The sequence below is a fragment of the Sander lucioperca genome, chromosome 6, assembly GCF_008315115.2.
Source record: "Sander lucioperca isolate FBNREF2018 chromosome 6, SLUC_FBN_1.2, whole genome shotgun sequence".
NCBI lineage: Eukaryota > Metazoa > Chordata > Actinopteri > Perciformes > Percidae > Sander > Sander lucioperca.
The window spans coordinates 14,220,146-14,289,805 of record NC_050178.1 but is presented as its reverse complement, the minus strand read 5'-3'; the positions used below and the strand labels follow the sequence as shown (position 1 = coordinate 14,289,805).

The window sequence follows — 69,660 nt, the reverse complement described above, 5'->3', positions numbered from 1 at the left end:
TGTCTGTAATGTCTAACTGCAATGTCTGTAATGTCTAACTGTAATGGCTGTAATGTCTAACTGTAATGGCTGTAATGTCTAACTGTAATGTCTAACTGTAATGTCTGTAATGTCTAACTGCAATGTCTGTAATGTCTAACTGTAATGTCTGACTGTAATGTCTGTAATGTCTAACTGTAATGCTGTATGTCTAACTGTAATGCTGTAATGTCTAACTGTAATGTCTGTAATGTCTAACTGTAATGCTGTAATGTCTAACTGCAATGTCTGTAATGTCTAACTGTAATGACTGTAATGTCTAACTGTAATGGCTGTAATGTCTAACTGTAATGTCTGTAATGTCTAACTGTAATGTCTAACTGTAATGTCTGTAATGTCTAACTGCAATGTCTGTAATGTCTAACTGTAATGTCTGTAATGTCCAACTGTAATGCCTGTAATGTCTAACTGTAATGTCTGTAATGTCTAACTGCAATGTCTGTAATGTCTAACTGTAATGTCTGTAATGTCTAACTGTAATGGCTGTAATGTCTAACTGTAATGGCTGTAATGTCTAACTGTAATGTCTGTAATGTCTAACTGCAATGTCTGTAATGTCCAACTGTAATGGCTGTAATGTCTAACTGTAATGGCTGTAATGTCTAACTGTAATGTCTGTAATGTCTAACTGCAATGTCTGTAATGTCTAACTGTAATGTCTGTAATGTCTAACTGTAATGTCTGTAATGTCTAACTGTAATGTCTGACTGTAATGTCTGTAATGTCTAACTGTAATGTCTGTAATGTCTAACTGTAATGTCTGTAATGTCTAACTGTAATGCCTGTAATGTCTGACTGTAATGTCTGTAATGTCTAACTGCAATGTCTGTAATGTCTAACTGTAATGGCTGTAATGTCTAACTGTAATGTCTGTAATGTCTAACTGTAATGTCTGTAATGTCTAACTGTAATGTCTGTAATGTCTAACTGTAATGGCTGTAATGTCTAACTGTAATGTCTGTAATGTCTAACTGTAATGTCTAACTGTAATGTCTGTAATGTCTAACTGCAATGTCTGTAATGTCTAACTGTAATGGCTGTAATGTCTAACTGTAATGGCTGTAATGTCTAACTGTAATGCCTGTAATGTCTAACTGCAATGTCTGTAATGTCTAACTGTAATGTCTAACTGTAATGTCTGTAATGTCTAACTGTAATGTCTGTAATGTCTAACTGCAATGTCTGTAATGTCTAACTGTAATGTCTGTAATGTCTAACTGTAATGGCTGTAATGTCTAACTGTAATGGCTGTAATGTCTAACTGTAATGTCTAACTGTAATGTCTGTAATGTCTAACTGTAATGGCTGTAATGTCTAACTGTAATGGCTGTAATGTCTAACTGTAATGGCTGTAATGTCTAACTGTAATGTCTGTAATGTCTAACTGTAATGCCTGTAATGTCTAACTGTAATGTCTGTAATGTCTAACTGTAATGTCTGTAATGTCTAACTGTAATGCTGTAATGTCTAACTGTAATGTCTGTAATGTCTAACTGTAATGTCTAACTGCAATGTCTGTAATGTCTAACTGCAATGGCTGTAATGTCTAACTGTAATGGCTGTAATGTCTAACTGTAATGGCTGTAATGTCTAACTGTAATGTCTAACTGTAATGTCTGTAATGTCTAACTGCAATGTCTGTAATGTCTAACTGCAATGTCTGTAATGTCTAACTGCAATGTCTGTAATGTCTAACTGCAATGCTGTCTAACTGTAATGTCTGTAATGTCTAACTGCAATGTCTGTAATGTCTAACTGTAATGCCTGTAATGTCTAACTGCAATGTCTGTAATGTCTAACTGTAATGGCTGTAATGTCTAACTGTAATGGCTGTAATGTCTAACTGTAATGTCTGTAATGTCTAACTGTAATGTCTAACTGTAATGCCTGTAATGTCTAACTGCAATGTCTGTAATGTCTAACTGCAATGTCTGTAATGTCTAACTGTAATGCTGTAATGTCTAACTGTAATGTCTGTAATGTCTAACTGCAATGTCTGTAATGTCTAACTGTAATGTCTGTAATGTCTAACTGTAATGGCTGTAATGTCTAACTGTAATGGCTGTAATGTCTAACTGTAATGTCTGTAATGTCTAACTGCAATGTCTGTAATGTCTAACTGTAATGGCTGTAATGTCTAACTGCAATGGCTGTAATGTCTAACTGTAATGGCTGTAATGTCTAACTGTAATGTCTGTAATGTCTAACTGTAATGTCTGTAATGTCTAACTGTAATGTCTGTAATGTCTAACTGTAATGTCTAACTGTAATGTCTGTAATGTCTAACTGCAATGTCTGTAATGTCTAACTGTAATGGCTGTAATGTCTAACTGTAATGTCTGTAATGTCTAACTGTAATGTCTGTAATGTCTAACTGCAATGTCTGTAATGTCTAACTGTAATGCCTGTAATGTCTAACTGTAATGGCTGTAATGTCTAACTGTAATGTCTGTAATGTCTAACTGCAATGTCTGTAATGTCTAACTGTAATGTCTGTAATGTCTAACTGTAATGGCTGTAATGTCTAACTGTAATGTCTAACTGTAATGTCTGTAATGTCTAACTGCAATGTCTGTAATGTCTAACTGTAATGCCTGTAATGTCTAACTGTAATGGCTGTAATGTCTAACTGTAATGTCTGTAATGTCTAACTGCAATGTCTGTAATGTCTAACTGTAATGTCTAACTGTAATGTCTGTAATGTCTAACTGCAATGTCTGTAATGTCTAACTGCAATGTCTGTAATGTCTAACTGTAATGTCTGTAATGTCTAACTGTAATGGCTGTAATGTCTAACTGTAATGTCTGTAATGTCTAACTGTAATGTCTGACTGTAATGTCTGTAATGTCTAACTGTAATGTCTGTAATGTCTAACTGTAATGTCTGTAATGTCTAACTGTAATGTCTGTAATGTCTAACTGTAATGGCTGTAATGTCTAACTGTAATGTCTGTAATGTCTAACTGTAATGTCTAACTGTAATGTCTGTAATGTCTAACTGCAATGTCTGTAATGTCTAACTGCAATGCTGTAATGTCTAACTGTAATGCTGTAATGTCTAACTGTAATGTCTGTAATGTCTAACTGTAATGTCTGTAATGTCTAACTGTAATGTCTGTAATGTCTAACTGTAATGTCTGTAATGTCTAACTGTAATGTCTGTAATGTCTAACTGTAATGTCTGTAATGTCTAACTGCAATGTCTGTAATGTCTAACTGTAATGGCTGTAATGTCTAACTGTAATGTCTAACTGCAATGTCTGTAATGTCCAACTGTAATGGCTGTAATGTCTAACTGTAATGGCTGTAATGTCTAACTGTAATGTCTGTAATGTCTAACTGTAATGCCTGTAATGTCTAACTGTAATGGCTGTAATGTCTAACTGTAATGTCTGTAATGTCTAACTGTAATGCTGTAATGTCTAACTGTAATGTCTGTAATGTCTAACTGTAATGCTGTAATGTCTAACTGTAATGTCTGTAATGTCTAACTGTAATGTCTAACTGTAATGTCTGTAATGTCTAACTGCAATGTCTGTAATGTCTAACTGTAATGCCTGTAATGTCTAACTGTAATGGCTGTAATGTCTAACTGTAATGGCTGTAATGTCTAACTGTAATGTCTGTAATGGCTGTAATGTCTAACTGTAATGTCTGTAATGTCTAACTGCAATGTCTGTAATGTCTAACTGCAATGTCTGTAATGTCTAACTGCAATGCTGTAATGTCTAACTGTAATGTCTGTAATGTCTAACTGTAATGTCTAACTGTAATGTCTGTAATGTCTAACTGCAATGTCTGTAATGTCTAACTGTAATGTCTGTAATGTCTAACTGTAATGGCTGTAATGTCTAACTGTAATGGCTGTAATGTCTAACTGTAATGTCTGTAATGTCTAACTGTAATGTCTGTAATGTCTAACTGTAATGCTGTAATGTCTAACTGCAATGTCTGTAATGTCTAACTGTAATGGCTGTAATGTCTAACTGTAATGTCTAACTGTAATGTCTGTAATGTCTAACTGTAATGTCTAACTGTAATGTCTGTAATGTCTAACTGCAATGTCTGTAATGTCTAACTGTAATGTCTGTAATGTCTAACTGTAATGGCTGTAATGTCTAACTGTAATGTCTAACTGTAATGTCTGTAATGTCTAACTGCAATGTCTGTAATGTCTAACTGTAATGTCTGTAATGTCTAACTGCAATGTCTGTAATGTCTAACTGTAATGTCTAACTGTAATGTCTGTAATGTCTAACTGCAATGTCTGTAATGTCTAACTGTAATGCCTGTAATGTCTAACTGCAATGTCTGTAATGTCTAACTGTAATGGCTGTAATGTCTAACTGTAATGGCTGTAATGTCTAACTGTAATGTCTGTAATGTCTAACTGTAATGTCTAACTGTAATGTCTGTAATGTCTAACTGCAATGTCTGTAATGTCTAACTGCAATGTCTGTAATGTCTAACTGTAATGGCTGTAATGTCTAACTGTAATGGCTGTAATGTCTAACTGTAATGTCTGTAATGTCTAACTGCAATGTCTGTAATGTCTAACTGTAATGCCTGTAATGTCTAACTGTAATGGCTGTAATGTCTAACTGTAATGTCTGTAATGTCTAACTGTAATGTCTGTAATGTCTAACTGTAATGGCTGTAATGTCTAACTGTAATGGCTGTAATGTCTAACTGTAATGGCTGTAATGTCTAACTGCAATGCTGTCTAACTGTAATGCTGTAATGTCTAACTGCAATGTCTGTAATGTCTAACTGTAATGTCTAACTGTAATGCTGTAATGTCTAACTGCAATGTCTGTAATGTCTAACTGTAATGTCTGTAATGTCTAACTGTAATGGCTGTAATGTCTAACTGTAATGTCTGTAATGTCTAACTGCAATGTCTGTAATGTCTAACTGTAATGGCTGTAATGTCTAACTGTAATGTCTGTAATGTCTAACTGTAATGTCTGTAATGTCTAACTGCAATGTCTGTAATGTCTAACTGTAATGCCTGTAATGTCTAACTGCAATGTCTGTAATGTCTAACTGTAATGTCTAACTGTAATGTCTGTAATGTCTAACTGCAATGTCTGTAATGTCTAACTGTAATGTCTGTAATGTCTAACTGTAATGCCTGTAATGTCTAACTGTAATGTCTGTAATGTCTAACTGCAATGTCTGTTATGTCTAACTGTAATGTCTAACTGTAATTCCTGTAATGTCTAACTGCAATGTCTGTAATGTCTAACTGCAATGTCTGTAATGTCTAACTGTAATGGCTGTAATGTCTAACTGTAATGGCTGTAATGTCTAACTGTAATGTCTGTAATGTCTAACTGTAATGTCTAACTGTAATGCCTGTAATGTCTAACTGCAATGTCTGTAATGTCTAACTGTAATGTCTAACTGTAATGCCTGTAATGTCTAACTGCAATGTCTGTAATGTCTAACTGCAATGTCTGTAATGTCTAACTGTAATGTCTGTAATGTCCAACTGTAATGGCTGTAATGTCTAACTGTAATGTCTGTAATGTCTAACTGTAATGTCTAACTGTAATGCCTGTAATGTCTAACTGCAATGTCTGTAATGTCTAACTGCAATGTCTGTAATGTCTAACTGTAATGCCTGTAATGTCTAACTGTAATGGCTGTAATGTCTAACTGTAATGTCTGTAATGTCTAACTGTAATGTCTGTAATGTCTAACTGCAATGTCTGTAATGTCTAACTGTAATGGCTGTAATGTCTAACTGTAATGTCTGTAATGTCTAACTGTAATGTCTGTAATGTCTAACTGTAATGGCTGTAATGTCTAACTGTAATGGCTGTAATGTCTAACTGTAATGTCTGTAATGTCTAACTGTAATGTCTGTAATGTCTGTAATGTCTAACTGCAATGTCTGTAATGTCTAACTGTAATGGCTGTAATGTCTAACTGTAATGGCTGTAATGTCTAACTGTAATGTCTGTAATGTCTAACTGTAATGTCTAACTGTAATGTCTGTAATGTCTAACTGCAATGTCTGTAATGTCTAACTGCAATGTCTGTAATGTCTAACTGCAATGCTGTAATGTCTAACTGTAATGTCTGTAATGTCTAACTGTAATGTCTGTAATGTCTAACTGTAATGTCTAACTGTAATGTCTGTAATGTCTAACTGCAATGTCTGTAATGTCTAACTGTAATGTCTGTAATGTCTAACTGTAATGGCTGTAATGTCTAACTGTAATGTCTGTAATGTCTAACTGTAATGTCTAACTGTAATGCCTGTAATGTCTAACTGCAATGTCTGTAATGTCTAACTGTAATGCCTATAATGTCTAACTGTAATGGCTGTAATGTCTAACTGTAATGGCTGTAATGTCTAACTGCAATGCTGTCTAACTGTAATGTCTGTAATGTCTAACTGCAATGTCTGTAATGTCTAACTGTAATGCCTGTAATGTCTAACTGTAATGGCTGTAATGTCTAACTGTAATGTCTGTAATGTCTAACTGTAATGTCTGTAATGTCTAACTGTAATGCTGTAATGTCTAACTGTAATGTCTGTAATGTCTAACTGTAATGCTGTAATGTCTAACTGTAATGCCTGTAATGTCAAACTGTAATGCCTGTAATGTCAAACTGTAATGGCTGTAATGTCTAACTGTAATGTCTAGCTGTAATGTCTGTAATGTCTAACTGCAATGCCTGTAATGTCGAACTGTAATGCTGTAATGTCTAACTGTAATGTCTGTAATGTCTAACTGTAATGCTGTAATGTCTAACTGTAATGTCTGTAATGTCTAACTGCAATGTCTGTAATGTCTAACTGTAATGTCTGTAATGTCTAACTGTAATGCTGTAATGTCTAACTGTAATGTCTGTAATGTCTAACTGTAATGTCTGTAATGTCTAACTGTAATGTCTAACTGTAATGCTGTAATGTCTAACTGCAATGTCTGTAATGTCTAACTGTAATGCCTGTAATGTCTAACTGTAATGGCTGTAATGTCTAACTGTAATGTCTGTAATGTCTAACTGTAATGTCTGTAATGTCTAACTGTAATGTCTGTAATGTCTAACTGTAATGCTGTAATGTCTAACTGAATGTCTGTAATGTCTAACTGCAATGTCTGTAATGTCTAACTGTAATGCTGTAATGTCTAACTGTAATGTCTGTAATGTCTAACTGTAATGTCTGTAATGTCTAACTGTAATGTCTGTAATGTCTAACTGTAATGTCTGTAATGTCTAACTGTAATGTCTGTAATGTCTAACTGTAATGTCTGTAATGTCTAACTGTAATGGCTGTAATGTCTAACTGTAATGGCTGTAATGTCTAACTGTAATGGCTGTAATGTCTAACTGCAATGTCTGTAATGTCTAACTGTAATGTCTGTAATGTCTAACTGTAATGGCTGTAATGTCTAACTGTAATGTCTGTAATGTCTAACTGTAATGTCTAACTGTAATGTCTGTAATGTCTAACTGCAATGCCTGTAATGTCTAACTGTAATGGCTGTAATGTCTAACTGTAATGCAATGTCTGTAATGTCTAACTGTAATGTCTGTAATGTCTAACTGTAATGGCTGTAATGTCTAACTGTAATGTCTGTAATGTCTAACTGCAATGTCTGTAATGTCTAACTGTAATGTCTAACTGTAATGTCTGTAATGTCTAACTGCAATGGCTGTAATGTCTAACTGTAATGGCTGTAATGTCTAACTGCAATGTCTGTAATGTCTAACTGTAATGGCTGTAATGTCTAACTGTAATGTCTGTAATGTCTAACTGTAATGTCTGTAATGTCTAACTGTAATGTCTAACTGTAATGTCTGTAATGTCTAACTGCAATGTCTGTAATGTCTAACTGTAATGTCTGTAATGTCTAACTGTAATGCTGTAATGTCTAACTGTAATGTCTGTAATGTCTAACTGTAATGTCTGTAATGTCTAACTGTAATGTCTGTAATGTCTAACTGTAATGTCTGTAATGTCTAACTGTAATGTCTGTAATGTCTAACTGTAATGTCTGTAATGTCTAACTGCAATGTCTGTAATGTCTAACTGTAATGCCTGTAATGTCTAACTGTAATGTCTGTAATGTCTAACTGCAATGTCTGTAATGTCTAACTGTAATGTCTGTAATGTCTAACTGTAATGTCTGTAATGTCTAACTGTAATGGCTGTAATGTCTAACTGTAATGTCTGTAATGTCTAACTGTAATGCTGTAATGTCTAACTGTAATGTCTGTAATGTCTAACTGTAATGCTGTAATGTCTAACTGTAATGTCTGTAATGTCTAACTGTAATGTCTAACTGTAATGCTGTAATGTCTAACTGCAATGTCTGTAATGTCTAACTGTAATGGCTGTAATGTCTAACTGTAATGCTGTAATGTCTAACTGTAATGTCTGTAATGTCTAACTGCAATGTCTGTAATGTCTAACTGAATGCTGTAATGTCTAACTGTAATGTCTGTAATGTCTAACTGTAATGTCTGTAATGTCTAACTGTAATGTCTGTAATGTCTAACTGTAATGCTGTAATGTCTAACTGTAATGTCTGTAATGTCTAACTGTAATGTCTGTAATGTCTAACTGCAATGTCTGTAATGTCTAACTGTAATGTCTAACTGTAATGGCTGTAATGTCTAACTGTAATGGCTGTAATGTCTAACTGTAATGTCTGTAATGTCTAACTGTAATGTCTAACTGTAATGACTGTAATGTCTAACTGCAATGTCTGTAATGTCTAACTGTAATGTCTGTAATGTCTAACTGTAATGTCTGTAATGTCTAACTGTAATGCTGTAATGTCTAACTGTAATGTCTGTAATGTCTAACTGTAATGTCTAACTGTAATGCCTGTAATGTCTAACTGCAATGTCTGTAATGTCTAACTGTAATGTCTGTAATGTCTAACTGTAATGTCTGTAATGTCTAACTGTAATGGCTGTAATGTCTAACTGTAATGTCTGTAATGTCTAACTGTAATGTCTGTAATGTCTAACTGTAATGTCTGTAATGTCTAACTGTAATGTCTGTAATGTCTAACTGCAATGTCTGTAATGTCTAACTGTAATGCCTGTAATGTCTAACTGTAATGGCTGTAATGTCTAACTGTAATGGCTGTAATGTCTAACTGTAATGTCTGTAATGTCTAACTGTAATGCATGTAATGTCTAACTGTAATGGCTGTAATGTCTAACTGTAATGGCTGTAATGTCTAACTGTAATGTCTGTAATGTCTAACTGTAATGTCTAACTGTAATGTCTGTAATGTCTAACTGCAATGTCTGTAATGTCTAACTGTAATGCCTGTAATGTCTAACTGTAATGGCTGTAATGTCTAACTGTAATGTCTGTAATGTCTAACTGTAATGGCTGTAATGTCTAACTGTAATGTCTGTAATGTCTAACTGCAATGTCTGTAATGTCTAACTGTAATGGCTGTAATGTCTAACTGTAATGGCTGTAATGTCTAACTGTAATGTCTGTAATGTCTAACTGTAATGTCTAACTGTAATGCCTGTAATGTCTAACTGCAATGTCTGTAATGTCTAACTGTAATGGCTGTAATGTCTAACTGTAATGGCTGTAATGTCTAACTGTAATGCCTGTAATGTCTAACTGCAATGTCTGTAATGTCTAACTGTAATGTCTGTAATGTCTAACTGTAATGGCTGTAATGTCTAACTGTAATGCCTGTAATGTCTAACTGTAATGTCTGTAATGTCTAACTGCAATGTCTGTAATGTCTAACTGTAATGCCTGTAATGTCTAACTGCAATGTCTGTAATGTCTAACTGCAATGCTGTAATGTCTAACTGTAATGTCTGTAATGTCTAACTGTAATGTCTGTAATGTCTAACTGCAATGTCTGTAATGTCTAACTGTAATGTCTAACTGTAATGTCTGTAATGTCTAACTGCAATGTCTGTAATGTCTAACTGTAATGGCTGTAATGTCTAACTGTAATGGCTGTAATGTCTAACTGTAATGTCTGTAATGTCTAACTGCAATGTCTGTAATGTCTAACTGTAATGCCTGAAATGTCTAACTGTAATGGCTGTAATGTCTAACTGTAATGTCTGTAATGTCTAACTGTAATGTCTGTAATGTCTAACTGTAATGGCTGTAATGTCTAACTGTAATGGCTGTAATGTCTAACTGTAATGTCTAACTGTAATGTCTGTAATGTCTAACTGCAATGTCTGTAATGTCTAACTGTAATGGCTGTAATGTCTAACTGTAATGGCTGTAATGTCTAACTGTAATGTCTGTAATGTCTAACTGCAATGTCTGTAATGTCTAACTGAATGCTGTAATGTCTAACTGTAATGCTGTAATGTCTAACTGTAATGTCTGTAATGTCTAACTGTAATGTCTGTAATGTCTAACTGTAATGTCTGTAATGTCTAACTGTAATGTCTGTAATGTCTAACTGTAATGGCTGTAATGTCTAACTGTAATGTCTGTAATGTCTGTAATGTCTAACTGTAATGTCTGTAATGTCTAACTGTAATGTCTGTAATGTCTAACTGTAATGTCTGTAATGTCTAACTGTAATGGCTGTAATGTCTAACTGTAATGTCTGTAATGTCTAACTGTAATGTCTGTAATGTCTAACTGCAATGTCTGTAATGTCTAACTGCAATGTCTGTAATGTCTAACTGAATGCTGTAATGTCTAACTGTAATGCTGTAATGTCTAACTGTAATGGCTGTAATGTCTAACTGTAATGTCTGTAATGTCTAACTGTAATGTCTGTAATGTCTAACTGTAATGTCTAACTGTAATGTCTGTAATGTCTAACTGTAATGTCTGTAATGTCTAACTGTAATGGCTGTAATGTCTAACTGTAATGTCTAACTGTAATGTCTGTAATGTCTAACTGCAATGTCTGTAATGTCTAACTGTAATGTCTGACTGTAATGTCTGTAATGTCTAACTGCAATGTCTGTAATGTCTAACTGCAATGTCTGTAATGTCTAACTGTAATGCCTGTAATGTCTAACTGCAATGCTGTAATGTCTAACTGTAATGTCTGTAATGTCTAACTGCAATGTCTGTAATGTCTAACTGTAATGTCTGTAATGTCTAACTGTAATGTCTAACTGTAATGTCTGTAATGTCTAACTGCAATGTCTGTAATGTCTAACTGTAATGTCTGTAATGTCTAACTGTAATGTCTAACTGTAATGCCTGTAATGTCTAACTGCAATGTCTGTAATGTCTAACTGCAATGTCTGTAATGTCTAACTGTAATGCCTGTAATGTCTAACTGCAATGTCTGTAATGTCTAACTGCAATGTCTGTAATGTCTAACTGCAATGGCTGTAATGTCTAACTGCAATGTCTGTAATGTCTAACTGCAATGTCTGTAATGTCTAACTGTAATGCTGTAATGTCTAACTGAATGCTGTAATGTCTAACTGCAATGTCTGTAATGTCTAACTGCAATGCTGTCTAACTGTAATGTCTGTAATGTCTAACTGCAATGTCTGTAATGTCTAACTGTAATGCCTGTAATGTCTAACTGTAATGGCTGTAATGTCTAACTGTAATGGCTGTAATGTCTAACTGTAATGTCTGTAATGTCTAACTGCAATGTCTGTAATGTCCAACTGTAATGGCTGTAATGTCTAACTGTAATGGCTGTAATGTCTAACTGTAATGGCTGTAATGTCTAACTGTAATGTCTAACTGTAATGCCTGTAATGTCTAACTGCAATGTCTGTAATGTCTAACTGCAATGTCTGTAATGTCTAACTGCAATGTCTGTAATGTCTAACTGCAATGCTGTCTAACTGTAATGTCTGTAATGTCTAACTGCAATGTCTGTAATGTCTAACTGTAATGCCTGTAATGTCTAACTGCAATGTCTGTAATGTCTAACTGTAATGCCTGTAATGTCTAACTGCAATGTCTGTAATGTCTAACTGTAATGTCTGTAATGTCTAACTGTAATGTCTAACTGTAATGCCTGTAATGTCTAACTGCAATGTCTGTAATGTCTAACTGTAATGCCTGTAATGTCTAACTGCAATGCTGTAATGTCTAACTGTAATGCCTGTAATGTCTAACTGCAATGTCTGTAATGTCTAACTGCAATGTCTGTAATGTCTAACTGTAATGCCTGTAATGTCTAACTGTAATGGCTGTAATGTCTAACTGTAATGGCTGTAATGTCTAACTGTAATGTCTGTAATGTCTAACTGTAATGCCTGTAATGTCTAACTGTAATGGCTGTAATGTCTAACTGTAATGGCTGTAATGTCTAACTGTAATGTCTGTAATGTCTAACTGCAATGTCTGTAATGTCTAACTGCAATGTCTGTAATGTCTAACTGTAATGCCTGTAATGTCTAACTGCAATGTCTGTAATGTCTAACTGCAATGTCTGTAATGTCTAACTGCAATGCTGTCTAACTGTAATGTCTGTAATGTCTAACTGCAATGTCTGTAATGTCTAACTGTAATGCCTGTAATGTCTAACTGTAATGGCTGTAATGTCTAACTGTAATGTCTGTAATGTCTAACTGCAATGTCTGTAATGTCTAACTGTAATGGCTGTAATGTCTAACTGTAATGTCTGTAATGTCTAACTGTAATGGCTGTAATGTCTAACTGTAATGTCTAACTGTAATGCCTGTAATGTCTAACTGCAATGTCTGTAATGTCTAACTGTAATGGCTGTAATGTCTAACTGTAATGGCTGTAATGTCTAACTGTAATGTCTAACTGCAATGTCTGTAATGTCTAACTGCAATGTCTGTAATGTCTAACTGTAATGTCTGTAATGTCTAACTGCAATGTCTGTAATGTCTAACTGTAATGCTGTAATGTCTAACTGTAATGTCTGTAATGTCTAACTGCAATGTCTGTAATGTCTAACTGTAATGTCTAACTGCAATGTCTGTAATGTCTAACTGTAATGTCTGTAATGTCTAACTGCAATGTCTGTAATGTCTAACTGTAATGTCTAACTGTAATGTCTGTAATGTCTAACTGTAATGTCTGTAATGTCTAACTGTAATGTCTGTAATGTCTAACTGTAATGTCTGTAATGTCTAACTGTAATGGCTGTAATGTCTAACTGTAATGGCTGTAATGTCTAACTGTAATGTCTGTAATGTCTAACTGCAATGTCTGTAATGTCTAACTGCAATGTCTGTAATGTCTAACTGTAATGTCTGTAATGTCTAACTGTAATGTCTAACTGCAATGTCTGTAATGTCTAACTGTACTGTCTGTAATGTCTAACTGTATGTCTGTAATGTCTAACTGCAATGTCTGTAATGTCTAACTGTAATGTCTGTAATGTCTAACTGTAATGTCTGTAATGTCTAACTGTAATGTCTGTAATGTCTAACTGTAATGTCTGTAATGTCTAACTGCAATGTCTGTAATGTCTAACTGCAATGTCTGTAATGTCTAACTGTACTGTCTGTAATGTCTAACTGTAATGTCTGTAATGTCTAACTGTAATGTCTGTAATGTCTAACTGTAATGTCTAAGTGTAATGTCTAACTGTAATGTCTGTAATGTCTGTAATGTCTAACTGTAATGTCTGTAATGTCTAACTGTAATGTCTGTAATGTCTAACTGTAATGTCTAACTGCAATGTCTGTAATGTCTAACTGCAATGTCTGTTATGTCTAACTGTAATGTCTAACTGTAATGCCTGTAATGTCTAACTGCAATGTCTGTAATGTCTAACTGTAATGTCTGTAATGTCTAACTGCAATGTCTATAATGTCTAACTGCAATGTCTGTAATGTCTAACTGTAATGTCTGTAATGTCTAACTGTAATGTCAGTAATATCTAAATGTAATGTCTAACTGTAATGTCTGTAATGTCTAACTGTAATGTCCAACTGTAATATCTGTAATGTCTAACTGTAATGTCTGTAATGTCAAACTGCAATGTCTGTAATGTCTAAATGCAATGTCTGTAATGTCTAACTGTAATGTCTGTAATGTCTAACTGTAATGTCAGTAATTTCTAAATGTAATGTCTAACTGTAACCGTCTGTCTAAATGTAATGTCTGTAATTTAATGTCGGTAATGTCTGTAATGTAATGCATGTAATGTCTGAAATGTAATGTTTCTAATGTAATGTTTGTAATGTATATCTGTAATGTAATGTCTGTAATGTAATGTCTGAAAAGTAATGTCTGTAATGTCTGTAATGTAATGTCTGAAATATAATATCTGTAATGTAATGTCTGAAATGTAATGTCTGTAATGTAATGTCTGTAATGCAATGTCTGTAATGTCTGTAATGTAATGGCTGTAATATAATGTCTGTAATGTAATGGCTGTAATATAATGTCTGTAATGGAATGTCTGTAATGGAATGTCTGTAATGGAATGTCTGTAATGTTTATCTGTAATGTAATATCTGTAATGTAATGTCTGAAATGTAATGTCTGTAATGTAATGTCTGTAATACAATGTCTGTAATGTCTGTAATGTAACATTTGTAATGTCTGAAATTTAATGTCTGTAAAGTGTGTAATGTAATGTGTGTAATGTAATGTCTGTAATGTATGTAATGTAATGTTTGTAATGTATGTGATGTAATGTCTGAAATGTAATGTCTGTAATGTAATGTCTGTAATGTCTGTAATGTAATGTCTGAAATATAATATCTGTAATGTAATGTCTGAAATGTAATGTAATGTCTGTAATGCAATGTCTGTAATGTCTGTAATGTAATGGCTGTAATATAATGTCTGTAATGTAATGGCTGTAATATAATGTCTGTAATGGAATGTCTGTAATGGAATGTCTGTAATGGAATGTCTGTAATGTTTATCTGTAATGTAATATCTGTAATGTAATGTCTGAAATGTAATGTCTGTAATGTAATGTCTGTAATACAATGTCTGCAATGTCTGTAATGTAACATTTGTAATGTCTGAAATTTAATGTTTGTAATGTGTGTAATGTAATGTGTGTAATGTAATGTCTGTAATGTATGTAATGTAATGTTTGTAATGTATGTGATGTAATGTCTGAAATGTAATGTCTGTAATGTAATGTCTGTAATGTCTGTGATGTAATGTCTGAAATGTAATGTCTGTAATGTCTGTAATGTAATGCATGTAATGTCTGTAATGTAATGTCTGTAATGTCTGAAATGCAATGTTTCTAATGTAATGTCTCTAATGTATATCTGTAATGTAATGTCTGTAATGTCATGTCTGAAAAGTAATGTCTGTAATATAATGTTTGTAATGTCTGTAATGTAATATCTGAAATGTAATGTCTGTAACGTAATGTCTGTAATGTCTATCTGTAATGTAATATCTGTAGTGTAATGTCTGTAATGTAATATCTATAAATTAATGTCTGTATTGTAATGTCTGTAATGTCTGAAATGTAATGGTCCAATATTACCCAGTGACAGTCTGGGATGTGTATACTATCACCCGGAGGTGAAATTAGTCTAGCTAAACAGGAGGCTTCCTTTTTAGAGCAGCCTGAAAAAGAGTTACAATATGGTTTTAATCAGCATCCCAAAAATAGTTAAAATATAGCTTTAATTGGACATTTAAGCCTTTCATTTCAAAATCCTGTATCAGAATGGTCCGATATTACCCTAGTGATAGGTAAATGTAAATAGGTAAAAAGTTTGAAGTTAACCATTTTCCTCTTTAAAGAGGTCAGACATTGTAAAGTGATGCATAATAAGACACACTTCTATTATTCCTCCAGTGAAAGCAGTGAAAGGACATATTGTGGGAAACCAGAGGAGACTCACTCACAGAGCCCTGTGGGACAATAGATCCAGACCTTTGCCCTGAAGGGACAGAGATTAAAAGAGACTCTGGCTCCTCAAATTAGAACTTGTTTTATATTATGCCTCTGATTGTAAATGTTCCTCAGATATTAAATCAGCATCAACACATTTTTATAAAAGTTGTTATTTCATCTACTGAGAACCCATATTTGTATCATCCTGTTTGAAATTGTTTCTGTCAGTTACTCTATGTAAGTATCGAAGAATGTGGTTAATTGGTGTGAATGCTGGAATCTTACTGCTCTCTATTATTATTCCCTTTTTTTGCAACTTGACTAGTTCCACATTTTTGAACTTATAATCTTCATACCTGCTGTTACTTTTAGCGTTTGTATCTTAAATACATTATGAAATATTCATGTTTTCCAAGAAATGTTCTCCGTTCAAATAAATAGATGAAATGTTCAGAATGAACCCATTTAACAACTGTGCAGCATGTTAAACTCTGTCCACGCATTCAAACTTTCAACTCAAAATCCCATTCAAACTTTAAAATGTTACAAATATTTCATATATTCTGTATTATTCAACTTTTAAATCCCATTAATACTTTAGTAAAATATTTAACTTAGTTTGAAGGGTTATGGAAACAATAGGGGGGAATAACTAAGTAATCCACAACCTTTTCCAACTCAGGAACTGTATTCAAACTGTAAACCAGTCTGGACACTTGGGACTTTCTACCATGAATTCAACTTTCTCATATCTTTCATATGTTTCAGGTAAATCGCTTTTTAGTTTTTCAACATCCAGCATTCACACCACAATTTCTTCATAAAATGCCTTCTCTCTCTAGTTTTATTTATTGTTATGTACCAAATATTGACTTTAGTAGGTCTATTTTTTTTTTAAAGGGGCCTCATCTTCTTCCCTTGGTGGCACACGCTGCTTGTGCACAGGATCCTCAAAGATCCATTTGTAGAGGGGCAAATGCCTCTTTACTGCTAATAGACGGAGTGTGGGAAAGCGCTGGGGGAAAGAGTTAAGTGTGAATGACATCCAACCCACCAGCAGCAGCATGCACGTGCAGAGGGGGGCACTATGGTTGCTTGAGCACCTGCCCCTTTTGCCCCTCAAGGCCAAAGTGCCATTTTTTTGTCCAGATTTTTTTTATACCTATTTTCTTTGACGATGGCCCACAAGTGGTCTGTTTAAGAATAATATTTAACAATAATAATTCGCTAGATAAAACGACCTAAACCTTCATATCACATGATGACCAGGCTTCCTGCCAGGCGCGCCACTTACATACAAGTGAGTCCATGCCATCCGTCGGCGGCGCGGCCAGCAAGAGCGAGAGAAAGTTGAAGTGCAGGTAAGTGTGCTTTTGAAGTGAATGAGAATGCATGCATGCACATTTGGTTTGTTATAAAGGCCTCTAGCCGCTGCCGCTACATAACGAGTCTGCTCCAGGATTAAAACAGCCAGCAGGCTAACTTTGAAGTAGTGACATTTCGTGGTAACTGCACGAGCTGCCGCGGCCACAATTACTCATCGTGTGATAGCCTCATAGCGTCACAGTTTCATTCTCTGATACACAAGAGAAGACAGCAGCAGTTCTCTGTAGGTTAACAGAAGTGTGTGTGTGTGTGTGTGTGTGTGTGTGTGTGTGTGTGTGTAGCAGCAGTTCTCTGTAGGTTAACAGAAGTGTGTGTGTGTGTGTGTGTGTGTGTAGCAGCAGCAGTTATCTGTAGGTTAACAGTTGTGTGTGTGTGTGTGTGTGTGTGTGTGTGTGTGTGTGTGTGTGTGTGTGTGTGTGTGGGTGTGTGTGTGTGTGTAGCAGTAGTTCTCTGTAGGTTAACAGAAGTGTGTGTGCAGCAGCAGCAGCAGTTATCTGTAGGTTAACAGGTGTGTGTGTGGGTGGCAGCAGTTCTCTGTAGGTTAACAGAAGTGTGTGTGTGTGTGTGTGTGTGTGTGTGTGTGTGTGTGTGTCTGCTTTCTGCCTCTCAACCAGCAGCCCACTTAAAATAACAAGTCACTTCTTTGGGAAATTAGCTTAGGTTATTTGTAGTCTACGGTGTAGGTTCATGGTCTATACATTTTGACTTAATAAAGGACATCCTTATATTTTGAGAAAATAATCTGAAACATGCTGCATACCTTTGCAAATCCCTTTCTGATTCAAAGCCTACTAGCTCACTGCTACAGAAATCTGATAGTCAGCTCAGGTTGCAGTTATAGGCTACAATTAACCTTTTTCTGGTTTGATATCTCGTTATCTTGTATTTGTGTGAATGTAGTCTAATGTAAGGCTCTATATTTCATTTTGAGGTAGTAGGCAGTATTGTGGATTTAGTATTATGTAACATTTCATATTGCACTTTCTATATACAGTTTGGATACTGTATGTAAGATTACATTTTGCTTGGACAACAGTTGCATTTTTTGGATATATTTGTGTGAATGTAGTCGAAGGCTCCATATTTCATTTTGAGGTGTACAGTATTGTGGATTTAGTATTATGTTAAAATATACAGTTTTTAAAATAAAGATGACATACTGTATATTGTTAGCAAATCTTGTTCCATATGCCCTTTTTTGAATTTGAGCCCCTGCCCCTCAAAAGGTCTCTGCACGGCCCTGAGCAGCAAAGTAATTCTCCAAAGGGATTTGGCACACTTCAGGAAACAGCTGCCCCCCAGAAAACCTCCCACCCTCATGAGGGCTGAAATCTTGATCCAGTTAATGGTCAGTAATTATTACTGGAGGTTCGCAATGTACGACAATGATTGGAAACTGAAAATATGAGATGATAAATCATGTTGGTGATACTTTATGATGATTGTTCCCCAACATTTCAAGACAGTCAGAGCCAGCCAATGGTGTTCTTTCCCTCCAGAAGGCTGATGATGTCAGGCTCTGTTTCTATACCAACACACAGCCAGCATCTGTCACATAAGCTCCATTCAAAGTCCTTTTGTTGTTCATTGACCACAGCATTCAAGGAGTCAGTATGGGAAACTGAGACCAACTTTCTACCCACACTGACTAAAAGACACAAGTCAGAAGAATGTGAAACATCTGGACAGCAAACTGATCGTTGTTCTCAAGTTTTTAAAAACATTATAGGCATCCCACTATTTTTAATACCTGAAAGAAAATTGAATTATAGAAATATTATTTTCATTTTTTTAATTCATGAAAAAGCCAAATTTAATGAATTGAAAAATGGAAAAGTATTAATAAAATACTAAAGACAAAATTGAGAATAAATTACATCAATGGCACTTGCTACATTTTCATTTAGCAACATGTAAGATATACTGTACTTTTAACTCTAGATGCAACTCCTAGTCAGTGTCTCACGTGTGTGATGAGATGATGAGCGTGTGCTCAGTCAAAGTCATTGATCCCAGCATCAGGCAGCACATCTGCTCTCTCTACAGGGTCACCACTTTCCCAGATTCACACAGAGCTCTGTGAGTCTCTCTCCATCACCCTCCCCCCCCAGTCCTCCACCTGTTCCCCTGAGAGCTAACCATTGTCCTCACATCAATAAAACCATTCGGAGTGTGGCATCATAATTGTGTCACCAAGCTCCCTGATTGGTTGAGACTGTGAGAAACTCCAGTCAGACCAAGACCCACACATTCATATGGAGATGTTGGACTATAAATAGGAGGGATGAAGCCAGCAGAGATCAGATTCTCTCTACAGAGACCTCTACAGCACAGAGATCCAGACATGGCACCTACAATAACTCCAGCAATGATCAATTCTCAGGAGCATCTGACGCTGACCCACAAGGTAAATTAAAGCTTCAACAAGACTTAAATATTGTCAATGAGACACTGCCTTTGTTCATTATAACACTTCACTCCAGAATAAGTTTATTAATGACTTTGTTCTTCTTCTTCCTGCAGCTCAGAAAGCCTCTGGTGGAGAAGTTACGCAGAGAGCGAATCAACAGCAGCATTGAGCAGCTCAAGTCTCTCCTGAGTCCAGAGTTCCTCAAACAGCAGCCAGACTCCAAGCTGGAGAAAGCACACATCCTGGAGATGACAGTTTGTGTCCTGAGACGGCTGCAGCAGCAGAATCAACAGCAGAGAAGACTGCTGAACCACATCAACAAGCTGCAGTCTTCCTCTAATAACAACCTGAGAGAGGCTGACTTCTCTCTTCTGAGCTCCACAGTCCAGACCAGCATCACCAAAGAGAAGAGTCCAGTCAACAGCGCCGTCTGGAGGCCGTGGTAGACACCTACAGACTGGAGTTACTACCAGACAAACTGAGATGACCATATTGGTCAAAGATTACTGGACTGAAGTCTTTGAAATGTTATGGACTTGTTCTTCTGTTTGTACAGAAGGTTGTAGTTTGTGTTTGTTTTCTTTCTGCAAGATGACATTTCCTGAGGAAATGACAGCACCAATATCTTTCAAGTTAAGAAAGAGAACATCTGGTCATGCATGTTGCATGAAGTAAATATGATTGCATCAGCAATTGTCATAATACCTCACTGTACTTCATGTATTGTTGGTATAAGCTATGGTAACATTTGTTGTTTGATTATTATTGATCATTTTGATCAGATACTTAACTGTCCTTTTTATGGACATATTGTCACCATAGACTTACCTCACTTTAATCTCTCCGATTACTCAAAACTGATCTGTTGTTAGATCCAAATCTTTCTCTTTTTTTCTAAAAGGATTGCTTAATGTCACAATTTTCCTGTGATACTTTTATGACTCACTCCATGTCATGTGTTGACAGATGGAGATGTTTATTACCTCTTGATAGGTATTGATGATTTTGAATTGATCAAAATATTATTTGTCCTTTTTATGGACATTTAATCATAATGGGCTTTCCCTGACTTTGTGATTATTGAAAAATGATCTGTTTTAAGATCACAATGTTTATCCTTTTACTGTAAAAGGTTTCTTTAATGTTAATGTTAACTAAGAACAATGTGACCTGTTGTAAGGTCAGTTTTTACTAATGTTGTCTTTTGTTCACTAAGTGAAAATGTGTTGAACTACATGGGGAAAAAAAGAAAAAACTGAGAACTGTGTCCTCAAATCGTTGTCTTTTATGAAGACAGATGTTCCTCTACTCTCTCGGAGTACACTGTGTCTTGTAGAAATCTACAAGTTGTTGTTGTGATGTATCATCACCTCTAGTTGGAGCTTTCATACTTTGTGGCTCATTGTTCCTTGTTGAATAAACAAATACTGCCAGCTGAAAATGTTGTGTTCTCAAAGTCTTTGATTTTTATCGTCACTACATTGATAGAGGTCTCCATCATCGTTCCTATTTGACGGACAAATCAAGATACAATTCAGCACACACAGTAATTGTTTATCCATAACATATCCGTAGCGTAAAACTAAGCATGGGAATGTGCATTAATTTAGATTTCCGATTAGGAGAGATTATCAATGTTATGTCACTCTATTTATATGAAGTAAGTCAAGTCAAACCAAATGATAAAATGTACGTTTCAAAGACATTTTGCTGGACCATTATTTCTGTATAACTAAGTTTCTGATGTTTTAAGGTAAAAAGTTTGAAGTTAACCATTTTCCTCTTTAAAGAGGTCAGACATTGTAAAGTGATGCATAATAAGACACACTTCTATTATTCCTCCTTGAAAGCAGTGAAAGGACAGAGTGTGGGAAACCAGAGGAGACTCACTCACAGAGCCCTGTGGGACAATAGATCCAGACCTTTGCCCTGAAGGGACAGAGATTAAAAGAGACTCTGGCTCCTCAAATTAGAACTTGTTTTATATTATGCCTCTGATTGTAAATGTTCCTCAGATATTAAATCAGCATCAACACATTTTATAAAGTTGTTATTTCATCTACTGAGAACACATATTTGTATCATCCTGTTTGAAATTGTTTCTGTCAGTTAAACTATGTAAGTATCGAAGAATGTGGTTAATTGGTGAGAATGCTGGAAGCATTCAAAACCTGTTCTTACCGCTCTTTATTATTATTCCCTTTTTTTGACTAGTTCCACATTTTTGAACTTATAATCTTCATGCCTGCTGTTACTTTTAGCGTTTGTATCTTAAATACTTTCTGAAATATTCATGTTTTCCAAGAAATGTTCTCTGTTCAAATAAATAGATGAAATGTTCACAATTGACCAATTTTACAACTGTGCAGCATTTTACACTCTGTCCACTCATTCAAACTTTCAGCTCAAAATCCCATTCAAACTTTAAAATGTTCCAAATATTTCATATATTCTGTATTATTCAACTTTTAAATCCCATTAATACTTCAGTAAAATATTTAACTTAATTTGAAGGGTTAGTAATAATGGAAACAATAGTGGGGGGATAACTAAGTAATCCACAACCTTTTCCAACTCAGGAACTGTATTCAAACTGTAAACCAGTCTGGACACTTGGGACTTTCTACCATTAATTCAACTTTCTCATATCTTTCATATGTTTCAGGCAAATCTCTGTTTAGTTTTTAAACATCCAGCATTCACACCGCAATTTCTTCATAAAATGCCTTCTCTCTCTAGTTTTATTTATTGTTATGTACCAACTATTGACTTTAATAGGTCTATTTTTTTTTGTTTTTTTAAAGGGGCCTCATCCTCTTCCCTTGGTGCCACATGCTGCTTGTGCACAGGATCCTCAAAGATCCATTTGTAGAGGGGCACATGCCTCTTTACTGCTAACAGACAGAGTGTGGGAAAGCGCTGGAGGAAAGAGTTAAGTGTGAATGACATCCAACCCACCATCAGCAGAGTAATTCTCCAAAGGGATTTGGCACACTTCAGGAAACAGCTGCCCCCCCAGAAAACCTCCCACCCTCATGAGAGCTGGAATTTTGATCCAGTTAATGGTCAGTAATTATTACTGGAGGTTCACAATGTACGACAATGATTGGAAACTGAAAATATGAGAGAATAAATCATGTTGGTGATACTTTATGATATATTGTTCACCAACATTTCAACTTTTACAGACAGTCAGAGCCAGCCAGTGGTGTTCTTTCCCTCCAGAAGGCTGATGATGTCAGGCTCTGTTTCTATAACAACACACAGCCAGCATCTGTCACAGAAGCTCCATTCAAAGTCCTTTTGTTGTTCATTGACCACAGCATTCAAGGAGTCAGTGTGGGAAACTGAGACCAACTTTCTACCCACACTGACTAAAAGACACAAGTCAGAAGAATGTGAAACATCTGGACAGCAAACTGATCGTTGTTCTCAAGTTTTTAAAAACATTATAGGCATCCCACTATTTTTAATACCTGAAAGAAAATTGAATTATAGAAATATTATTTTCATTTTTTTAATTCATGAAAAAGCCAAATTTAATGAATTGAAAAATGGAAAAGTATTAATAAAATACTAAAGACAAAATTGAGAATAAATTACATCAATGGCACTTGCTACATTTTCATTTAGCAACATGTAAGATATACTGTACTTTTAACTCTAGATGCAACTCCTAGTCAGTGTCTCACGTGTGTGATGAGATGATGAGCGTGTGCTCAGTCAAAGTCATTGATCCCAGCATCAGGCAGCACATCTGCTCTCTCTACAGGGTCACCACTTTCCCAGATTCACACAGAGCTCTGTGAGTCTCTCTCCATCACCCTCCCCCCCCAGTCCTCCACCTGTTCCCCTGAGAGCTAACCATTGTCCTCACATCAATAAAACCATTCGGAGTGTGGCATCATAATTGTGTCACCAAGCTCCCTGATTGGTTGAGACTGTGAGAAACTCCAGTCAGACCAAGACCCACACATTCATATGGAGATGTTGGACTATAAATAGGAGGGATGAAGCCAGCAGAGATCAGATTCTCTCTACAGAGACCTCTACAGCACAGAGATCCAGACATGGCACCTACAATAACTCCAGCAATGATCAATTCTCAGGAGCATCTGACGCTGACCCACAAGGTAAATTAAAGCTTCAACAAGACTTAAATATTGTCAATGAGACACTGCCTTTGTTCATTATAACACTTCACTCCAGAATAAGTTTATTAATGACTTTGTTCTTCTTCTTCCTGCAGCTCAGAAAGCCTCTGGTGGAGAAGTTACGCAGAGAGCGAATCAACAGCAGCATTGAGCAGCTCAAGTCTCTCCTGAGTCCAGAGTTCCTCAAACAGCAGCCAGACTCCAAGCTGGAGAAAGCAGACATCCTGGAGATGACAGTTTGTGTCCTGAGACGGCTGCAGCAGCAGAATCAACAGCAGAGAAGACTGCTGAACCACATCAACAAGCTGCAGTCTTCCTCTGATAACAACCTGAGAGAGGCTGACTTCTCTCTTCTGAGCTCCACAGTCCAGACCAGCATCACCAAAGAGAAGAGTCCAGTCAACAGCGCCGTCTGGAGGCCGTGGTAGACACCTACAGACTGGAGTTACTACCAGACAAACTGAGATGACCATATTGGTCAAAGATTACTGGACTGAAGTCTTTGAAATGTTATGGACTTGTTCTTCTGTTTGTACAGAAGGTTGTAGTTTGTGTTTGTTTTCTTTCTGCAAGATGACATTTCCTGAGGAAATGACAGCACCAATATCTTTCAAGTTAAGAAAGAGAACATCTGGTCATGCATGTTGCATGAAGTAAATATGATTGCATCAGCAATTGTCATAATACCTCACTGTACTTCATGTATTGTTGGTATAAGCTATGGTAACATTTGTTGTTTGATTATTATTGATCATTTTGATCAGATACTTAACTGTCCTTTTTATGGACATATTGTCACCATAGACTTACCTCACTTTAATCTCTCCGATTACTCAAAACTGATCTGTTGTTAGATCCAAATCTTTCTCTTTTTTTCTAAAAGGATTGCTTAATGTCACAATTTTCCTGTGATACTTTTATGACTCACTCCATGTCATGTGTTGACAGATGGAGATGTTTATTACCTCTTGATAGGTATTGATGATTTTGAATTGATCAAAATATTATTTGTCCTTTTTATGGACATTTAATCATAATGGGCTTTCCCTGACTTTGTGATTATTGAAAAATGATCTGTTTTAAGATCACAATGTTTATCCTTTTACTGTAAAAGGTTTCTTTAATGTTAATGTTAACTAAGAACAATGTGACCTGTTGTAAGGTCAGTTTTTACTAATGTTGTCTTTTGTTCACTAAGTGAAAATGTGTTGAACTACATGGGGAAAAAAAGAAAAAACTGAGAACTGTGTCCTCAAATCGTTGTCTTTTATGAAGACAGATGTTCCTTTACTCTCTCGGAGTACAGTGTGTCTTGTAGAAATCTACAAGTTGTTGTTGTGATGTATCATCACCTCTAGTTGGAGCTTTCATACTTTGTGGCTCATTGTTCCTTGTTGAATAAACAAATACTGCCAGCTGAAAATGTTGTGTTCTCAAAGTCTTTGATTTTTATCGTCACTACATTGATAGAGGTCTCCATCATCGTTCCTATTTGACGGACAAATCAAGATACAATTCAGCACACACAGTAATTGTTTATCCATAACATATCCGTAGCGTAAAACTAAGCATGGGAATGTGCATTAATTTAGATTTCCGATTAGGAGAGATTATCAATGTTATGTCCCTCTATTTATATGAAGTAAGTCAAGTCAAACCAAATGATAAAATGTACGTTTCAAAGACATTTTGCTGGACCATTATTTCTGTATAACTAAGTTTCAGATGTTTTAAGGTAAAAAGTTTGAAGTTAACCATTTTCCTCTTTAAAGAGGTCAGACATTGTAAAGTGATGCATAATAAGACACACTTCTATTATCCCTCCTTGAAAGCAGTGAAAGGACAGAGTGTGGGAAACCAGAGGAGACTCACTCACAGAGCCCTGTGGGACAATAGATCCAGACCTTTGCCCTGAAGGGACAGAGATTAAAAGAGACTCTGGCTCCTCAAATTAGAACTTGTTTGAAATAATGCCTCTGATTGTAAATGTTCCTTTGATACATAATCAACATCAATACCTTCTTATAATATTCTCATTTCATCTACTGAGAACCAAAAAGTTCAATATGGTTATTACGATGGTTCCTGTCTGGGCGCCCAGGCGCCCATATATAGAGGTTTACTCCTCAACGCAGCGGGCCCGGGTTTACCAACCTGAGGCCCTCAGCTGCATGTCATTCCCCCTCGCTCCCCTTTCATGTCTTCAGCTATCCTGTCAAAAAGAAAGGCTGAAAATGACCCAAAAAAATGGTGTCTGTCAGTTGCTCTAAAATGATTTTGTTAATTGTTGTGAAGACTGTAAGCATTTTATACATGTTATTCTTGCTATTTATTATTAATATTATTCTTCCGCCATTTTGTTTACAACTTGACTAGTTCCACATTTTCTAACAAATAATCTCCATGTCTTCTGTTACTTTTAGTGTTTGTATGTTTAATACTTTATGAAATATTCATGTTATCCAAGACATTTTCCCTATTGAAATGAATGGATTTAATGTTTAGAATTGATAGGGTTGCAGGCATTTTGTAACTCTGTCCACTGAATCATACTTTCAGATCAAAACCCCATTCAAACTTTAAAATGTTCCAAATCTTTCATATATTCTTGCTATTAATCAACTATTAAGTCCATTAATACTTTCGGAAAATATTGACCTTTGTTTGAAGGGTTAGTAATAATGGAAACAATGGGGGGGGTGGGGGTGGGATGGGACTGAGTAATGTTCAACCTCTTCCAATTCAGAAACATTATTTAAACTGTAAACCTGTCAGGACACTTGAGACTTTCCACCATTACTTTCTTATATCTTTCATATGTTTTAGGAAAATCACTGTTTAGTTTTTTAACATCCAACATTCACACAGCAATTTCTTCAAAAATTGCCTCTTTCATTGCTTGTTATGGAGCAAATATTCACTTTAATTGATAATTACTTTTTTAGGTGGGCCTCACCCTCTTCCCTTGGTGGCACACACTGCTTGTGCACAGGATCCTCAAAGATCAATTTGTAGAGGGGCACATGCCTCTTTACTGCTAATTGACGGAGTGTGGGAAAGCGCTGGGGGAAACAGTTGAATGAATGACATCCATCCAACCAGCAGCAGAGTAATTCTCCAAAGGGATTTGGCACACTTCAGGAAACAGCTGCCCCCCCAGAAAACCTCCCACCCTCATGAGGGCTGAAATCTTGATCCAGTTAATGGTCAGTAATTACTACTGGAGGTTCACAATGTACGACAATGATTGGAAACTGTAAATATGAGAGGATAAATCATGTTGGTGATACTTTATGATAGATTATTCACTATCAAAATTTCAAATTGCACAGACTGTCAGAAACAGCCAATGGTGTCCTTTCCCTCCATATGGCTGATGATGTCAGGCTCTGTTTCTATAACAACACACAGCCAGCATCTGTCACAGAAGTCCCTTTGTGGTTCATTGACCACACCATACAGGGAGTCAGTGTGGGGAACGGAGCTCAACTTGTTACTCACACTGACTACAAGACACAAGTCATAAGACTCTGCAACATCTGGACAGCAGCATGATTATTGTGTTGAGTTTATTTCAAGTGTCATGAAAGGAAATCACACTTATATCTAAAATCTTATGATAATGTTTTACAAAATGGTGCGTTTAAAAAAAATCTAATTACATATCTATCTAAATTATTAATTCTAAACAGAATGATTTTACCTGCTATATGTTAGGGGTTGGCTCAAGAAAAGCATTATAAAATGAACAGAACCAACTTAGTTTTTATATGTCTTTCTTATTATCATGAAAGTAATTCACCATAACTGTTATTCCCTTACCAGTGTGATGGAATGATGAGCGTGTGCTCAGTCAAAGTCATTGATCCCAGCATCAGGCAGCAGATCTGCCCTCTCTACAGGGTCACCACTTTCCCAGATTCACACAGAGCTCTGTGAGTCTCTCTCCATCACCCCACACACACACACACACACACACACACACACACACACACCCAACAGTCCTCCACCTGTTCCCCTGAGATCTAACCATTGTCCTCACATCAATAAAACCATTCGCAGTGTGGCATCATAATTGTGTCACGAAGATCTCTGATTGGCTGAGACTGTGAGAAACTCCAGCCAGACCAAGACCCACACATTCATATGGAGATGTGGGACTATAAATAGGAGGGATGAAGCCAGCAGAGATCAGATTCTCTCTACAGAGACCTCTACAGCACAGAGATCCAGACATGGCACCTACAATCACTGCAGCAATGACCAATTCTCAGGAGCATCTGACTCTGACCCACAAGGTAAATTAAAGATTCAACAAGACTTAAATATTGTCAATGAGACGTTGTCTTTGTTCATGCTAACACGTCACTCCAGAATAAGTTTATTAATGACTTTATTCTTCTTCCTGCAGCTCAGAAAGCCTCTGGTGGAGAAGTTACGCAGAGAGCGAATCAACAGCAGCATTGAGCAGCTCAAGTCTCTCCTGAGTCCAGAGTTCCTCAAACAGCAGCCAGACTCCAAGCTGGAGAAAGCAGACATCCTGGAGATGACAGTTTGTGTCCTGAGACGGCTGCAGCAGCAGAATCAACAGCAGAAAAGACTGCTGAACAATATCAACAAGCTGCAGTCTTCCTCTGATAACAACCTGAGAGAGGCTGACTTCTCTCTTCTGAGCTCCACAGTCCAGACCAGCATCACCAAAGAGAAGAGTCCAGTCAACAGCGCCGTATGGAGGCCGTGGTAGACACCTACAGACTGGAGTTACTACAAGACAAACTGAGATGACCATGTTGGTCAAAGATTACTGGACTGAAGTCTTTGAAATGTTATGGACTTGTTCTTCTGTTTGTACAGAAGATTGTAGTTTGTGTTTGTTTTCTTTCTGCAAGATGACATTTCCTGAGGAAATGACAGCACCAATATCTTTCAAGTTAAGAAAGAGAACATCTGGTCATGCATGTTGCATGAAGTAAATATGATTGGATCAGCAATTATTATTATTATTATTATTATTATTATTGTTATTATACCTCACTGAACTTCATGTATTGTTGGTATATGCTATGGTAACATTTGTTGTCTTTTGATTGTTATTGATCATTTTGATCAGAAACTTAACTGTCCTTTTTATGGACATATTGTCACCATGGACTTACCTCACTTTAATCTCTCCGATTACTCAAAACTGATCTGTTGTTAGATCCAAATGTTTCTCTTTTTTTCTAAAAGGATTGCTTAATGTCACAATTTTCCTGTGATACTTTTATGACTCACTCCATGTCATGTATTGACAGGTGGAGATGTTTATTACCTCATGATAGGTATTGATGATTTTGAATTGATCAAAAATATTATTTGTCCTTTTTATGGACATTTAATCACAATGGGCCTTCTTTGTGATTATTGAAAAATGATCTGTTTTAAGATCACAATGTTTATCCTTTTTCTGTAAAAGGTTTCTTTAATGTCACACTGTTACCGTTTTCCAGTGACAATGTTATTGTTTAAGATGTAATTGAATTCAGAGGTTACTAAGAACAATGTGACCTGTTGTAAGGTCAGTTTTTACTAATTTTGTCTTTTGTTCACTAAGTGAAAATGTGTTGAACAATTTGGGGAAAAAAAGAAAAAACTGAGAACTGTGTCCTCAAATATTGTAAATGGTTTGTCTTTTATAAAGACAGTTGTTCCTTTACTCTCTCGGAGTACAGTGTGTCTTGTAGAAATCTACAAGTTGTTGTTGTGATGTATCATCACCTCTAGTTGGAGCTTTCATACTTTGTGGCTCATTGTTCCTTGTTGAATAAACAAATACTGCCAGCTGAAAATGTTGTGTTCTCAAAGTCTTTGTTTTTTTATTTTTACTACATTGATAGAGGTCTCCATCATCGTTCCTATTTGATTGACAAATCAAGATACAATTCAGCACACACAGTAATTGTTTATCCATAACATATCTGTTGCGTAAAACTAAGCATGGGAATGTGCATTAATTAAGATTTCCGATTAGGAGAGTTTATCAATGTTATGTCACTCTATTTATATGAAGTAAGTCAAGTCAAACCAAATGATAAAATGTACACTACAAAGACATTTTGCTGGACCATTATGTCTGTATAACTAAGTTTCACATGTTTTAAAATATAGCTGTAATTGGACATTTAAGCCTTTAATTTCAAAATTCCATATCAGAATGGTCCGATATTATGCTAGTGACAGTCTGGGATGTGTATATTATCAACCTGAGGTGAAATTAGTCTAGCTAAACAGGAGGTTTCGTTTTTAGAGCAGGTTGAAAAAGAGTTACAATATGGCTTTAATTAGCAGCCCAAAAAAAGAGTTAAAATATAGCTTTTATTGGACATTTAAGCCTTTAATTTTAAAATCCTATATCAGAATGGTCCGATATTACCCTAGTAATAGGTAAATGTAAATAGGTAAAAAGTTTGAAGTTAACCATTTTCCTCTTTAAAGAGGTCAGACATTGTAAAGTGATGCATAATAAGACACACTTCTATTATTCCTCAAGTGAAAGCAGTGAAAGGACAGAGTGTGGGAAACCAGAGGAGACTCACTCACAGAGCCCTGTGGGACAATAGATCCAGACCTTTGCCCTGAAGGGACAGAGATTAAAAGAGACTCTGGCTCCTCAAATTAGAACTTGTTTTATATTATGCCTCTGATTGTAAATGTTCCTCAGATATTAAATCAGCATCAACACATTTTATAAAGTTGTTATTTCATCTACTGAGAACACATATTTGTATCATCCTGTTTGAAATAGTTTCTGTCAGTTACTCTATGTGGTTAATTGGTGAGAATGCTGGAAGCATTCAAAACCTATGTTCTTACCGCTCTTTATTATTATTCCCTTGTTTTGCAACTTGACTAGTTCCACATTTTTGAACTTATAATCTTCATGCCTGCTGTTACTTTTAGCGTTTGTATCTTAAATACTTTCTGAAATATTCACGTTTTCCAAGAAATGTTCTCTGTTCAAATAAATAGATGAAATGTTCACAATTGACCAATTTTACAACCGTGCAGCATTTTACACTCTGTCCACTCATTCAAACTTTCAGCTCAAAATCCCATTCAAACTTTAAAATTTTCCAAATATTTCATATATATATATATATATATATATATATATATATATATATATATATATATATATTATTCAACTTTTAAATCCCATTAATACTTCAGTAAAATACTTAACTTAGTTTGAAGGGTTAGTAATAATGGAAACAATAGTGGGGGCATAACTAAGTAATCCACAACCTTTTCCAACTCAGGAACTGTATTCAAACTGTAAACCAGTCTGGACACTTGGGACTTTCTACCATTAATTCAACTTTCTCATATCTTTCATATGTTTCAGGCAAATCTCTGTTTAGTTTTTCCACATCCAGCATTCACACCGCAATTTCTTCATAAAATGCCTTCTCTCTCTAGTTTTATTTATTGTTATGTACCAACTATTGACTTTAATAGGTCTATTTTTTTTTGTTTTTTTAAAGGGGCCTCATCCTCTTCCCTTGGTGCCACATGCTGCTTGTGCACAGGATCCTCAAAGATCCATTTGTAGAGGGGCACATGCCTCTTTACTGCTAATAGACAGAGTGTGGGAAAGCGCTGGAGGAAAGAGTTAAGTGTGAATGACATCCAACCCACCATCAGCAGAGTAATTCTCCAAAGGGATTTGGCACACTTCAGGAAACAGCTGCCCCCCAGAAAACCTCCCACCCACATGAGAGCTGGAATTTTGATCCAGTTAATGGTCAGTAATTATTACTGGAGGTTCACAATGTACGACAGTGATTGGAAACTGAAAATATGAGAGAATAAATCATGTTGGTGATACTTTATGATATATTGTTCACCAACATTTCAACTTTTACAGACAGTCAGAGCCAGCCAATGGTGTTCTTTCCCTCCAGAAGGCTGATGATGTCAGGCTCTGTTTCTATAACAACACACAGCCAGCATCTGTCACAGAAGCTCCATTCAAAGTCCTTTTGTTGTTCATTGACCACAGCATTCAAGGAGTCAGTGTGGGAAACTGAGACCAACTTTCTACCCACACTGACTACAAGACACAAGTCAGAAGAATGTGAAACATCTGGACAGCAAACTGATTGAAAAAAAAAGTCTCAAAGTACACTGAGAACTGTGTCCTCAAATCGTTGTCTTTTATGAAGACAGATGTTCCTTTACTCTCTCGGAGTACAGTGTGTCTTGTAGAAATCTACAAGTTGTTGTTGTGATGTATCATCACCTCTAGTTGGAGCTTTCATACTTTGTGGCTCATTTTTTGTTGTTGAATAAACAAATACTGCCACCTGAAAATGTTGTTGTCTTGGGTTATTTTCCCTTATACGTGCCCTTTTTATGATGTTAAAAATGTGATTCTTTGTGATTCAGCTAACATTGCGAGAGGCAGGTACTGCCTGGAAAGGTCCCCAGTTAATCACAGGGCTGACAGAAGCAGATCTGTCCTATCTATGGGTAATTTAGAGTCACCAGTAAACTATAATACTCATTTTAAAAGCTGGACTGAGGGAATTAAAAAAAATGGACTCAAAGTGATTATTAAAATAGTTGGCAAATAATGTAATAATTGACAACTAATTTATTTATGGATTAATCTTTGCAGCTGTAGTAAACTCTACACAGAGAGCCCCAGTCAGTTTGAAGCCCAGAGCCTTCTGGCTGTGAGGCCACACAGCTAACCATTGCAGCACCGTGCCACCCCTTAACATACCAGTTGATCTAAATGTAGTTCATTCTTTTATATGGTTTCCTATACATTTATCATGAAATTAGGTCACTTATTTTCTGGGAGTCAAGTCATCCAACCAAATTAGAAAATGTAAATTTCATAATGTTTTTTAAGACAACATGATTTTGGTATAACTGTCAGGTGTGGGTGCTTTAATGTAAAACGTTTAAAGTAAATCATTTCTCTCTTTAAAGAGGTCAGCCATTGTATCTAATGAGATGCATAATAAGACACACTTCTATTGTTCCTCCAGTGAAAGCAGTGAAAGGACAGTGTGGGAAACCAGAGGAGACTCACTCACAGAGCCCTGTGGGACAATAGATCCAGACCTTTGCCCTGAAGGGACAGAGATTAAAAGATACTCTGGCTCCTAAAAACTGTTACATTCCTAATCTGTTTCAAATCATAGATTAGACCTAATGTTTTCAACATTTTCTTACTATTATAAAAAATGACCTGGCAAAGTCCTTCAACACGTTTCTTTTAGGTAAATTGTAAAACCAATTTTGTATTGGTAACTTAAAATATAAAACATTTGGTTTGTTTCAGGATTCCAGCCTTATGATATGCCATCAAAAACAAGACGCTAGAAAAAAGAAAATGGTTCAGTATTTATACCACACAGGATTTGCTGACAGAATATGACCACAGCCGTGGCCAGGTTGGTTCAGTGATAGAACAGGCGCACATATACAGAGAAGTTTATGCCTTGACGCGAAGGTCAAGGGTTTGAATCCGACCTGTGACAATTTCCTGCATGTCTTCCCTCTCTCTCTCTCTCTCTCTCTCCCCTAGCTGTCCTGTCAAACATTAAAGGCAGAAAAGCCCAAAAAAATAATCTTAAAAAGAATATGGCAAAAAGTAATAAGTAAAAAAATGTTGACCTCAGTGTACAGTATATTGTTTTATTAACAATACAGGAATTTCCAATATTTAAATAAAGTACGTGATTTTTGCTCTAGTTTCCAACCAAAGAGATTTTTCTTCATATATATAGTTTTAAATTAAATGTTTTGAGCTGTACAATGTAAAGATAAGAAAGAAAAATGAAAGAAAAACATGTCATTGCAAACACATTTTAACAACGGATAATCCAAAGGTCTATTTAGATTTAGGCACACGGCTTAATATCTTTCAATGGATAGAGTGTGGGAAACTCTGGAGATCAGAGTTTACCATGATTATCAATGTCAACCCCACCAGCAGCAGATTATTCTCCAAAGGGATTTGGCACACTTTAGGAAAGAGCTGCCTCAACCTCCCACCCTCATCTATAGAGCTGAAGTCTCGATTCAGTTGCTGATACGACGGCACAATAATGACTAGATGGTCAAAATGTATATAATCGATTGGAAGATGGCAAAAATAATTTGCTACATTTTTTGAGCCGGCCCTTCATTGTAACATTTTAATGACAATTTCAAATTTTACAGACTGTCAGAAACAGCCAATGGTGTTCTTTCCCTCCAGATGGTTGGTGATGTCAGACCCTGTTTCTATAACAACACACGTCCAGTATCAGTCACAGAAGCTCCATTCAAAGTCCTTCTTTTGTTCATTGACCACAGCATTCAAGGAGTCAGTGTGGGAAACTGAGACCAACTTTCTACCCACACTGACTACAAGACACAAGTCAGAAGCATGTGAAACATCTGGACAGCAAACTGATCGTTGTTCTGATGTTTTTATGAATACGTTTTGAATTTATCATGGGCATTGCAGTCTTTTAAACACCTTAAAGGAATAACTCCCTAAAATATAGTATATTGATTCTATTAAAACTTTTAGAAAAACATTACATCATAATAAATTAAAAATGTAACTGAATTATGAAGAAAACATGAAGGATAAATTACAGGAATGGCAATTCTGAGATATGTCGTATATGGCACAATCAAAGCATTAAGACACAAACATATATATGCAGTGCTTATATATTTTAGTCAAAAGTAGTCTACTGTACTTTTAACTATAGATGCAACTCCTAGTCAGTGTCTCACGTGTGTGATGAGATGATGAGCGTGTGCTCAGTCACAGTCATTGATCCCAGCATCAGGCAACAGATCTGCTCTCTCTACAGGGTCACCACTTTCCCAGATTCACACAGAGCTCTGTGAGTCTCTCTCCATCACCCCACCTGTTCCCCTGAGATGTAACCATTGTCCCCCCGGCAAAAACAGCATTAAGTGTGCTGCATCCCTTATTGTCTCACCAAGCTCTCTGATTGGCTGAGACTGTGAGAAACTCCAGTCTGACCAAGACCCACACATTCATATGGAGATGTTGGACTATAAATAGGAGGGATGAAGCCAGCAGAGATCAGATTCTCTCTACAGAGACCTCTACAGCACAGAGATCCAGACATGGCACCTACAATCACTGCAGCAATGACCAATTCTCAGGAGCATCTGACTCTGACCCACAAGGTAAATTAAAGATTCAACAATATTTAAATATTGTCAATGAGACATTGTCTTTGTTCATGCTAACACTTCACTCCAGAATAAGTTTATTAATGACTTTGTTCTTCTTCCTGCAGCTCAGAAAGCCTCTGGTGGAGAAGTTACGCAGAGAGCGAATCAACAGCAGCATTGAGCAGCTCAAGTCTCTCCTGAGTCCAGAGTTCCTCAAACAGCAGCCAGACTCCAAGCTGGAGAAAGCAGACATCCTGGAGATGACAGTTTGTGTCCTGAGACGGCTGCAGCAGCAGAATCAACAGCAGAGAAGACTGCTGAACCACATCAACAAGCTGCAGTCTTCCTCTGATAACAACCTGAGAGAGGCTGACTTCTCTTTTCTGAGCTCCACAGTCCAGACCAGCATCACCAAAGAGAAGAGTCCAGTCAACAGCGCCGTCTGGAGGCCGTGGTAGACACCTACAGACTGGAGTTACTACCAGACAAACTGAGATGACCATATTGGTCAAAGATTACTGGACTGAAGTCTTTGAAATGTTATGGACTTGTTCTTCTGTTTTACAGAAGATTGTAGTTTGTGTTTGTTTTCTTTCTGCAAGATGACATTTCCTGAGGAAATGACAGCACCAATATCTTTCAAGTTAAGAAAGAGAACATCTGGTCATGCATGTTGCATGAACCAAATCTGATTAAATCAGCAATTATTATTATTATTATAATACCTCACTGTACTTCATGTATTGTTGGTATAAGCAATGGTAACATTTGTTATCTTTTGATTGTTATTGATCATTTTGATCAGATACTTTAACTGTCCTTTTTATGGACATATTGTCACCATGGACTTACCTCACTTTAATCTCTCCGATTACTCAAAACTGATCTGTTGTTAGATCCAAATCTTTCTCTTTTTTTCTAAAAGGTTTGCTTAATGTCACAATTTTCCTGTGATACTTTTATGACTCACTCCATGTCATGTGTTGACATATGGAGATGTTTATTACCTCTTGATAGGTATTGATGATTTTGAATTGATCAAAAATATTATTTGTCCTTTTTATGGACATTTAATCATAATGGGCTTTCCCTCACTTTGTGATTATTGAAAAAATATCTGTTTTAAGATCACAATGTTTATGCTTTTACTGTAAAAGGTTTCTTTAATGTCACACTGTCACAGTTTTCCAGTGACAATGTTATTGTTTAAGATGTAATTTAATTCTCAGAGGTTTCTAAGAACAATGTGACCTGTTGTAAGGTCAGTTTTTACTAATTTTTGTCTTTTGTTGACTAAGTAAAAATGTGTTGAACAATTTCGGGGATAAAAGAAAAAAACTGAGAACTGTGTCCTCAAATATTGTAAATGGTTTGTCTTTTATGAAGTCAGTTGTTCCTTTACTCTCTCGGAGTACAGTGTGTCTTGTAGAAATCTACAAGTTGTTGTTGTGATGTATCATCACCTCTAGTTGGAGCTTTCATACTTTGTGGCTCATTGTTCCTTGTTGAATAAACAAATACTGACACCTGAAAATGTTGTGTTCTCAAAGTCTTTGTTTTTTATTTTTACTACATTGATAGAGGTCTCCATCATCGTTCGTATTTGACTGACAAATCAAGATACAATTCAGCACACACAGTAATTGTTTATCCATAACATATCCGTTGCGTAAAACTAAGCATGGGAATGTGCATTAATTGAGATTTCTGATTAGGAAAGATTATCAATGTTATGTCACTCTATTTATATGAAGTAAGTCAAGTCAAACCAAATGATAAAATGAACGTTTCAAAGACATTTTGCTGGACCATTATTTCCGTATAACTAAGTTTCAGATGTATTGAGTTAAAAAGCGTAGAGTTAGCCATTTCCATCTTTAAAGAGGTCAGACATTGTATCTAATGAGATGCATAAGACACACTTATGTTATTCCTCCAGTGAAAGCAGTGAAAGAACAGATTGTAGGAAACCAGAGAATTAAAAGAGACTCTGGCTCCTCAAATTTAGACTTATTTGAAATAATGCCATTGATTGTAAAAGTTCCGTTGATATATAAAATCAGCATCAATACCTTCTTATAATATTGTCATTTCATCTACTGAGAACCAAAAAGTTTAGCATGGTTATTAAAATGGTTTCTGTCAGTTACTCAATGTAAAATAATTTTGGTGTGGACACTGTAAGCATTTTATACATGTTAGTCTTGATATTTATTATTACTATTATTCTTCCGCCATTTTGTTTACAACTTGACTAGTTCCACATTTTTTTAACAAAGAATCTCCATGTCTGCTGTTACTTTTAGTGTTTGTATGTTTAATACTTTCTGAAATATTCATGTTATCCAACACATTTTCAATGTTCAAATGAACGGATTTAATGTTTAGAATTGAGAGGGTTGCAGGCATTTTTTTTTAACTCTGTCCACTGAATCATACTTTCAGATCAAAACCCCAAGTCAAACTTTAAAATGTTCCAAATCTTTCATATATTCTTGGTATTAATCAACGGTTAAGTCCCATTAATACTTTTGGAAAATATTCAACTTAGTTTGCAGGGTTAGTAATAATGGAAACAATTTGGGGGGGGGGGGGACTAAGTAATTTGTTTAGTTTTTCAACATCCAGCATTCACACCGCAATTTCTTCAAAAATTGCCTCTTTCATTAATTGTTATGTACCAAATATTCACTTTAATTGATAATTACGTTTTTAGGGGGGCCTCACCCTCTTCTCTTGGTGGCACACACTGCTTGTGCACAGTATCCTCAAAGATCCATTTGTAGAGGGGCTAGGGCTGGGCATCATTCAAAATCTTTCGATCCGGTGCCAATTTCGATACCTCAGTTTCGATGCCGGTTCGATACTTTTTTCGATACTATATGTTTTAAAATCCATTTCAACATCAACAAAAATGCATTAAACACAAAACTTTTATTTTCCACCTCAATTGTGAACCAAAACAGTAATCTAAATTAAAAAATTCTGGTAACACTGCTCACTCAGAGTAACATTAATAAAACTGGTTGTGCTTTCGGATAGGGGTGTGCCAGTCAGATACTTAGGATTGGTATCAATCCAAACTTGGCCAAAATTAACGTAAAAAGAGAAACCTTTTTGCCACAACATGAACATATTATAAATAATAAATAAATAAATAAATGACATTGTGTACAGGCTAATATTGAACTAACTAAAATGCAAAGGAATGTAAACAACAAAGACATTTTAGTGCAAACTGCATAATGACACAAACCTTTTACAATAAACTTGGTGACTGCCCTGTTGTCAACATTGAATTAATGGAGAACTAACTTAAGTGCAAAGGAATGTAATTGAATTGCCTTGTTGCTGAAAGGTGCTGTAGAAATAAAGTTGCCCTGCCTTACAACATCAGCCTGTCAGTCTTCACCGGGGCATAGAAACCATTGTTGTGCCTGCTTGTCTCAGAAGAAGTGTAACGTCAACAGCACCACGACTGTGGTCGCCAATAATATTATATCACAGCAAACGCTGTCTGTATGAAGTTTTGAAAAACTGTAACCACACTTGAAACCACTTTATCGGCATTGCCGTGACTCACTGTGACTTCAATAAAACTGCAGAGCCAACATAGTTTGCTTGACTTTACTCCGACACACACACACACACACACCTCTGCGCGCGTGTGTTTGTGTGGTGTGTGTGTCGGAGCTCCGCTCTCTGTCAATTTGCAGACAGGACAGATAATCTTGCGCTTACGCGCTCTCAGGTACCGAAATTTGGTACCGTTTGATTTAAAGTGAATCGGTCCTCGGTAGTACCGACGTAATTCGGTGGGTACCCAAAAAAGTAAAGAGTTCGGTACCCAACCCTAACAGGGGCACATGCCTCTTTACTGCTAATAGATGGAGTGTGGGAAAGCGCTGGGGGAAAGAGTTAAGTGTGAATGACATCCATCCAACCAGCAGCAGAGTAATTCTCCAAAGGGATTTGGCACACTTCAGGAAGCAGCTGCCCCCCCAGAAAACCTCCCACCCTAATGAGGGCTGAAATCTTGATCCAGTTAATGGTCAGTAATTATTACTGGAGGTTCACAATGTACGACAATGATTGTAAACTGTAAATATGAGAGGATAAATCATGTTGGGGATACTTTATGATAGATTGTTCATTATCAACATTTCAAAACGTACAGACTGTCAGAAACAGCCAATGGTGTCCTTTCCCTCCATATGGCTGATGATGTCAGGCTCTGTTTCTATAACAACACACAGCCAGCATCTGTCACAGAAGTCCCTTTGTGGTTCATTGACCACACCATACAGGGAGTCAGTGTGGGAAACGGAGCTCAACTTGTTACTCACACTGACTACAAGACACGAGTCAAAAGACTGCAACATCTGGACAGCAGCATGATTATTGTTTTGAGTTTATTTCAAGTGTCATGAAAGGAAATCACACTTATATCTAAAATCTTATGATAATGTTTTACAAAATGGTGCATTTTTCATAAACATTTTAGGTATACCGTAAATGTACCGTACCGTAATAAATTATTAATTCAGAACAGAATGATTTTACCTGCTATATGGTAGGGGTTGGCTCAAGAAAAGCATTATAAAATGAACAGAACCAACTTAGTTTTTATATTTCTTTCTTATTATCTTAAACGTAATTCAAACATTACACCATAACTGTTATTCCCTTACCAGTGTGATGGAATGATGAGCGTGTGCTCAGTCAAAGTCATTGATCCCAGCATCAGGCAGCAGATTTGCTCTCTCTACAGGGTCACCACTTTCCCAGATTCACACAGAGCTCTGTGAGTCTCTCTCCATCACCCCAGTCCTCCACCTGTTCCCCGGAGTTCTAACCATTGTCCTCACATCAATGAAACCATTCGGAGTGTGGCATCATTTATTGTGTCATCAAGCTCTGTGATTGGCTGAGACTGTGAGAACCTCCAGTCAGACCAAGACCCACACATTCATATGGAGATGTGGGACTATAAATAGGAGGGATGAAGCCAGCAGAGACCAGATTCTCTCTACAGAGACCTCTACAGCACAGAGATCCAGACATGGCACCTACAATCACTGCAGCAATGACCAATTCTCAGGAGCATCTGACTCTGACCCACAAGGTAAATTAAAGATTCAAGAAGATTTAAATGTTGTTAATGAGACATTGTCTTTGTTCATGCTAACACTTCACTCCAGAATAAGTTTATTAATGACTTTGTTCTTCTTCCTGCAGCTCAGAAAGCCTCTGGTGGAGAAGTTACGCAGAGAGCGAATCAACAGCAGCATTGAGCAGCTCAAGTCTCTCCTGAGTCCAGAGTTCCTCAAACAGCAGCCAGACTCCAAGCTGGAGAAAGCAGACATCCTGGAGATGACAGTTTGTGTCCTGAGACGGCTGCAGCAGCAGAATCAACCTGTGGACTCAGCAGCTGTCGGTCAGGGCTATTCCAGATGTGTCCAAGAGGTGACACACTTCCTGTCCAAAGAGCAGGTGAAGACCCAGTCCCAGAGAAGACTGCTGAACCACATCAACAAGCTGCAGTCTTCCTCTGATAACAACCTGAGAGAGGCTGACTTCTCTCTTCTGAGCTCCACAGTCCAGACCAGCATCACCAAAGAGAAGAGTCCAGTCAACAGCGCCGTCTGGAGGCCGTGGTAGACACCTACAGACTGGAGTTACTACCAGACAAACTGAGATGACCATATTGGTCAAAGATTACTGGACTGAAGTCTTTGAAATGTTATGGACTTGTTCTTCTGTTTTACAGAAGGTTGTAGTTTGTGTTTGTTTTCTTTCTGCAAGATGACATTTCCTGAGGAAATGACAGCACCAATATCTTTCAAGTTAAGAAAGAGAACATCTGGTTGGATCAGCAATTATTATTATTATTATTATTATTATTATTATTATTATTATTATTATTATTATTATTATTATACCTCTCTGTACTTCATGTATTTTTGGTATAAGCCATAGTAACATTTGTTATCCTTTGATTGTTATTGATCATTTTGATCAGATACTTTAACTGTCCTTTTTATGGACATATTGTCACCATGGACTTACCTCACTTTAATCTCTCCGATTACGATCCAAATCTTTCTCTTTTTTTCTAAAAGGATTGCTTAATGTCACAATTTTCCTCTGATACTTTTATGACTCACTCCATGTCATGTATTGACAGGTGGAGATGTTTATTACCTCATGATAGGTATTGATGATTTTGAATTGATCAAAAATATTATTTGTCCTTTTTATGGACATTTAATCATAACGGGCTTTCCCTCATTTTGTCATTATTGAAAAATGATCTGTTTTAAGATCATAATGTTCATCCTTTTACTGTAAAAGGTTTCTTTAATGTCACACTGTCACAGTTTTCCAGTGACAATATTATTGTTTAAGATGTAATTGAATTCAGAGGTTACTAAGAACAATGTGACCTGTTGTAAGGTCAGTTATTACTAATTTTGTCTTTTGTTCACTAAGTGAAAATGTTTGACCAATTTGGGAAAAAAAGAAAAAACTGAGAACTGTGTCCTCAAATATTGTAAATGGTTTGTCTTTTATAAAGACAGTTGTTCCTTTACGCTCTCGGAGTACAGTGTGTCTTGTAGAAATCTACAAGTTGTTGTTGTGATGTATCATCACCTCTAGTTGGAGCTTTCATACTTTGTGGCTCATTGTTCCTTGTTGAATAAACAAATACTGCCAGCTGAAAATGTTGTGTTCTCAAAGTCTTTGATTTTTATCATCACTACATTGATAGAGGTCTCCATCATCGTTCCTATTTGATTGACAAAACAAGATACAATTCAGCACACACAGTAATTGTTTATCCATAACATATGCATAGCGTGAAACACATAGAAATGTGCTTTAAACAAGCACATTTTTTTTGATTAGGAGAGATCATCAATATTTTGTGTCTCTCTATTTATATGAAGTAAGTCAAGTCAAACCAAATGAGAAAATGTACACTTCAAAGACATTTTGCTGGACCATTATTTCAGTACTAACTAAGTTTCAGGTCTTTTAAAGTAAAAAGGTTAAAGTTAACCATTTATATATTTACAAATGTCAGACATTGTATCTAATGATCCATAATGAGGCACACTTCTATTGCTCCTCCAGTGAAAGGACAGAGTGTGGGAAACCAAAGGAGACTCACTCACAGAGCCCTGTGGGACAATAGATCCAGACCTTTGCCCTGAAAGGACAGAAATTAAAAGACACTCTGGCTCAACAAATTGGAGCTTGTTATAAACGAGGCCTTTAGTTGTAACTTTATCTCTGATATTAATCAGCACTAACGTTACCACTTTAGGAATAGTGTAATTCCATCCATGAGAGCCAGTAGTTTGAGCGCTTTGTTTGAAATTGTTTCTGCCAGTTTTACAATGTAAAATAAACAAAGAATTCGGTTATTTTTTACTAAATGTTTTGTTACTCAGAATTACAACCTCATGAAACTCAAGCTTTGAACAGCAAACATCCGAAGCAAAACAACTACTCCAAAAGTTTCATATGCTAAGAGGTTTTCTTACACAGAGAAATATCTAGACCACAGGCCATAAACGACATTAAGGACAAACCACAAGTAACAACGAACCTATCATTACACAACTAACTCAAGAAACAATAGCGTTACACTCCAGAAAATAAGATACTCCTCGTCCATATTTACAACATATTATTGTCTTATTATCTAAGGTTACATCCATTTTTCAACACCACAGACAGCAATGTTTTTACAGTAGTCCCAAAAAGAGGAAGATACATTAAAGCTACTGTTATGCCTCACTGCACGTATTGTGTTGATACAATATAGTGCATAGAGAAATGTATTACCTCTTCATAGGTATTAATGAATTTGAACTGATCAACACCACCACAGGAAAGCATGTTGGCCTCAATATATATTGTTTTATTAACACAGGATTTTCCAACAGTTAAAGGGCATATGTCATTTTTGCTCTGGTTCCAACAAAAACGATTTTTACTTCATATATAGGTTAAAATTAAATGTTTTGAGTTGTACAATGTAAGATGAGAAAAAAAATAAAAGGATTTTTTTTTTATGGCCACCACATGTTAACAGGTAATTCAAAGGTCTATTTAGATTTAGGCACACAGCTTAATATCTTTCAGTGGACAGAGTGTGGGAAACTCTGGAGATCAGAGTTTACCATGATTATCAATGTCAACCCCACCAGCAGCAGATTATTCTCCAAAGGGATTTGGCACACTTTAGGAAACAGCTGCCTCAACCTCCCACCCTCATCTGTAGAGCTGAAGTCTCGATTCAGTTGCTGATACGACGGCACAATAATGACTAGATGGTCAAAATGTATGTAATCAATTGTTTGGCTAAATAATGTGATACATTTTTTGAGTCGGCCCTTTATTGTAACATTTTAATGACAATTTCAAATTTTACAGACTGTCAGAAACAGCCAATGGTGTTCTTTCCCTCCAGATGGTTGGTGATGTCAGACCCTGTTTCTATAACAACACACTTCCAGTATCAGTCACAGAAGCTCCATTCAAAGTCCTTCTGTTGTTCATTGACCACAGCATTCAAGGAGTCAGTGTGGGAAACTGAGACCAACGTTCTACCCACACTGACTACAAGACACAAGTCAGAAGCATGTGAAACATCTGGACAGCAAACTGATAGTTGCTCTGATGTTATTGTAAATACGTTTTGAATTTATCATGGGCATTGCAGTCTTTTTAATACCTGAAAGGAATAACTTCCTAAAATATAGTATATTGATTCTATTAAAACTTTTAGAAAAACAAATCATATTACCTTAAAATTGTAACTGACGTATAAAGAAAATAAGGAGGATAAATGACAGGAATGGCACTTGCTATATTTTATTTTAGCAACATGTAAGATATACTGTACTTTTTACTCTAGATGCAACTCCTAGTCAGTGTCTCACGTGTGTGATGAGATGATGAGCGTGTGCTCAGTCACAGTCATTGATCCCAGCATCAGGCAGCAGATCTGCTCTCTCTACAGGGTCACCACTTTCCCAGATTCACACAGAGCTCTGTGAGTCTCTCTCCATCACACCCCACCTGTTCCCCTGAGATCTAACCATTGTCCCCCAGGCCAAATCAGCATTAAGTGTGCTGCATCCCTCATTGTCTCACCAAGCTCTCTGATTGGTTGAGACTGTGAGAAACTCCAGCCAGACCAAGACCCACACATTCATATGGAGATGTGGGACTATAAATAGGAGGGATGAAGCCAGCAGAGATCAGATTCTCTCTACAGAGACCTCTACAGCACAGAGATCCAGACATGGCACCTACAATCACTGCAGCAATGACCAATTCTCAGGAGCATCTGACTCTGACCCACAAGGTAAATTAAAGATTCAAGAAGATTAAAATAGTGTCAATGAGACACTGCCTTTGTTCATTATAACACTTCACTCCAGAATAAGTTTATTAATGACTTTGTTCTTCTTCCTGCAGCTCAGAAAGCCTCTGGTGGAGAAGTTACGCAGAGAGCGAATCAACAGCAGCATTGAGCAGCTCAAGTCTCTCCTGAGTCCAGAGTTCCTCAAACAGCAGCCAGACTCCAAGCTGGAGAAAGCACACATCCTGGAGATGACAGTTTGTGTCCTGAGACGGCTGCAGCAGCAGAATCAACAGCAGAGAAGACTGCTGAACCACATCAACAAGCTGCAGTCTTCCTCTGATAACAACCTGAGAGAGGCTGACTTCTCTCTTCTGAGCTCCACAGTCCACACCAACATCACCAAAGAGAAGAGTCCAGTCAACAGCGCCGTCTGGAGGCCGTGGTAGACACCTACAGACTGGAGTTACTACCAGACAAACTGAGATGACCATATTGGTCAAAGATTACTGGACTGAAGTCTTTGAAATGTTATGGACTTGTTCTTCTGTTTTACAGAAGATTGTAGTTTGTGTTTGTTTTCTTTCTGCAAGATGACATTTCCTGAGGAAATGACAGCACCAATATCTTTCAAGTTAAGAAAGAGAACATCTGGTCATGCATGTTGCATAAACCAAATCTGATTGCATCAGCAATTATTATTATTATTATTATTATACCTCACTGTACTTCATGTATTGTTGGTATACGCTATGGTAACATTTGTTGTCTTTTGGTTATTATTGATCATTTTGATCAGAAACTTTAACTGTCCTTTTTATGGATATATTGTCACCATGGACTTACCTCACTTTAATTTCTCCGATTACTCAAAACTGATCTGTTGTTAGATCCAAATGTTTCTCTTTTTTTCTAAAAGGTTTGCTTAATGTCACAATTTATCTGTGATACTTTTATGACTCACTCCATGTCATGTGTTGACAGATGGAGACGTTTATTACCTCGTTTGGTATTGAAGATTTAAAAAAAATCTTAATTGTCCTTTTATGGACATTTAATCATAATGGGCTTTCCCTCACTTTGTGATTATTGAAAAATGATCTGTTTTAAGATCACAATGTTTATCCTTTTACTGTAAAAGGTTTCTTTAATGTCACACTGTCACAGTTTTCCAGTGACAATGTTATTGTTTAAGATGTTATTGAATTCAGAGGTTACTAAGAACAATGTGACCTATTGTAAGGTCAGTTTTTACTAATTTTGTCTTTTGTTCACTAAGTGAAAATGTGTTGAACTATTTGGGGAAAAAACCTCAAAGTACGCTGAGAACTGTGTCCTCAAATATTGTAAATGGCTGTATTTTATAAAGACAGTTGTTCCTTTATTCTCTCGGAGTACAGTGTGTCTTGTAGAAATCTACAAGTTGTTGTGATGTATCATCACCTCTAGTTGGAGCTTTCATACTTTGTGGCTCATTGGTCCTTGTTGAATAAACAAATACTGCCAGCTGAAAACTTTGTGTTCTCATGTCACTTTGTGTCATTGTTACCCTCTTTATAATGATGGAAGACAAACCTATAATATAAACTATATTTCTTTTTCATTTTAACTTATTTGATAGAGGTCTCCATCATCGTTCCTACCTTTGATTGACAAATCAAGATACAATTTAGCACACACAGTAATTGTTAATGCATACATACCTGTAGTGTTAAATTAAGCATAGGAATGTGCTGCAATTAAGATTTTTGATGAAGAGAGATTGTCAGACAATGTTATGTCACTGAAGTCAAAACAAATGAGAAACCTTTTCAATTTCAATTTTGATGCACCATTATTTTGGTATAACTGTAAGTTCCAGGTGTTTTAAAAAAAGTTTAAAAAGTTAACCATTTCTCTTTTTAAAGAGGTCAGACAGTGTATCTAATAAGATGCATAATAAGACACACTTCTGTTGTTCCCATAGACTAGTCTATGGCTGTTCCTCTAGTACCAGCAGTGAAAGGACAGAGTGTGGGAAACCAGAGGAGACTCATTCACAGAGCCCTGTGGGACAATAGATCCAGACCTTTGTCCTCAAGGGACAGAGATTAAAAGAGAGTATTGCTCCTCAAATTGGAGCTTGTTATGAATTAGGCCTTTAGTTGTAACTGTATCTCTGATATTAATCAGCATTAACGTTACCACTTTAGGAATAGTGTAATTCCATCCATGAGAGCCCATAGTTTAAGCACTGTGTTTGAAAATGTTTCTGCCATTTGTACAATGTAAATTAAACTAAAAATTAGGTTAATTTTTACTAAATGTTTTGTTTCTCAGAATTACAACCTTGTGACACTCGACCTTTGAACAGCTAACAAGTTCATGCTAAGAGGTTTTTTTACACAGAAATATCTAGACCACAGGCCATAAACGACATTGAGCACAAACAAGAACTAACAAAGAATTTAACGTTACACAACTAACTCAAGTAACAATTACACTTCAGAAACTAAAGATACTCCTCGCCCGTATTTACAACATATTACTGTCTTATTAGCTAACGTTACATCCATTATACAACACCACGGACAGCGACATTTTTACAGTAGTCCCAAACAGAGGAAGAGACAACAAAGATGCCAATAGTAAAAAAATTAAGCTTTAGCATTAGCTTACAGTTACTCACCAGAAACTTGAAGGGAGGAGGTAAGTGGTGAACCGTCTCAGTTAGATCCTTTCAGTTTACTGTCTCTTTAGGTGTGGTTTCTCTCAAAGGCCCGCTGCTGTCCGGTTCTTCAGTTTGGTCAATCAATGTTCGGTGAAAAAGTTCCAGGGCTAACGTTGCACTTTTGGTTACAAACGTTTTAAAGACTTCTGGTGTTTCTTTTTCTTTACCCTGACGTTAGATATTCAAATTTTCTTTTGTAAGCCATTGACATTCACGACATACAAGTCGATCTCTGTTCATCTGCCTTTTGCGTAAATGAACAGGGTAAAGTTTTAGATAGACCTGCGTGTCAACATAAGTCCACAAATGGTGGTAACAAAGAATTTCTAATAAGGGACCAGCTTTGGTGGTAATGAGTCCAACAGAGAGCAGGGGTTCCAGTTTTTTAGGAGTGTTGGCTTCGCTGCCGCTGTGGCTGAATTTCTTCACTGGTTCTATTTGCCTCGTCCTTTAATGTTTCCTCAGGTGCTGTATTATGTGTCCTCCCTGTTACTTTTAGCAATAAACCGTTTCAAAGAACATTTTCTAACGTTAATTGTTGACTTGAGGGAGCTATCTTAATTTTGGCACGAATGGTGAACTTGGACTTACTGTCACATTAATTATGACCTGAGTGGACAAATGAGAGACAGAATGAGAAGTTCCGCCCTGATGTTCAGACCCCGACCAAGTAGCCTACACAAACATGACGTGTAGAATTTTTCCATATTAATTAATTCATTAATTAGGCTATGTTTGTAAAATGTGAAGTCACTCCTTTTAATTTCACATCGCTTAAAGGGGTGATTAAGTGATTATATAGGGTATTTTACACTGTTCCTTAAGGTCTCCTAATAGGGTATGTAACATTGGTTGGGCTGAAATTTGCCCAAATGCTATTTTATTAGGCCCTTAACTACCCTGTGAATATGGCTCTATTTGGAACAAGAGCTTTTCTTCCAAATATGGTATGCTCATGAATATTTAGATGAGCTGCGCGCTGATTGGTTTGAGCGAACCCCATAGAAACACATTGGAGATGAGACAGCAGGTCTCATATTTCAGACACTGCAAAGTTATACATTATTTGTCGGGCTATTTCGTTATTAAATTCACTTCTGAGACTTTTTAAAGCGAGAAATCAACTATATAAAGCTCAAATATGGGCCGTTTTACGAAAATTGATGGCTAATTGCAAATTTGGTAAGACGTGCCGGACTTTAGGAGCTCCACACAGTCTGACGAGAAAGCGGCAACCTCCATACCCAGTGAAAGTCACCGTTTCCCTGGGTACTGGACTACTGGAATACGCGGAGCTGGCTGGCTGGCTGCCAGCTGCTGGCATAACTAGAGTAGCTATATTTACAGTTTGAATTTCGTCACGCCACTTATATAACATCTACCCCAAGGTCTTATAAAGCTAACAATGGAGTCCGATTTCGATTTAATGAATTTTTGTGAACATTAGGGGTTTCGTTAGCTGCGGCTGTCCCTCCAATCCTATGTGTACAGATCGCGGCTAGTTAGCTTAATTTTCGGCGTAATTCGAGTATATTTACAGTTTGAATTTCGTCACGCCACTTATATAACATCTACCCCAAGGTCTTATAAAGCTAACAATGTTGTCCGATTTCAATTTAATGCATTTTTGTGAATTCCAGAGGAATTCTAAGAGGAGGCTAGCTAGCTCTCATTGATAGAGCTCCATCCAGCCGTAGGCTCTATCAATGAGACTCGCGGACAAGAGGCGTTTACTTCCCCGATCGTTTGTTTAAATAACGCAACACATTAGAATTACAACAAGTGGAGTGCCGTGGGCTGCCAGCCGTGACGGAGCTCCATCTACCTCACAGCAGGCCGGGGTCTGTGAAGGAAGGCAGGCCGGCGGCGAGGCAGCAACACAGGCAGCACCGGCTGCTGAACTCCGACACATAAAAAAGTCTCAGAAGTGAATTTAGTGGTAAAATAGCAGATTAACAATGTATACAATTTCTGAGATCTACGCAACCTATTCAGAAGACTAAGCTGACCTCAGATCAGTGGTGTAGCTATGTAAATGTTTGGGCATGACAAAGATAGAGACTAGAGCCAAATGAGGAGGAGTTGACGTCAACTCGGCGGCTCGTTGAGATTTTCCCGTTTTCAGAGGCAGTTTCTAATTGTGAGATTTGAAACAGATTTGAGCAGAGGAAAGAGGTTTCAATGGGATTTTGAGGTTCTATGTATGTCCTAGTTACCCACTAAACTGTCATTATTCAACTATGACAAGGTAAAATCAGTTTTGCATTCAATCACCCCTTTAAGTAGGCTACCCACTTTTCACGATAGGCTAATGTTTTTTGGGGTTTTTTTGTGGAAGCACCACCCTCTTCACCAGGTGGTGCACACTGCTTGTGCACAGGATCCTCAAAGATCCATTTGTAGAGGGGCACGTTCCTCTTTACTGCTAATAGACGGAGTGTGGGAAAGCACTGGAGGCAAGAGTTGAGTGTGAATGACCCACCAGCAGCAGAGTAATTCTCCAAAGGGATTTGGCACACTTCAGGAAACAGCTGCCCCCCCCCCCCAGAAAACCTCCCACCCTTTGAGAGCTGAAGTTTTGATCCAGTTAATGGTCAAGAATATAAGGCATATTTATTACTGGAGGTTCACAATGTACGAAAATGATTGGAAACTGAAAATATGAGAGGATAAATCATTTTGGTGATACTTTATGATAGATTGTTCACCAACATTTCAAATTTTACAGACTGTCAGAAACAGCCAATGGTGTCCTTTCCCTCCAGATGGCTGATGATGTCAGGCTCTGTTTCTATAACAACACACAGCCAGCATCTGTCACAGAAGTCCCTTTGTGGTTCATTGACCACACCATACAGGGAGTCAGTGTGGGAAACGGAGATCAACTTGTTACTCACACTGACTACAAGACACGAGTCAAAAGACTCTGCAACATCTGGACAGCCACATGATTATTGTGTTGAGTTTATTTCAAGTGTCATTAATGGGCATTGAACTGTTTTCTAAAATCTTATGATCCGTTTTATGAAATGGTGCATTTTTGATTAAGTGAAAATTAAGAAAAAAGTAAAAAAGAAAATGGAATCATCTGAATTAAAGATATTGAGTTTTGGCTCAAATATATTAGATAAAATAAATGAATAACTTAGTTTATATATATATAAACTAAGTTATTCATTTATTTATTTATTTATTTATTTAATTATTTATTTTCATTCCATGTAATTCATACATTACACCATGACTGTTATTCTCTGTTACGTGTTTAATGAGATGATGAGCGTGTGCCCAGCATCAGGCAGTAGATCTGCTCTCTCTACAGGGTCACCACTTTCCCAGATTCACACAGAGCTCTGTGTCAGTCTCTCTCCATCACCAACCCCACAGTCCTCCACCTGTTCCCCTGAGATGTAACCATTGCCCCCCAGGCAATGACAGCCTTCAACATACTGCTGCTCCACATCCCTTATTGTCTCACCAAGCTCTCTGATTGGCTGAGACTGTGAGAAACTCCAGCCAGACCAAGACCCACACATTCATATGGAGATGTGGGACTATAAATAGGAGGGATGAAGCCAGCAGAGATCAGATTCTCTCTACAGAGACCTCTACAGCACAGAGATCCAGACATGGCACCTACAATCACTGCAGCAATGACCAATTCTCAGGAGCATCTGACTCTGACCCACAAGGTAAATTACAGATTCAAGAAGATTAAAATATTGTTAATGAGATGTTGTCTTTGTTCATGGTAACACTTCACTCCAGAATAAGTTTATTAATGACTTTGTTCTTCTTCCTGCAGTTCAGAAAGCCTCTGGTGGAGAAGTTACGCAGAGAGCGAATCAACAGCAGCATTGAGCAGCTCAAGTCTCTCCTGAGTCCAGAGTTCCTCAAACAGCAGCCAGACTCCAAGCTGGAGAAAGCAGACATCCTGGAGATGACAGTTTGTGTCCTGAGACGGCTGCAGCAGCAGAGTCAACAGCAGAGAAGACTGCTGAACAATATCAACAAGCTGCAGTCTTCCTCTGATAACAACCTGAGAGAGGCTGACTTCTCTCTTCTGAGCTCCACAGTCCAGACCAGCATCACCAAAGAGAAGAGTCCAGTCAACAGCGCCGTCTGGAGGCCGTGGTAGACACCTACAGACTGGAGTTACTACCAGACAAACTGATATGACCATATTGGTCAAAGATTACTGGACTGAAGTCTTTGAAATGTTTGTACTGAAGGTTGTAGTTTGTTTGTTTTCTTTCTGCAAGATGACATTTCCTGAGGAAATGACAGCACCAATATCTTTCAAGTTAAGAAAGAGAACATCTGATTGCATCAACAATCATCATAATACCTCACTGTACTTCATGTATTGTTGGTATAAGCTATGATAACATTTGTTGTCTTTTGATTATTATTGATCATTTTGATTAGATACTTTAAATGTCCTTTTTATGGACATATTGTCACCATGGACTTACCTCACTTTAATCGGACTTTACTCCATGTCATGTGTTGGCAGATGGAGATGTTTATTACCTCTTGATAGGTATTGATGATTTTGAATTGATCAAAAATATTATTTGTCCTTTTTATGGACATTTTGTCATAATGGGTTTTCCCTCACAAAAAATGATCTGTTTTAAGATCACAATGTTTATCCTTTTATAACAGGTTTCTTTAATGTCACACTGTCACAGTTTTCCAGTGACAATGTTATTGTTTAAGATGTAATTTAATTCTCAGAGGTTACTAAGAACAATGTGACCTGTTGTAAGGTCAATTTTTACTAATTTTGTCTTTATTCACTAAGTGAAAATGTGTTAAACATTTTGGGGAAAAAATCTCAAAGTACACTGAGAACTGTGTTCTCAAATATTGTAAATGGTTTGTCTTTTATAAAGACAGTTGTTCCCTTACTCTCTCGGAGTACAGTGTGTCTTGTAGAAATCTACAAGTTGTTGTTGTGATGTATCATCATCTCTAGTTGGAGCTTTCATACTTTGTGGCTCATTGTTCCTTGTTGAATAAACAAATTCTGCCAGCTGAAAATGTTGTGTTCTCAAAGTACTGCATTGATAGAGGTCTCCATCATCGTTCCTATTTGATTGACAAATCAAGATACAATTCAGCACACACAGTAATTGTTTATCCATAACATATCCGTAGCATAAAACTAAGCATGATAATGTGCATTAATTAAGATTTCCTATTAGGAGAGTTTATCAATGTTATGTCACTCTATTTATATGAAATAAGTCAAATCAAACCAAATGATAAAATGTACGTTTCAAAGACATTTTGCTGGACCATTATTTCTGTATAACTAAGTTTCAGATGTTTTGAGTTAAAAAGTTTGAAGTTAACCATTTTCCTCTTTAAAGAGGTCAGAAATTTTAAAGTGATGCATAATAAGACACACTTCTATTATTCCTCCTTGAAAGCAGTGAAAGGACAGAGTGTGGGAAACCAGAGGAGACTCACTCACAGAGCCCTGTGGGACAATAGATCCAGACCTTTGCCCTGAAGGGACAGAAATTAAAAGAAACTCTGGCTCCTCAAATTAGAACTTGTTTGAAATAATGCCACTGGTTGTAAATATTCCTTTGATACATAATCAGCATCAATACCTTCTTATAATATTGTCATTTCATCTACTGAGAACCAAAAAGTTCAGCATGGTTATTAAAATGGTTTCTGTCAATTACTTTATGTAAAATAATTTTGTTAACTGGTGTGGACACTGTAAGCATTTTATACATATGTTATTCTTGATATTTATTATTACTACTATTCTTCCGCCGTTTTGATTACAACTTGACTAGTTCCACATTTTTAACAAAGAATCTCCATGTCTGCAGTTACTTTTAGTGTTTGTATGTTTAATACTTAAACATGAAATATTCATGTTATCCAAGACATTTTCCCTATTCAAATGAATGGATTTAATATTTAGAATTGACAGGGTTGCAGGCATTTTGTAACTCTGTCCAGTCAATCATACTTTCAGATAAAAACCCCATTCAAACTTTAAAATGTTCCAAATCTTTCATATATTCTGGGTGTTAATCAACTATTAAGTCCCATAAATACTTTTGGAAAATATTCAACTTAGTTTGCAGGGTTAGTAATAATGGAAACAATGGTGGGTGTGGGGGTGGGATGGGACTAAGTAATGTTCAACCTCTTCCAATTCAGAAACTTCATTTAAACTGTAAACCTGTCAGGACACTTGAGACTTTCTACCATTACTTTCTTATATCTTTCATATGTTTCAGGAAAATCGCTATTTAGTTTTTCAAAATCCAGCATTCACACCGCAATTTCTTCAAAAATTGCCTCTTTCATTAATTGTTATGTACCAAATATTCACTTTAATTGATAATTACTTTTTTTAGGGGGGCCTCACCCTCTTCTCTTGGTGGCACACACTGCTTGTGCACAGGATCCTCAAAGATCAATTTGTAGAGGGGCTAGGGCTGGGCATCATTCAAAATCTTTCAATCCGGTGCCAATTTCGATACCTCAGACAAACTGAGATGACTATATTGTTCAAAGATTAGATTAGATCTGTTTTCTTTCTGCAAGATGACATTTCCTGAGGAAATGACAGCACCAATATCTTTCAAGTTTAGAAAGAGAACATCTGGTCATGCATTGTTGCATGAAAAAAAACTGATTGCGTCAGCAATTATTATAATACCTCACTGTACTTCATGTACTGGGGCTATAAGCTATGGTAACATATGGCATCTTTTTATTGTTATTGATCATTTTGATCAGACACTTTAAATGTCCTTTTTATGAATAGTTTGTCACAATGTAGGTTATTCTGTGATTACTCAAAACTGATCTGTTGTTAGATCTATATCTTTTTTTCTAAAAGGTTTGATAACATAATATTACACTGTCACAATTTCTCAGTCACTGTCATTTGTCGTTTTCTTTAATCAACATTCATGTATTTAGCAGTTATTAACCTGCTTTCATCACAATGTGATAATAACAATCTGATCTGTTTTACGGTCAGTTCTGACTGTTTTTGTTTGAAAATAATATTGATGAGCAGTTTGTAGTCTCATCTCACAATGTGTTTGTCTTTTATATAGGCAGCTGTTTCTTTACTGAGTGCATTGTGTCTTGAAGTCTATGGTGTGAATCTATAGTCAAAGCTATTGTTGATGTGGCTCAACGTGCCTTTTCGAATAAACAAAATCTAGCAGTTCAAATTTTGAGTTCTCAGGTTGTTTTGTCTTCGTAAAAGCCTCATAATAACGTTTCTGCAGCTCGCCTCCTATTTCATTATTTTAAAACAAGTGTAGAAGTAGCACTCCTGCATGTCGCAATTAAATATTGGTCCTATTACAATCCCTTATTATAAGACACCCCCCCCCCCCCCAACATCAATATATTTTAGGGTAAGAGAGACAGGTAACTGTTTTTGACATATTTTGAACATTTTTGACAGTACTTCTTATTATTTTAACAGTAATATATAAATTATTTGAATTGAGTTATTTAGATAAGATTCCATTTACATGACAAAAACACAGTATTTGTAATTCCAATTAACCAGCTCAATGAGAATTAGCATCAACCAATGCATTAGTGTCTTAATCAACCTCCATCAATCCAAAGACACACACACACACACACACACACACACACACACACACACACACACACACACAATGCTTTAATCCTTTAATCATGTTTTTAAATCTGTGTGCAGCATGCAGACTTAAAATCCACCCACTGAAGGATGTTTTATGTTGGTTATGCTTAGAGCTGATGGTACATATAGGTAGGTGATACAGGTCAACTCATGAAGCCAGAGTTTACTATCAGAAAATTGCATTTTTGATTGACTGTTTATTAAAGTCACTGAGTTGTGATGAATTGTGCCACAGACTGTTATATCTCATTCCTGTCAGACACCTAGAGGTCAGATTATTTATGATCCTTTAAAGTTAAAATTACAAAAAAAAGTTAGCTAAATAGTTTGTAAGATTATTGCTTTTTCCAAGCAGAATCATAAGCATTCTTACAATATGACCACTGACATGGCATGTTTTCTTTTTTCTCCTTTACCTAATCCTTCTGATGCACATTAGTGCGTGGATGAGAGAGGGTTATAAATTATGTTTTCTTGTCGGTAATAAAGGTCTATTTTTGTTCAACATTCTCTGTGAGCACAGCAAGGTAACTGCAAGCTGATGTGCAATCATGTTCAGGTGGGTTTACTTTCCTCCATCTGTCTGTATGTCTATCTGCTGTCTGTGTATAGGGGGCTCAGGTTTCCCACTTCCCGTCATCTAAGCTCCCACAGCTCCCTGCACAGGGCTGAACGTGCCCCGGTCACACGCCCTCCTCTCTCTCTGGAGCTTGGAGCCACGGCGACACACGGCTTCCCACACTTCTGAATGCAGGCTGCTCAGCTGCACACACAATAGAAGTGTGTCTGCTCCCACAAAGCCTCAGGCCTGTTCTCAGGCAGAAAGCCACTTCACAGACAAACCATCTGCTTTAGCTGCTGAGACACACACAGTCAGAAAATATAACTTAAAAACATGATTGCAGCTTTTGGATCATTTTTTTGAAAAGAAGAATGTGTTTAGTTATATGGTATTGGGGTTTAATGGATGTTTTATTAAAAGAGGTTATTCAAAGTATTCAAATGTAAAATAAAATAAACATTAACATTACTTTTCAATACAAGACAGGGCATTTGTTGTCTGAGAGTTTGCTGATGCCATTGAGACATTGCAATGTTGTTTGTGAAAATATTTGATATTTTGCATCGAATATTTGATGTCATATTTTGTATGTATATTTTCAATTCACATTCCTACATAGATTAGTGTCATTAAATGATCTTTGCTATGTTAAATTAAAATCAATGTCCAGGCCTAAGCATCAGAAAAGAATTTTCTTTCTCGTGTCCACCTCAGGAAAAACATTTTCCCACTGACCGCACTGATGTATGGCATTAAGATAAAGCATCCCACCTGTTCTGTGTGACAGGCATTAAATTCGCTCTATTGTCCTGAACTCCGAGCCTTCTGATTGGCTAAAAAAGCAGAAAGAGCGCAGGATGAACAGCATAAATGCCGAGTGGCAGACACCGATGTCAACAGAGACTTCCTCCGAACCTTCTGAAGCAACAGCAGAACTTGCCACCACAAGAAGCAAACCTTGAAATGGCTCTCTACGCAGATCTCGCTCTTCAAGACAGCGTGAAGGAACAGCTTTTTAGGTAAGCCAAAGCTACAGTTCTTCAAACTCTCAATTATAAATATGTTCCTTAAAATTGTTTTATTTCTGTGAAATTGTTTATTAAGTATTAAGTTCCTTTATACTAAACTAAATGACTTTGTTTCTCTCAGGTGTAAACTCCACATGTTGGAGCGGAAATGCAGCACCGGAGTGGAGAAGCTGAAGGCTCTGATTGGAGAACACCTGCAGAATGGGATCCCTGTTTCAGACATCCTGGAGAAAACAAAGTCCTTGCTCACATTGAGAAAAGCCCTGCTGTCACACAACGGCTACTCCAAATATTCAAGGGACATTTTGCGTCTGTTTCCTGAGGAAGAGGACGACTTGGCTCCACTGTGCTTTTAAAGACAAAGAGGAATGGACTTTAGTAAACATGCCAGTCAAAGAATTGCAGTTTATTGATTTGTGAACTGCAGATTTTAGTGATGCCAGCTGCAATGCGTTATTAGCATTTTGATGAGCGGATCTACAGAACCTTCGTATAATATGGTTTAATTTAAGCTTCAACAGAAGAGAGTGGAAGAAAGAAAGAAATTGGATTCAGAGGCAAAGGTGAAGAGGTCACCGTCTGAGTCCGTAGCTGACCTGTTCGAACATGTTGTGCTGCTATTTGTGGGATTTGTAATTCTTGTGGTTGTAGTTTTTGTTCTAACAAGACCACAGAAGACAAACCCGGTCTTTTAACTAGGACCAAAATGTTTTAAAAAGATTTAATTTATACTGGTTTAGCTTCGAAATCTATATTGATTAACTGCAGTCAAATCTGCTTAAGTTGTTAAGCCAAACAAAGCAATATTAATCTATTCTTCCTGTGAAAATACTGCACTGGCTAATATTGTGTGATTGGAGTATGCATACAGTGTCTTACTGCCTTGTTTCAAGGTATAATGTATCATATCCTTAAACGCCAACCTTTCTTCTGAAAAGGGATTTGTTATTGTTTTGTGTATGCCATGTATGCATATTTTGTTTTATTCACCTTTTGTATTTTTATTCATCCAAAGTGGATTGAAATTTGTTTTGGTGCTTTTGCAGACTTCAAGAAAATAAATATATAAGAAAATCAAGTATTTTCATGTCATCTAATTAAAATCAATGCTGGGGAATACATCATTTAAACTCTTCATGTTCAACACTGAATCAGTGCAGTCATGTACATACAATTATTTTTTTTGGGGGGGGGGGTTATTGGGAGGATTATTATCATAGTTCAAGTTCTTTAGTGGAATAAATGCTTTTTAAATACCATGAACAGCAGCGTTGCCTGCTCCATGACAAACCCTCTCTGTTAACTGTCACCACCACACACAGGAGAAACCTGAACAAAAGATCAGAGAAACTTTCAGATACTTGCAAAAAGGGCAAAGATGGTTCACTGAATAATGAGTGTGAAAAAACTGTGAATCGTACACTGTGGCCTCTGCATTCACCAGATCTCAGCCCCGTTTGGGAGACTGACGTGTTTCCAGTACTATAATCAAAACACCAAGTGAGGCTGTATCTTTCAAAAGAACACTGTTCATTCTATCAAAGTTACACACAGTAGCGGAAGAAGTACTATTTTACTTAAGGAAAGGTAGTAATACCGCAGTGTAAAAATAACCTGTTACAAGTAAAAGTCCTGCATTTAAATCTCACTTAAGTGAAAGTAGTGGCATCAAAATAAACTAAACTAACAAAAGTGAAAAAAGTACTCATTAAACAGAATAATATATATTATATCACTGGATTATAATATTGAGTTACTAATGTGTTTATCACTTTAATGTTGCAGCTGGTAAAGGGGGAGCTAATTTCTCAACTCAACTCATCTTAATCTATATAGCACCTTCCATGCAAGCATACAGCCCAAAGTGCTTCACAGAATAAAGTTAAAACTTTATTACAATATATATAACTGAGAGAGATAACTGAGAAAAAATCCCAAAAGAAAACAAACAAACAATGAAAAATTAAGCAAGACTAAAAATTACAACAATAACACAATAGAATGTTAAAAAATTAACTAATAAAACCAACAGAATAAAATGAACACCAGGGTTAAAACAATTATTTAAAAAATGATTGACTGGTTAGCACTTATAAAGTAATGCTATATCATTACTCCAAATTAAAATGTCATCTACTTTATACTGCCAGATGGCTTAATTCATAGTAGTAGTTCATAATACATTAGTTGATCTATATTTTGTGTTGATAATCTGAATCTGCAAAGTAACAACTGATGTTTTCAGATAAATGCAGTGGAGTAAAAAGTGGAGTGTATTTGCTCCAAAATGTAGAAATGTTGAGAAAACTCAAGTTTCTCAAAACTTAAGTATAGTACTTGAGTAAATATACTTAGTTACTTTCCACCAGTGGTGAAAGTAAGTATTCAGATCCTTTACTTAAGTAAAAGTACTAATACCACACACTGTAAAAATACTCTGTTACAAGTAAAAGTCCTGCATTGAAAATGTTACATAAGTAAAAGTTTGTAATCATCAGGAAAATGTATTTAAAGTGTTAAAAGTAAAAGTACTCAATGCAGAAAACTCCTCACATTTTAGAAACAGTGTTTCATTGGCCAATCATTACAGCTGGACTTGTAGGCCTGGACATTGCTGGGTAGTGTTTTATAATAAAACATCATATTTTTTATATCATATGTGTTTTGTGTGCAAAAATATTAATTTGTAAAGTAACTAATAACTAAAGCTGTCAGATGAATGTAGTGGGGTAAAAAGTTTCCCTCTGAAATGTATAGTGGAGTATCTCAAATTTGTACTTAAGTACAGTAGTTGAATAAATGTACTTAGTTACTTTGCACAGCTGCTTACAGAGACATGGTGAATCTATGCTGAAGCTTTTTCTGGAGGCTCGTGTTGGCCCAGCCCCTCACAGAGGCACATTAATGATTACAGACACCAGCGATGTGATGAACTTGTTCATGAGAAGGCATGAAAGCATCAGCTCACAGTTAAAGGGTTGAATGAGCCGCTCTCGGACTGTCTGATCGCAGCTGGCTCATTGCCCCATCCGTTGTGACATATTTTCAAGATGTGGAGTCACTTTGCTGCCCACCAAGAGTCAGGGTCTGTCAAAGGTTTCTGCCTGTAAAAAGGATGTTTTTCCTCGGGGGGGGGATTGTTGGGTCTTTGTAAATTATAGAGTGTGGTCTAGACCTACTCTGTCTGTAAAGTGTCCTGAGACAACTCCTATTGTGATTTGACACTATAAATAAAATAAAATTGAACTGTGTAACAAAGACAAAAATGCACTAATCACTCCCTGACAAGGCGAGGAGTGGTCGGTTTTACCAAAAGAGGATATTACTGAAACATTTGGCTCAGTGTTCAGCAACTGTCAGCTATTCATTCATACATGTCCTGTTTTAAAATACATTTGGAAATAATGCAGAAGCTTATGTTCAGTAATTTAGATAAGTAGGTGATACAAACAAGGAAACAAGATTTTTTGTTTTGTTTTTGTGATTGTTTTAATGCGCATCACTTGGCTTGAAGAGATACATTCATTTTGAGACATTTTCCAAACAACAAGGCCTTCATTGAAGGTATGAGTGCTGTCACTCACAGAGTTACAAAGCAGCACATTTGTCTTAGTGAACACACAAAACTCATCGGCTAAAAATGCAGACAATTGAGATGTTTAAAGATAAACCGGAGAGGACATTTCCATAAACAGAATATGTGAATATCACATATAGGTCTGAAACATGTTCAACATGGATAACTGTGTCTCCAAGATGGAGAAAAAGTACATGCATCATTGTCAGTGACGCTGACAATATAGAGGCATTCCCATTCGGAACAATAACATTTACTTCAGAGTAACATCTGAATCAGAAATAAGTGACTACCTTAGAAATACAAAATAGCCAACCTGCAAATATCACAGAAATACACAATATGATCCTTACAAAAGGTAATAAAAGTTAAACATTGCGGAACTCAAAATGAGACTACTACAAGAATAAGGACAAGGTTAAATGTCCAAGAGTACAAGTACAATTGCTCGTTTCGCTCATGAGCTTCACTTTTGTACAAGTCCTTGGGATGTCTACCACGGCCTCCAGACGCTGCTGTTGACTGGACTCTTCTCTTTGGTGATGCTGGTCTGGACTGTGGAGCTCAGAAGAGAGAAGTCAGCCTCTCTCAGGTTGTTATTAGAGGAAGACTGCAGCTTGTTGATGTGGTTCAGCAGTCTTCTCTGGGACTGGGTCTTCACCTGCTCTTTGGACAGGAAGTGTGTCACCTCTTGGACACATCTGGAATAGCCCTGACCGACAGCTGCTGAGTCCACAAGTTGATTCTGCTGCTGCAGCCGTCTCAGGACACAAACTGTCATCTCCAGGATGTCTGCTTTCTCCAGCTTGGAGTCTGGCTGCTGTTTGAGGAACTCTGGACTCAGGAGAGACTTGAGCTGCTCAATGCTGCTGTTGATTCGCTCTCTGCGTAACTTCTCCACCAGAGGCTTTCTGAGCTGCAGGAAGAAGAACAAAGTCATTAATAAACTTATTCTGGAGTGAAGTGTTATCATGAACAAAGACAACGTCTCATTGACAATATTTAAATCTTGTTGAATCTTTAATTTACCTTGTGGGTCAGAGTCAGATGCTCCTGAGAATTGGTCATTGCTGCAGTGATTGTAGGTGCCATGTCTGGATCTCTGTGCTGTAGAGGTCTCTGTAGAGAGAATCTGATCTCTGCTGGCTTCATCCCTCCTATTTATAGTCCCACATCTCCATATGAATGTGTGGGTCTTGGTCTGGCTGGAGTTTCTCACAGTCTCAGCCAATCAGAGAGCTTGGTGAGACAATAAGGGATGCAGCACACTTAATGCTGTTTTTGCCTGGGGGATAATGGTTAGATCTCAGGGGAACAGGTGGAGGACTGGGGGGGGAGGACTGAGGGTGGGGGGAGTGATGGAGAGAGACTCACAGAGCTCTGTGTGAATCTGGGAAAGTGGTGACCCTGTAGAGAGAGCAGATCTGCTGCCTGATGCTGGGATCAATGACTTTGACTGAGCACACGCTCATCATCTCATCACACACGTGGGAGATTGATAAAAATAAAATCATGTCACTTTTTAATTTTTCTAAAACTGAAAATGCATATATTTCTGTTTGATATAAAACAAATGTATCAAATGTAATTATCTAATGCATGAACAGCACTCATCTTGCTTGATTGGTTTCTTTTTTTAACTGGGTGGTCTGTTAATGTTGCTGAATCTGCAGTTGAGGTGGTAGTTATCCAAAACTTTCAGAAAGTAATACAATATTGGATGCAGTGGAACCTATTTAATAGTTTTCAAACACAAAGCACCATATCCATAGCTGGATGAAGATGGTTTGATCATGTTTTAAATAAAATTTGATTGCAGGCTATTACAAATAAGCTTTAACATCAAATTCATAGTCTTCTTGCACTATAACCAGGACCGGAATAATTCAGGAATAGACACCCATTTATCCTTCCCGTCAAAATAAACAGCCTGGAATGCAGAGGAACAATTTGAATCCAAAGGAGGGGGAAAAGAGCTTTTGAATGTTCATTAATCCTAAGCATGTCTGCATTCCTTGTAGACATTTTGCAAAAGCCTGGTAATGATGAGTCTTGATGACAGGAATTTCCATTCAAAAGCAGTGGGACAAAACTCGTAAACTGACTCCATAATTAATGTGATGTGCAACCAGACACACTTCTTTTGTTCTTGGAAGCAATGAATGGACAGAGTGTGGGAAAGCAGGGAAAACTCACTCACAGAGCCCCAGAGGGACAATAGAGGCAGGCCAGACAAAGGCGCCTGGGAGGGGGGGAAGGAATTCTTCTTTACTACTGAATTTTAAATGTTTGCATTTTTTTCTCTCACTAAACCTGAAGGCATGTATATTTAGATTACATTTTTAATGTTTATATATTTTTCAAATTTGAAAATGACTCACTGTGAAAGTAAAACATGTAGAGGATTTGTCATTTGTTGAAAGACATTCAATAAAATCTTAATTCAAATACAATGGTGCTGAGTTATCAAATCTGTTTTATATCATTTTAGCACTACACTATTATAGTTATCTATTTTTTAAAGGTACATTCTTTTAATTTTTAAACCAAAATGGCACAGCCTTGTTACTTTAAGAAATAAAGAAGATACAAACACTTTGTTTTAAGCCCCTCTTTTAAGCATTTCTATGCAGCATATATATTTAATTAATACCATATATAGAAGAAATTGGTATTTATTCATGGTTTGTCAATATCTATACCTCGTCCCATGGGCACCCAATAGTGAAGGCTGGCGTACAAACAGATAATATATAGCTGATAATACTGTTGAGTAAAACCTATTTGTAATAATGTCAAATCTGTCTTTATAGGAGACATAATAATTGTTGGCAAATACTGTACATTAATAAACACTTCAAAATGTTCTTTTCTTTTCTACAACTACATTATAGTGTGTTAAAAGAAAACATTTATTAAATGTTTATACTATTTATTAAAAAAAATACATGTTTAAAGTTTACATGCAATAAAGAATTCTGCACCCAAATGAAAAATGTAGTTGACTGACTGTTAGATTTTATTCCCAGTCAAAATATTTGTGTTTGTTTCTACTGCTCTCATCTCCTAATTGAAGATTGTGTCGAAACAACAAACTTTACCTTCAGGGGAGAGCTGGGAGCTGCTTGTGTGGGGATGAATTAGCATTTAACAAGGCACATGTCTGTTGTTAAGTGGGAGCTCTGTCAATGGGCCGAGTGTGGGAAAGCTGTGAGAGCAGAGTCACAGATCAGTGTGATTAGCATCCTCAACCCCACCGCCACCTGACTATCCTCCCAGGGGAGTTGGCACACTTTTTCTCTCCTTATTCTCTTTTTTTTCTGTATTTCATTCACTGTGTGTTTCTCTTTGGACTTAACTCTCTCACTTTTGCCAACTTAATTTCCCCCTCTGTTTATCAGGTAATTATTTCAATGTAGCCTTTTTATATTTATTCTATTGATTGATGCCAAACCACCAGTGCAATGTCCTTACAACAAGGGCTTTAAGACTTGTTTCATGTTTGGACATACAGATACCTTTGTCTAAATTCCATGTGTTTTAAGAAACCTCTAAATGAAATGTTTTCTGACAGACAAAAGAGAGGGAGGACAGATTTTTTCTGGACTTTGTTTTAGGAAAAAATAATTGGTATTCCTTTAATTAATCAATTACCTGTAACCAACTTTCCATTCCCCTTCACTTTTGGACATCAAAACTTAGGCAGTGTCTTGTCTTTGTGTTCCTCCAGATGGTTTTTGCCGCCAAGTTCTGCCCTTTGATCAACACAGGGCCAATAGCTGCCAGCGAGGCATTCAAACTCCTTTTGTGGTGCACATGATCGCAGCTCCCAATGTAGGAAACCCTGACTAAAACTTGTCACTCACTGGAACAACTTATCACCAGACAGAAGGCACATCTGTTTCATCTGGACGACTTTCTGCTGAAGTTTGCTGACGTTTACTCAGTGATCGCCTCATCACAATACATGAGCTAAGCTTGTATGAACTAATCACAATTGTGATTACTTGCAAGATTGTGTTAGCTTGTGTTTGCTTGAAAAAAAAAACCCCACTTGTGTTACCTGTTCAAAAATAATGCAAGATGTTGGCTTCAACATAAAACATGATTTTTAAAATCGTGATGTTTTCATGTTTTTTTTACACAGTCAATATATCAAGGACTGATACTTGATTGCAAATGCAACAATACTTGAAACTATAAAGGTGTTTTTAATGTCCTAGTCAGTGTCTCACGTGTGTGATGAGATGATGAGCGTGTGCTCAGTCAAAGTCATTGATCCCAGCATCAGGCAGCAGATCTGCTCTCTCTACAGGGTCACCACTTTCCCAGATTCACACAGAGCTCTGTGTCAGTCTTTCTCCATCAACCCCAAACAACCCCCCTCCCACCCACCCACACACACACACACACACACACAAACACACACACACACACACACACACACACACACACACACACACACACACACACACACACACCCCACCCCAGTCCTAGGCAAAAACAGCATTAAGTGTGCTGCATTGTGCTGCATCCCTTATTGTCTCACCAAGCTTTCTGATTGGCTGAGACTGTGAGAAACTCCAGCCAGACCAAGACCCACACATTCATATGGAGATGTGGGACTATAAATAGGAGGGATGAAGCCAGCAGAAATCAGATTCTCTCTACAGAGACCTCTACAGCACAGAGATCCAGACATGGCACCTACAATCACTGCAGCAATGACCAATTCTCAGGAGCATCTGACTCTGACCCACAAGGTAAATTAAAGATTCAACAAGATTTAAATATTGTCAATGAGACGTTGTCTTTGTTCATGCTAACACTTCACTCCAGAATAAGTTTATTAATGACTTTGTTCTTCTTCCTGCAGCTCAGAAAGCCTCTGGTGGAGAAGTTACGCAGAGAGCGAATCAACAGCAGCATTGAGCAGCTCAAGTCTCTCCTGAGTCCAGAGTTCCTCAAACAGCAGCCAGACTCCAAGCTGGAGAAAGCAGACATCCTGGAGATGACAGTTTGTGTCCTGAGACGGCTGCAGCAGCAGAATCAACCTGTGGACTCAGCAGCTGTCGGTCTGGGCTATTCCAGATGTGTCCAAGAGGTGACACACTTCCTGTCCAACGAGCAGGTGAAGACCCAGTCCCAGAGAAGACTGCTGAACCACATCAACAAGCTGCAGTCTTCCTCTGATAACAACCTGAGAGAGGCTGACTTCTCTCTTCTGAGCTCCACAGTCCAGACCAGCATCACCAAAGAGAAGAGTCCAGTCAACAGCGCCGTCTGGAGGCCGTGGTAGACACCTACAGACTGGAGTTACTACCAGACAAACTGAGATGACCATATTGGTCAAAAGTTATTATCAGATATATTATTCTGAAATAATACAGGTGTCTGTGCAAAGTGTTTTAATTCATCTAAAGGTCATATTGGACTGACATTTCCATGTACTTTTGGGAATATGTTTTCAAAGAAAATGAAATCTTATATTTGTGAAAATATTGAATAGGTCAAAATGTTTATTCTATGAATGCCATATATTCTGTTATTGATTTATCAATATAATTAAATGTTTGGCCAATATTGGCCAGCATTATCAAGCCTGCATCAAGATTGATGCAGTGATAGGAATTGGCAAATCTCAGCTACTTTCTGGTAGCACTTTTTCTTCCTTTTGGATGTGCTTGATTAAGTTTTTACTTTGTAAAAGATTATTGACCCATGTTGGGTCTGAAGTCATCTGTTCTGTCATCAACATTTTCTGTTGTATGTCTATTTTTTTTCTTTTCTTTCTCTCATCTCGTTTTGTTTAGCATGTACTAAATAAAATCCCTGTGTTTTGTGAAAATACTGAAGTTGTTAACTCTACTCTTTTTGAGTACATTGTCTTGGACTACAAGTTTTTACTGTGATGTATCATCGCCAAGTGCCTCTATGATGTGACCCATTCAAGTTTTTTGAATAAAAAACATCAACTGAATCTTGAGCTATGTCATTTCATCCTTTACACTGACAAAAATTAAAAGTGAATAACATTATCTAATTAACATTAATTATTAGGCTAAATTATACTGGATTGCATTTGTTTGTATAGCTGTTAGTATTGTCTTCATCTGAGTGATGAAGAATGTAGAATCTTTTAATGGAGGACAATTTCCATTATGGCTGACCACTACCATCTACTGGTTAGTTTATGTATGTGCACTTGAACAAAAAGAAAACACATAATAGCTGCATTACTTAATACAATTTACCCCTTTACATACAGTTTTCCTCTTTTACCCCCTTAAAGGTTGGTGAAAACCTTCCTTTTCCTCCTTGTCTCACAGTAGCCTATCACATAGGCCTACTGTACCAGCTTGTTCCAACTTTTTATTGAAGCTTTATGATGCTATTACTGAGTAAAATATTCAATTTCAAGACTTTCTATTTTTGGTTGCACCATTCCATCATCAAATGGAAATATTTTACCCATCTTGTGCATCATTTACACAAATTTTCCCCAAATTCAGCCTGACATATTTGGTATTTTTTTTGGAAACTTTGGGATTTCCACTAGAATTTAAAAGTATAGTTATGTGGGTTTTAACAAGTACTGACTAACCAACCTAGAAGCTGCTGCTGGTTAGGGGGTTAATGTTAATAGTCAAAATAACTCAGCTACAATAACACTATCTCAGTTGAGAGGATTTGGCAGTGGCTACAGTAGTTGTTACCTGTAAGTCATGTTTCAGAAGGCAAAACCTAAATAAGTGGTTTAGTAAAAAATATATATTTTTAAATCATTTTTTAATCTATAGCTGCCACACATTTAAATAATTATTATCATAAAATTCACTACAATAACACTTCATCATCCATTCTTTCACATCATATGTATAATAATTTTGACATTTTCTATAAATAAATAAATAAATAAATAAATAGCAGTTGTCTACTCCTTTTTAAATAATTTGTGATTAAAAGACGTGCAAACAACATGCATTACATGTTTAATCTTGTCTTCAGATATAATGTGAAACAAGTTGTTTAAACAACTGTTTGCTATGTTCATATGTTCATGATAGTACTGAACTGTTTACAGGACAACACACACACGCCTCACGCTGTACGTGGATGCTGATTGGACGACGAGGGGCACGTACGCAGCGTCAAATCGTTGCCGACCATGGCGGAATTTGTTCGAGTTGACAGCAGCACAAGTGGTCATACCATGGATAAAAGCATTACTCTTCCGCCTGACGAAATATTCCGCAATTTGGAAAACGCCAAGCGATTCGCAATAGACATAGGTACCTGGGAATATAAAAGTTGTCTTTATTTCTTCATCCTTTTTTGCGGGAACGTATCTCATCTCCGTGTCTATAGACCAGCTATGCCGCAGCCTGATAGTATAACGTTAACAACACACGACTTTAAGTGAAAATAAATAAGACCAAGCTAACATTAATCCTCTCAAAGTCGTGTCTAATTTGAGTTTGTTTGACAGCAAGTCTGTTTGCCTTGAAGATGAAAGTCTAATGAGGTTTAAAGCTGATCTTTTTCTGATAAAACGGTTATGTGCCAAACAAACCTGGCCAACTTTGACAAGTACCACAGCGTAGACGTTAGCTGCAAAGCTAGCCTGTGTATGTTTTGTCGTACTTGTTTAGCTAACGGTACAGTTTCACAGTTCTTTACACGTTAGTTTCAATCTGTCTCACTGGTTTCTTATCGGACATAATCTATGCTGTTTTCCATTGCTTGAACAGGTGGATCTCTCACAAAGCTTGCCTACTACTCAACTGTACAACACAAGGTGGCCAAAGTACGATCTTTCGACCACACTACAAAGGTAACTATCTGTTTTATCATCAGTGTCTGTAAAAGCTGTGCCACGTTTTCCTACATCCCACGAAGCCCAAACTGCATCGTAGCCTGCATTTTCTCTATGTCAAAAATACATAGCAGAGGAAATGTCAATAGCACGATGTAATGAAGTAACGTTATTCCACTTTTCTCCTCTGTGTTTCTGTGTAATTTGTGTCGCCAGGAGGCTACCGGTGACAACCTCTATGAAATATCTGTGCAGGAAGAGGTCACTGCACGCCTGCACTTTATCAAGTTTGAAAATGCTTACATTGAAACATGCTTGGACTTCGTCAAAGACCACCTGGTCAACACGGAAACCAAAGTTATCAAAGCCACAGGTGGAGGGGCGCACAAGTTCAAAGAACTCATTGAGAGGAAACTCGGACTCAAGTGAGTATACAGATACAGCTGTGAATAAAGCCAAGAAACTGTTGTTGTTACTGCATGTACAAACAGAAAGAGAGGCAAACATCTGCCATATTTCCAGATGACTAAACTGGGCCCTCTGCCCTTGCTGTAACCCTATTCACAGACAAAGCAATATCCTGTCCTCTACCTGTGAATCATAAGATTAGCTTGACTCTTTATTGACTTGTAAACTGTGGCAGCTACTTTGTTTGCTAACCAGACATTGTGAGATAGCAACAGAGCATCCATATGGCATTAGCATTGAAAACCATATGTACAGTGCTAAGCATAAGTGAATACACCCATGCTAAAGTTGACTAAAAAGAGGAATACAAAATCATCTTTTGGAAATTGATCTTAATGCCTTAATTTAAAAAAAATGAGGAAAAATCCAATCTTTAAGGACACCAATTTTCTTTGTGAATGAATAATGTATCGTAAATAAATAAATGTTCTTCCTTTAAAATACAGGGGGCATAAGTAAGTACACCCCTATGTTAAATTCCCATAGAGGAAGGCAGATGTTTATTTTTAAAGGCCAGTTATTTCATGAATCCAGGATACTATGCATCCTGGAGTTCCCTTGGCCTTTGGAATTAAAATAGCCCCACATCATCACATACCGTTCACCATACCTAGAGATTGGCATGGTTTTATTTCAGTTAGCCTAATAGCTGGTTTGATTTGCATTGAGAGATGATTTTATGGAAAGTACCCCATGCCAATCTCTAGGTATGGTGAAGGGGATGTGATGATGTGGGGCTATTTTAATTCCAAAGGCCAAGGGAACTTTATCAGGATGCATAGTATCCTGGATCCATGAAATAACTTAAAAATAAAAATCTGCCTGCCTCTATGGGAATTTAACATAGGGGTGTACTCACTTATGCCCCCTGTATTTTAAGGAAGAACATTTATTTATTCATGATACATTATTCATTCACAAAGAAAATTTGTGTCCTTAAAGGTTGGCTTTTTCCTAATTTTTTTAATTAAGGCATTACGATCATTTTCCAAAAGAGGATTTTTTTATTCCTATTTTTTTAGTCAATTTTAGCATGGGTGTATTCACTTATGCTTAGCACTTGTATATGTGATATGTGATCACATATACATGTTATTTTTTTTAGTTTTCCAGTAAAATGTTTCTCTTTTAATTCAGTTAAGAGAAAAAGGAACTAATCTGTGGAATCAGCTTTATGTATTTATTTGACTGCTTATGTGGCTCTCAACACACACACGGCTGCAGACAGCTGCTCTGTCTAGAAAACTGTAAATGTCTGGTAATATTGTAAAAACAAAGGAGATTCCACATTATACCTAATGATTTACCAGATGCAGGACGACAACAGTTAATCTTCTGCTCTGGCTGTGGATGATGTATTCTAATGGAGTCTTTATGTGCTGCGTTGTGGCAGAGTGGACAAAGAGGATGAGATGACCTGCCTCATCAAAGGATGTAACTTTGTGCTGAGGAACATACCGCACGAGGCTTTCGTGTACGCCAAGCATGCAGACTCAGAGTTCCGCTTCCAG

The 69,660-nt window shown here is 36.9% G+C and overlaps 10 protein-coding genes and 1 long non-coding RNA gene across 15 annotated transcripts in view; 10 read left to right on the top strand and 1 right to left on the bottom strand.

Annotated features, from left to right (window-relative positions):
• Positions 1-19,454: 19,454 nt before the first annotated feature.
• Positions 19,455-20,038, top strand: LOC116051448 (transcription factor HES-7.1-A-like). The gene is made up of 2 exons (XM_031301891.2): positions 19,455-19,584; positions 19,701-20,038. Exons 1-2 carry the CDS (start codon positions 19,462-19,464, stop codon positions 20,031-20,033), a joined length of 456 nt encoding a protein of 151 aa, XP_031157751.1. The 5' UTR covers positions 19,455-19,461; the 3' UTR covers positions 20,034-20,038.
• Positions 20,039-23,642: 3,604 nt separating this feature from the next.
• On the top strand, positions 23,643-24,174 carry LOC116051311 (transcription factor HES-5-like). Its single transcript, XM_031301626.1, has 2 exons — positions 23,643-23,720; positions 23,837-24,174. The coding sequence occupies exons 1-2, from the start codon at positions 23,658-23,660 to the stop codon at positions 24,167-24,169; spliced, it is 396 nt and encodes a 131-aa protein (XP_031157486.1). The 5' UTR covers positions 23,643-23,657; the 3' UTR covers positions 24,170-24,174.
• A 341-nt stretch (positions 24,175-24,515) lies between these two features.
• LOC116051587 lies at positions 24,516-36,474 on the top strand. Its single transcript, XR_004105378.2, has 2 exons — positions 24,516-24,855; positions 36,098-36,474. It is a non-coding gene; the product is annotated as an uncharacterized LOC116051587 (long non-coding RNA).
• Positions 27,877-28,500, top strand: LOC116051582 (transcription factor HES-2-like). Its single transcript, XM_031302100.2, has 2 exons — positions 27,877-28,039; positions 28,153-28,500. The coding sequence occupies exons 1-2, from the start codon at positions 27,917-27,919 to the stop codon at positions 28,483-28,485; spliced, it is 456 nt and encodes a 151-aa protein (XP_031157960.1). The 5' UTR covers positions 27,877-27,916; the 3' UTR covers positions 28,486-28,500.
• Positions 34,823-36,474, top strand: LOC116051583 (transcription factor HES-2-like). Its single transcript, XM_036002378.1, has 3 exons — positions 34,823-34,952; positions 35,066-35,499; positions 35,549-36,474. The coding sequence occupies exons 1-2, from the start codon at positions 34,830-34,832 to the stop codon at positions 35,396-35,398; spliced, it is 456 nt and encodes a 151-aa protein (XP_035858271.1). The 5' UTR covers positions 34,823-34,829; the 3' UTR covers positions 35,399-35,499; positions 35,549-36,474.
• A 3,453-nt stretch (positions 36,475-39,927) lies between these two features.
• LOC116051581 (transcription factor HES-5-like) lies at positions 39,928-40,606 on the top strand. Its single transcript, XM_031302099.2, has 2 exons — positions 39,928-40,065; positions 40,179-40,606. Exons 1-2 carry the CDS (start codon positions 39,943-39,945, stop codon positions 40,599-40,601), a joined length of 546 nt encoding a protein of 181 aa, XP_031157959.1. The 5' UTR covers positions 39,928-39,942; the 3' UTR covers positions 40,602-40,606.
• A 3,540-nt stretch (positions 40,607-44,146) lies between these two features.
• LOC116051584 (transcription factor HES-2-like) lies at positions 44,147-45,629 on the top strand. Its single transcript, XM_031302102.2, has 2 exons — positions 44,147-44,322; positions 44,436-45,629. Exons 1-2 carry the CDS (start codon positions 44,200-44,202, stop codon positions 44,766-44,768), a joined length of 456 nt encoding a protein of 151 aa, XP_031157962.1. The 5' UTR covers positions 44,147-44,199; the 3' UTR covers positions 44,769-45,629.
• A 4,857-nt stretch (positions 45,630-50,486) lies between these two features.
• Positions 50,487-51,172, top strand: LOC116051585 (transcription factor HES-2-like). 2 transcript variants are annotated; one of them, XM_031302103.2, is made up of 2 exons: positions 50,487-50,721; positions 50,835-51,172. In XM_031302103.2, the coding sequence occupies exons 1-2, from the start codon at positions 50,599-50,601 to the stop codon at positions 51,165-51,167; spliced, it is 456 nt and encodes a 151-aa protein (XP_031157963.1). In that variant the 5' UTR covers positions 50,487-50,598; the 3' UTR covers positions 51,168-51,172. The 2 variants fall into 2 exon arrangements, 1 of the variants encoding a protein (XP_031157963.1); XR_004105377.1 differs by having other exon boundaries at positions 50,639-50,721; positions 50,840-50,924.
• Positions 51,173-59,829: 8,657 nt separating this feature from the next.
• LOC116051224 (transcription factor HES-5-like) lies at positions 59,830-61,089 on the bottom strand. The gene is made up of 2 exons (XM_031301466.2): positions 60,895-61,089; positions 59,830-60,781 (listed from the first exon to the last, which is right to left on the bottom strand). The coding sequence occupies exons 1-2, from the start codon at positions 61,015-61,017 to the stop codon at positions 60,359-60,361; spliced, it is 546 nt and encodes a 181-aa protein (XP_031157326.1). The 5' UTR covers positions 61,018-61,089; the 3' UTR covers positions 59,830-60,358.
• Positions 61,090-64,505: 3,416 nt separating this feature from the next.
• On the top strand, positions 64,506-65,631 carry LOC116051225 (transcription factor HES-5-like). Its single transcript, XM_031301467.2, has 2 exons — positions 64,506-64,628; positions 64,742-65,631. The coding sequence occupies exons 1-2, from the start codon at positions 64,506-64,508 to the stop codon at positions 65,162-65,164; spliced, it is 546 nt and encodes a 181-aa protein (XP_031157327.1). The 3' UTR covers positions 65,165-65,631.
• A 1,342-nt stretch (positions 65,632-66,973) lies between these two features.
• The window catches only part of pank4 (pantothenate kinase 4 (inactive)), a 14,768-nt gene continuing 12,081 nt past the window's right edge, over positions 66,974-69,660 (top strand). For all 4 annotated transcript variants that reach the window (XM_031302043.2, XM_031302042.2, XM_036002104.1 and 1 more), the window contains exons 1-4: positions 66,974-67,157; positions 67,617-67,699; positions 67,898-68,106; positions 69,543-69,660. The exon at positions 69,543-69,660 is cut by the window's right edge and continues 66 nt beyond it. In XM_031302043.2, coding sequence (XP_031157903.1) covers positions 67,034-67,157; positions 67,617-67,699; positions 67,898-68,106; positions 69,543-69,660 — 534 coding nt within the window. In that variant the 5' untranslated portion in view covers positions 66,974-67,033. The remainder of the gene's footprint in view (positions 67,158-67,616; positions 67,700-67,897; positions 68,107-69,542) is intronic.

What these genes read in the sequence shown, in the direction of transcription:
- LOC116051581 (XM_031302099.2), top strand. Translation starts at nt 39,943, where the DNA reads ATGAAGCCAGCAGAGACCAGATTCTCTCTACAGAGACCTCTACAGCAC. An exon ending in ATCTGACTCTGACCCACAAG is followed by an intron (nt 40,066 to 40,178) that starts GTAAATTAAAGA and finishes TTCTTCCTGCAG; the next exon opens with CTCAGAAAGCCTCTGGTGGA.
- LOC116051584 (XM_031302102.2), top strand. Translation starts at nt 44,200, where the DNA reads ATGAAGCCAGCAGAGATCAGATTCTCTCTACAGAGACCTCTACAGCAC. An exon ending in ATCTGACTCTGACCCACAAG is followed by an intron (nt 44,323 to 44,435) that starts GTAAATTAAAGA and finishes TTCTTCCTGCAG; the next exon opens with CTCAGAAAGCCTCTGGTGGA.
- LOC116051585 (XM_031302103.2), top strand. Translation starts at nt 50,599, where the DNA reads ATGAAGCCAGCAGAGATCAGATTCTCTCTACAGAGACCTCTACAGCAC. An exon ending in ATCTGACTCTGACCCACAAG is followed by an intron (nt 50,722 to 50,834) that starts GTAAATTACAGA and finishes TTCTTCCTGCAG; the next exon opens with TTCAGAAAGCCTCTGGTGGA.
- LOC116051582 (XM_031302100.2), top strand. Translation starts at nt 27,917, where the DNA reads ATGAAGCCAGCAGAGATCAGATTCTCTCTACAGAGACCTCTACAGCAC. An exon ending in ATCTGACTCTGACCCACAAG is followed by an intron (nt 28,040 to 28,152) that starts GTAAATTAAAGA and finishes TTCTTCCTGCAG; the next exon opens with CTCAGAAAGCCTCTGGTGGA.
- LOC116051583 (XM_036002378.1), top strand. Translation starts at nt 34,830, where the DNA reads ATGAAGCCAGCAGAGATCAGATTCTCTCTACAGAGACCTCTACAGCAC. An exon ending in ATCTGACTCTGACCCACAAG is followed by an intron (nt 34,953 to 35,065) that starts GTAAATTAAAGA and finishes TTCTTCCTGCAG; the next exon opens with CTCAGAAAGCCTCTGGTGGA.
- LOC116051448 (XM_031301891.2), top strand. Translation starts at nt 19,462, where the DNA reads ATGAAGCCAGCAGAGATCAGATTCTCTCTACAGAGACCTCTACAGCAC. An exon ending in ATCTGACGCTGACCCACAAG is followed by an intron (nt 19,585 to 19,700) that starts GTAAATTAAAGC and finishes TTCTTCCTGCAG; the next exon opens with CTCAGAAAGCCTCTGGTGGA.
- LOC116051224 (XM_031301466.2), bottom strand. Translation starts at nt 61,017, where the DNA reads ATGAAGCCAGCAGAGATCAGATTCTCTCTACAGAGACCTCTACAGCAC. An exon ending in ATCTGACTCTGACCCACAAG is followed by an intron (nt 60,782 to 60,894) that starts GTAAATTAAAGA and finishes TTCTTCCTGCAG; the next exon opens with CTCAGAAAGCCTCTGGTGGA.
- LOC116051225 (XM_031301467.2), top strand. Translation starts at nt 64,506, where the DNA reads ATGAAGCCAGCAGAAATCAGATTCTCTCTACAGAGACCTCTACAGCAC. An exon ending in ATCTGACTCTGACCCACAAG is followed by an intron (nt 64,629 to 64,741) that starts GTAAATTAAAGA and finishes TTCTTCCTGCAG; the next exon opens with CTCAGAAAGCCTCTGGTGGA.
- LOC116051311 (XM_031301626.1), top strand. Translation starts at nt 23,658, where the DNA reads ATGGCACCTACAATAACTCCAGCAATGATCAATTCTCAGGAGCATCTG. An exon ending in ATCTGACGCTGACCCACAAG is followed by an intron (nt 23,721 to 23,836) that starts GTAAATTAAAGC and finishes TTCTTCCTGCAG; the next exon opens with CTCAGAAAGCCTCTGGTGGA.